The 66,749-nt window shown below is 39.7% G+C and overlaps 2 protein-coding genes across 2 annotated transcripts; both read left to right on the top strand.

Moving 5' to 3' along the window:
• Positions 1-1,147: 1,147 nt before the first annotated feature.
• On the top strand, positions 1,148-22,900 carry LOC139714613 (dual specificity tyrosine-phosphorylation-regulated kinase 1A-like; the record flags this gene model as incomplete). The annotated part of the gene is made up of 8 exons (XM_071626294.1): positions 1,148-1,387; positions 13,234-13,381; positions 14,229-14,515; positions 16,366-16,512; positions 17,454-17,591; positions 18,678-18,808; positions 19,566-19,738; positions 20,358-22,900. Coding segments are annotated over 8 exons (2,058 nt in total), but the record flags the coding sequence as incomplete, so codon positions are not given.
• A 21,973-nt stretch (positions 22,901-44,873) lies between these two features.
• LOC139714614 (EF-hand calcium-binding domain-containing protein 4A-like) lies at positions 44,874-59,554 on the top strand. The gene is made up of 10 exons (XM_071626295.1): positions 44,874-45,133; positions 46,173-46,320; positions 47,088-47,234; positions 48,039-48,129; positions 49,135-49,230; positions 52,242-52,313; positions 53,589-53,704; positions 57,496-57,567; positions 58,133-58,184; positions 59,456-59,554. Exons 1-10 carry the CDS (start codon positions 44,881-44,883, stop codon positions 59,552-59,554), a joined length of 1,146 nt encoding a protein of 381 aa, XP_071482396.1. The 5' UTR covers positions 44,874-44,880.
• Positions 59,555-66,749: the final 7,195 nt, after the last annotated feature.

Genomic DNA, 66,749 nt, shown 5'->3' on the forward strand with positions numbered 1-66,749 from the left:
CCAAATTCTTTAAATTCATCTTTACAGGTGAGAGGGCCTCTTATCCATCTGCAGCTCACTGAGTTAGAGCCAGATTATTCAACCTGTGAACAATATTAGTATTTACTTGTGACTCCACATATTTTCCAAATGACATCTTCAGAAATATGACAGTGATTTGATCATTGACTGTTTTCATGACTTGGCCTATAAATTTCCTACCAGTTTCCTGTCTCTGTCTTTCTTCTTGACTTTGGCAATGTTCCCTCTTTAGGGCTTTTTGGACACTTGCAAATTTTTGTTAGTCCCGTACCAACGGTGGGGCTAAGGGGGGGGGGGGGGGGGGGGGGGCTTAGCGTGTGAATATTTGTAGAGCACGCATGTTTGTGTACACTTGTGTGTGTGATGGCGTGTGTGTTGTGTGCTTGTGTGTGTGTGTGTGTGTGTGTGTGTGTGTTTATGTGACATGACATGCTTGATTGAGTCGACGTTCCAGACATTTTAGATCAAGGCTTGGACGGCATAAATAGAATCTTAATGTTAGCTCTTCTGTAGCCTGACATCCTGATTATGGTGGAACAGAGTTACACATCGTATAGTGACATCAGCTTTAAATATGATGGATGGGGCAGTAATTTTTATCCACAAAGCCACCATAGCTCCTGATAATAGAAAGCTGTTAAAAAATATGCAGTTGGCCCCATTTCATTAAAAAGTTTGCTGTGATAGCAAGTCTCGCTGCATTGGCAAGTGGCATGGTAATGACAAGAATCCTTCTTTCTGATTGGTTGCTGCCATGGGAAGTTGCTACTCTAGTACCAGTTGCTATGGTAACGTCTTTTATGAAATGGGACCCTGATTTCGGGTGGTGGGGGGGGATGAGGGTGGCGGGTATTTTTTTCTGACAAATTTGCTCTCAGCCAGTCAGATGCAAGGATTCAGAGCTTATAACAGTTTGTCAGAAAAAAATATCTGACCAAAAACATGCGATGCCCCATTTATTCATGTCTTTATTCATTTCTTTATTTTATCCATTTTGAATCATTATTTATTTGTTTGTTTGTTTATTTATGTATGTATGTATGTATTGATTGATGTACATGTATGTATGTATATATGTATTTATTCATTTATTTTATTTTTTATTTATTATTATTATTTTTTTAAGGGGAAAATAGAGCAAAGAACTGACCAATTTGATCCTTGTATTCCCAAACAGGTGTACTATGCCAAGAAGAAGCGGCGAGCTCTACCAGCCCAGGGGGATGACACCAGCCACAAGAAGGAGAAGCGGCTCTACAACGACGGCTACGACGACGACAACTACGACTACATCATCAAGAACGGGGAGAAGTGGAACGACCGCTACGAGATCGACTCGCTCATCGGCAAGGGGTCCTTTGGGCAGGTGAGTAGAGTTTGCCGGATTCCCGCCTACCCCCCCCCCCCCCCATCTTTCCGTTTGCTGGAGTAAAATGTAATGCGTGAGGGATACATACAGGCGATAAAAACTGGACCGAAGTGAAGAGCTACGTTACCTCGCCATGGATGTCAGGATGAGAACTTCACCTTTCAGATCCTACCTGCACTTTACGCACTACACCATGGTCTTAATGCAAGAAATACTGACACAAACATTGGACACAGACACAAAACACCAACACACAACACAGACACACATACAGGCACAATCGGTGTTAACCGTGTATGATATACAACGTAGGTGCAGCATAGCCTGCAAGTTGAAAGAACATTTCCTCCACTGATTTAGGAACAGAGCTGGTCTAAATTTTGCAGACACAGACACGTCTTGCAGTTCATGCCGTCCATGGTTGCTAATTTATATCTGGTAAAAACGCAAGCTACATGCACATTCTTTGTTTCTTTGATAGCATAGATGTGTATGGACACTTGTTAGATTAAGAAATTAAGGGGATTGCATTAATGACTGTTTTTGGTGTGTGCATACATTTGGGTATCATGATGTGAGGTTTTTGGTTCATAATTCAAAACATTGATGAATAAAAATGCAAGATTTGTTTTTTTACTGTGTCAAATTGTAGTTTGCCTCACATGCTGTGTTTGTCTTTTTGAGGATTAATGGCTGTGTCTTCATACGTGCTGGAAGTGAGTAGTGACCACAAGGCTTTTCCTTGGGATTAGTTTGTCATCTTCGCACTCTTCCGTCACTTCTGGGCTCAATATTTGGTATCATTTCAAAATAAGATGTCACAACCCAGACTCACAAGGCCGGCAACTCTGGGTTGACTGTCCCCTCAGAGGTCTTGCAAAGTCAGATTGCGGGTCAACGTGCCAATTAGCAGCACTTCGGTCAAGGCGGTGAAAGCCAATATGTGGGACTATGGACAGCAGGCAACACTGTCCTTGGATTGCCTGTGTCAACAGACAGACACTGTGTTTGTTAGGGAGGGGTCTGATGTTTCCTTTATCTTTCTTTTTTCTGTGAAGTTCAGGATTTGTCAGATACTAGAGAGGTTGTACCGTATGAAACATAATTTCCAGGCACTTCTGTCGCATAATAAGGACTCGTTTCAGCGTGAGATCGACACTGTTATATGATGGACTCACTGTAATAAGGAGTGGCAAACCGACATTAAATGACTTACACATTGTCAAAGTCAGTTGTTTCAAGTTTACAGACTTGTTAAAAGTGTAATAGGTTTATGCCTTCATTATCTTCACTTGGTTAGATTTTCCTTCGGTTTGCAATGTTTTGTTTTGTTTTGTTTTGTTTTTTGAGGACATTGTTTGGTGGAACACAGCGTCATCCCACCTATAACACTGCATTTTAAAGAAAAAGAAAGCTTTAGGAAGAATATGAGGCTGGAGAATGCTTCGTTGCCACGTTATCGATGCAAATGAACGAGCTTTCAACCCTATTAACGTCATGCGAGCGTGGTCTCGCCAAATGAAGTGGAAAATTGGGAAATTCCAGGTTTTCAGGCAGATATTAAAGGATGACGCTTGTAAGGAAGTGTGGAGGAGGGGGAGGGGTTTGGAGAGAAGTGATTTTACCATCAATCAAGAGAGGTTAGAAGAAAGAAGGGCACTTCTTCACAGAGTTGAACTATTTAAAGGGGCGATTATGTATGAATACAGAGACGGTGTTTCCAGACTAGCGTCTGGGCTCCATTTCATAGACAGTTGCTATGGTAACAGCTCTTGCTGCAATGGCAAGTGCCATGGTAACGATAAGAATCCTCCTTCCTGATTGGCTGTCGCTACAAGAAGCGTACATTCAAAAGCAGGGATTGCTATCTTTGATTTGAAATGAGACCACAGCGTTACAAATTTGTTTGACTTCTTGCCTAACGTAACCCAGAATCTTGTCGGGTGAGCTCAAATGTGAGGGTACTTTCACTCCATTCTATGTGTGCGTCACTCATCCTTTTTGCTGATTTTTTTTTTTTTGGGGGGGGGGGGGGTGGTGAAGATGTTCGTTGCAGTGTGCTGTGCAATACAGATCTGCCAAGTCACCCTGATTCTGCAGTAGAGTTCTTGATAACTTTTAATTTTTCTTCAATGTGAGGATAAGAGAAGATAAAAATCTCCCTCATCTGTTTCTTGTTCGTGTCTACTGAGATGCATGTTCTTTATTATTCTATTCTTTGTGTAGTTAGATAGATAGGGAGATGAATAGATAAATACGTATGTGGGCAGATACATGAAGAGATGTAGCTAGAGATAGATATTTATAGAATGACATTTCCGTTTCTTTTGTGCAGGAAGCAGAGATTCCATTCACTTTCGCAATCAGCACAAATGACACGTCTTGGGACTCTTTTTTTTTTTTGGGGGGGGGGGGCAATTCACAATGCCCGGAAGTAATGGATGGCTCAGACAACGATAGCCTCATGATTAGTCGCCAGCGAGTGGGACTTATTGCTCTTTAACGTAGAATGCCGCTAGGTGTGAAGTCAGACAGCTAATCAGGCATTCTTTTGTTTTAATTTTGGACGTTTTTTTTTTTTGTGGGTATGTGTGTTTCCATGGAGATGTGATGGTCGACTGAATCTTGTCATCACAGAAAATTGAGGAATGTGAAGTGTAGCGATTCCATCTGATCTTCTCATGAATAGAGTTGTAGGTACTCCCCACTAACATTTTCGATGTGGGCTGGGGGGTAGAATCTTGGGTTTGGCCAGACCTGACCTTGCCTTGTTTCAAGGCTTTGTTTTCTTTTTAATGCCAACTTGGCTTGGGGCTCCTTTTGTGGTGTATGGCGTCCTTCAACGTCCACAGGGTCTTGTGAGCACCGACTATCTCTTGGTTTTTCCTGTTCGAATGAAGTGATAGATGAAAACAGGCTTGAACGCTCTAGAGCTGGTCTACACTTCTTGCCTCAACAGTTAGTCTTGAATGGCAGACAGACAATGATATTTACAGATAACAGCTTTGAGGTTAGTCTACAGTATAGTAAGACGACTTCAATACAATTTGTTCTTCTGCAGATTACTTGATCATACATATTCCAGTATGCCTAATGCAATGGATTAATAAGAACCTGCGATCAGTTTTGTTTTGTTTTGTTTTGTTTTGTTTTGTTTTGTTTTTTGTTGTTGTTGTTGTTGTTTTTTTGGAGGGGGGTTCCTTATTATTTTTGTGTTGTGTGGTTTTAAAGTATGCATGAATATCATTTGTTTTATATCATTAGGAAAAAGAGATAACAGTATTTTATTGATAAAGCGAGTTATAAATCAAGACGGGTTTGACACGAGTGCAGTAGGTCACCTTCGATCAGTTATCATGAAAGGCGTAGAAAAACAAACAAGTTTTTTGTTTGTTTTTTTTTGCTTTAGTGAGATTAATAATGCCTCATGCTTTTATATACCATTTTAGTGGAGGAAAAAAAAGCCATAAAATGGTGGAATTGATATTTTATGCATGCTGGAAAGCAGTTGAAAGATTGGTATTTTCATTTAGATGACTTTTCTTTGTGGTGCATAATTTAAGCATTTAATATCTATTTAGGCAAGACTAGCACCAGTTCAGCTATTTATTATTGAACCAGGTATAAGTTTGCATCAAACCAGGACACAATCACAGGGTTTGAAAACAGAAAGGGTAGAATCTTGCTGTAAGAGCTGCATGTAAAGTGCACTCTTTCTGTTGATTCAAACTCCTTTATTCCACTCATCCACCCCCCCCCCCAACTCTATCTCCCTTTAAAAAAAAAAAATAAAAAAAAATCAACAGCAGCTTTGAAGCTATATTGACAGAATAAGAATAGTGAAAAAGAGAGTGGAAGAAGATGAAAAGCTCTTTTTATTTTCAGTTAAAGCAATTTGTGATGTTGGGGTTACTCCACCCTTACCCCCCCCCCCCCCCCCCCAAAAAAAAAAAAAAAAAAAAAAAAAATCTATTTTTCTTTTCCCCTCAGGGAGTATGAAGTACAATATTATATTCACGACTTGACATCCAAATTTTCCAATTCTCACTTTTTCTGCCAATGGCTTTTATGACTTTTTGAAATGGAAAGGAAATTAATTTGCTGAAGGATGCGTCGCTCTTAACACGCAAAGAAAAGGAAATATTCTAGGGGGAAAAAAGTCTTTTTATTCTGGACACTTGACCCATGACTGACCAATGCTGTGACCATAGTCAAGGGTCAGAGATTAGCTGGTAGTGAATTAAGACTCCCCTTTTCCGCTAAACCGCCATTTTCTTTTCTAAGAGAAGGGGTTAAGTACAGTTGTAGAAAATAGCCATCAATCAGACCTCAATGGGCCTTAGGTCAAGGTTTCTATACTTTAAAAGTTTGATGAAGATGGATGATAAGTTTATTTAATTCTTTTCTTTTTTCTTTTTTTCTCCTACCTTTACATTGCAAGTTTTGAATGCTTTCCTATTATCTTTCCCCTTAACTCTTATTATTTATTTTTTGAGGGTTGGAAAATATGTAAGGTGATGGAATTGCAGAGATCCCAGAATGCCCAACAAACTGATGGGTTAGTTATCGTGATGACCTGTAATAATTTTTGAGGAAAATTATGTTATGCAAGTAAAATTGATTGACGTTGGACTAAAATTTTGGTCTTGTGGTGGTTGTGCTACAGCGGTTTCTGCTGACGATAAAATTCAGTCTGCCTCCACTTTTGTGCAAGCGCATAGCAAAAACTTTCCTGACTTGCAAAAATGGGCGTTTATTTGGCCAAGGGCCCCATACACTTTGCACAGGAGACTTTCCCGACAGTGACTGTGGAAACAGGGCCGTATCACTCCCGTCTTGTCCCTGTGTAACCTCCAAAAGTTGAGCTTGTTTTGCAGCGATTTTGTCGGTGCCGAGAGCTTTGTGAATAGCGAGCGGCACGTCAATCATGCAATCGCAATGGATGAAATGACCGAAATGTATGCACCCTGGTACCAACCAGTACTGTTGTAAATGTTCTGGAGCACTGGATTCGGTAATTGGCTTGTGCTTCTTTAGAAAGTAAGCCAAGCTTATCCAGCCCTCTTGTTAAGGTGCTGAAAGGGATCATTTCATCAAGTGCATTACCCTTCCTTGACCCCCCCAACTCTCTTCCCTACCCCCTTGTCCACGATCACATTATCCATGGCAAGCAGAGCTGATAAATTTTCCAAAGCTTGTAAAGAGAGAGGAGAAGAGGATTTCTCCTTTGTGGTCCCTGAGTTAATCTTGCCTTTGTCCTGTCTTTGTTCAACTTTGAATGTAGAATAGGTTGAAACCTACAACTTGTACAAGTACACTCCACCCTCCCCCCCCCCCCCCCCCCCCCCATTATTTTCCTGTATTCACTACACTGTTAGTCACGGTATTGGAGTTCTGAAATGCAAATCCAACACATGTACCTATACACACACACACACACACACACACCATCATCAAAACTGTTAATTTTCTTCCCCTATATCACTTTGTATTTCATCTTAGACAACCTGAAGTTGTTTGTTTGAAGGTTGAGGTTATCCTATGGAAGACTGTCCCCCTGTTCAGACGCAAGCCAGTTTATACCAAATCTCGATAAAGGAATGACGTATAAAGAGTCATCGTATAGCCAACAGACCGTTTAGACGCTAATTTCGACCATCTGGAAAAATGTCGTATAGACATGCAGTTCGTTATCCAGTTCTAGTTCGAAACGATGCTCTGACTGTCGTTTTGCTATACGTCATTTCGTTATAAGTCGTTTTGTTAGTCTGCGTTCAGACGTATAAATTGGTCGTATAGCTATACCGTTTTGGTATACTGTAAAAGTGGTTTCTTTCGCGTACAGAAACTTTCGCGGTTTCCGTCGGTGCCTACTTTTTCGCGTGTGTTTAAATTCGCGGTCGGTAATAATAGTGTTGTAACAAGCGACTAGTGCAAAACATTTTCGCGTGATGTTAAATGCGCGGTTCAACCTCAAAGCGCAAAAAGCGTGAAAATAAAACCACCGCGAAAGAAACCACTTTTACAGTAGCTATGCCGTTCGAGTATAATTTTTTTGCATCTGAACGCCCTGTCTCAATATCAGAATTATTTTCACTACAACACTTCAATTTATTTTTTCTTCCTATTCAAGGTCCCCTTCACCACATACTGTGTAAGAGGGGTATTTGCATTCAGATTTAAGCCAGCTGCATCTGTAAGCTATTGCTTTTTGTCATCAATTTGTTGAAGTAAAGCTATAGGCTGGGACTACCCTAACCCTTTGCTCTTGAGGTAGATCTGCCCAGCCAGTTGCTGTAATTATTGAGGAAGCAATGTCGAAGCAGAATGAAACCAAGGATTACCACTGTCTTTTATTCCTCTTGTAGACTCAACCTGATGTGAATTGCCCATATGTAAATCCATTGAGTGTGTATGTGTGTGTGTGTCTTTGTGTCTGTAAAGGGGGGGGGGGGGATTCTTCCGACAAAGGGATAAAAGAGGGTAATAAGAAATGGATTAGGGTGCTTAGCTCAAACCAGGTGGCCTCATAGGGACCCACTAATCCACATTGAGTGAAGACACCCTGTGGTGACTGTGTTTCAGGGGTATTTTCCTTTATGAGTCTATAGCAAATGCTTATCCTGTAGTCAGTTGGACTCGTCAGCATTGCTGAAGAAGAAGTAAGTTTTACCAGCCTGGTTGAAACATGCAGTCCCACGCATAAGATTGTGCGTGCGTGTGTGTATTTGGCGGTCTTAGGAGTAATAGGACCAGACTGAAAGTGATCCGGGGGTGTGTGTGTTTGTGTGTGCATGCACCCCTGCACCCCAGCAGTTTGACAGTCTACATTGTTCCCATGGAATTTGCGAATCCAGAGGCAAGTCTGAACATGATTTGTGAACCTCTTGGTTGCACGTGGTTGGGCCTTCCTCCGAAGGAGCACAGGAAAATTTATAAGATCCAACAAGTTTGTGAACAGTCCATTCATTCTGTGCCGGAGACAGATATGAGGGAAAGTTTTCTTTCCTGACTGACTGGTCATAGTTTGGAAGACCAGTTTTGCAGATGCCTCTCAATTCTGCTGTCAAACCACTTGTTCCATCTCCGGAAACGGGGTCTAGGATATCATTTCGCATCCCTGTTTGATGGTGATGAGTCCCCTTTGTGGCATGCGAGGACTTGAACGACGTTGGTGGAATTTGCGAGTCTGGATGTAGCTGAGGATCTAAAGAATCTTTGTGCTTTTAACCAGCGCCGTGGAAAGAGGCCATCTTTGACTGAATTCTGTTACCTCGACTGTGCTCGGAATGGTTGAATGACGAATATCGTACCATGCACATTTACCTTCTTGCCTTTGCTCAATTAGTCTTGACCATTATAGCATGCTATGGTTACTCCGAAAGCTCGCCAATTAACGTCAAGCATCAGTAAGGACAAGTTTGGAATAGAGAGAAGGAAAAATCAAGATGGTCTGTAAAGTCACAAATTAAGCAATTGGCTCCACATCTTTTGATAATGTTGATACTGTTCCATTTGGCCTTTCCAGAGAGAGATCTGCGCAGTTGTAACTGACCATGTTGGAGGGCATATATATATGGACTACTGTAAGATTTGTTGGACTGGACTTGGGATCGGACACTGAAAAACTTAAAACAAAACAAAACAAAATCTGGTCAGATCTCACGAGTCGCCAACAAATGCAAATATTTATTTGTGCGTGTGGGAGTCGAGACTAGCGGCGGAATGTTAAAAGGCATTGCACTCACACGTTGTGAATGAATGACACAGCCAGCATATCTGATGCCAAACATTGTATAGGGTGTTATCCAATTAGTGACAAAAGGATTGTGGTTTTTGAGAAATATTTCATTCCTCTTGGAACTTATTTATAAGCGACGTTCTATCCAGTCTCTCGCTTTAGAAGATCCATTCCAATTTGACTGTTTGTTTACCGATTTTTTATCGCTTGTTTGTCTGCACTCCAATCCTGTTCATCATTGTTTGAAAACAATGGTGAGGTGGCTCTTCGGCATTCCTCGCAGCAAGATTTTCTCACGGTGAAATATTCAGCCAGTTATCTCGTCAACTAACCCTTGGGATCTTTGGTGCGCCCAGTGAGCTCACAGTCCCAAGCCAACCAGCTCAGCTCAGCTTGTTAGGCATGTACATGCAAGTCTTGACATGATGGAATATAAAATGGATAAGCCTGACCTCTGAAGGATAGCAAGCAATTGGCATCAGACACCAACATTTGGAGTACTGGAGCTACAACTTGTAAAAGTAAAGGAGAGCTGGTTTTTTGCATCCCCAGAGTGAGTGTTTGCCCCCAGCCATGTGGGACACTAGTCTCTGCTCAGGGCCCAGGGGCTCGCACCTGTTTGAGGAGGGTGTGCTGTGGCGCTACCAGATCATATCCGTCGTAGGCAAGGGAGTTCATGGCAAGGTAACAAAGTGGCTGGTGTAGAAGACTATCCTGACATGGGGGGTACAGGGGGTCACCCTTTCTTAGACAAGCTGAAAATTCTGCTTTTCTGTCATTGATGATAATGATGAAATAGTTACATTGATAATAACAGTAACTGTTAAGGTGATGATGACAATAATGATATTGATTATGATGATAATCATGACAACGTTAATCATCGTCATAACGATAATAATAACCATAATGTTGATAATGAAATATCTCTCCATGATTCTTCCTTGCTCACCATCACATGTGGTTTACCTATCATGCATCCTTTCCGAGAAGTGTCAGTGTTGAAAAAGACATTGTGCTGTAATATTTTTTGTACCTCTTCCACACAGTGTTGCCAGAGGCAATATTTGTCTTCCCTTTTAATTCTCATCAGATGTAGTGTAGTTATAGGAGTGATCTCTACATATGATGTAGCACATCACTATCAGCCTCATTTGTTTTTTTGCTGTGTATGAAATACAGCTGTACTACCTGGAGTCTGAAGTAAAGGCTAACATGACAGATGGTGGTCAGATAGGATATATTTTGAAGTACATCTGCACTCCATATTCAGGGCAGCTATGTTTAATTAGTAGAGAAATATCAAAAGAACTGTACAGTTAAACTGTATCATCAAAGTTAGACCTGTAAAAATAAGAAAGTTAATGAAATTGTTCACTTTCACCTGCATTTATAAGATTGTGATCAGCTCCTGTGTTGAACCTAGATCACATGTTTGAATAGTAAACCACACCCCCTTTGCACATAAAAGGGTAGGTTGTTATGGAAACCTACCCAGAGAAGGTTTTCAGTGTGTGTCTGTTTAAACGACACCTATTAAAGAATGATGACTTTGGGGTACAAGGTAGTTTCCAGTTGCTATTTCTTTTTTTTTTTACTACAAACATGATTATATGATTTTAGTTCTTATATTGTACACAAACCAATGGGATAATACTGAGTTGATGACATTTCTCACATAGACTCTTTCTTTGAAATTGCAGTTTTGACCAATAGTTTGTGAAAAACCTGTGAAACGTTAACTTTCCATAAACCTATTAATTGCATATTCTGACTCGATGGGGGATTCCTACCTCTCCGCTGGTCTGAATTTGCTCTATTGATGGAAATTGACTTGCACACCGTGGGAAAAGTGCACTGTAATGGGTGTTGTCTAATTTTATGTATCCTGTTCGGTTGAGAGAAGCAAGGTGATATATTTCTGCTCTTGATGGTGATAGTGCATGCATGTTCAATGCACACACACACACACACACACACACACACACACACACACACACACACACACACACTTTTTTTGTTTTTCAACAATGTTTATTCTGTTCCATTCAAAGTAATAGAAAAAAAATAACAATTTTCATTTGCTACAATTGAAATGACGAAAATATACATTTGTGATCATAATAGCAAATTTGCTATTGCTGTACATAATGACATAACAAAAATTACATTTTCATGAACAATTATCAATTTACATACAGTCACTTCCCCTATGCTCTCAAAAAAATTGCTTAAATTTAACAGTGATAATTCAATTCTTCTAGCATTAATCTTAATAATCATCCAAATGAATTATGCAGCAAAGTTATACAGTAATAAATAATGGAACCATATTATCTATCAACCAATACCCGCCCACCTACTAACTCATAACACACACACACACACACACACACACACACACACACACACACACACACTCACACACACACACACACACACACACACACACACACACACTCACACTCACACTCACACAATGCATGCACACAACAGACAAACGCACCAACACTTTTAAGTGCGAAAAACAAAAAGTGAATACACCCATAACTAAAAGTTTCTATGGATATACAGTCCTGCAGACAAGTTTATCTGTCAGTGAGTATAGGACGAGAATCTAACCTACAGTATTTCCCCACCTGGCCGGCGAGTTTCACTTTACCTTATTGAAAGCCCGACTTCGAAACTGAAGTTATGGTAACCGTGAATGGATACAAGAACATTTTGTGTGTATATGTGTGTGTCTGTGTGCATGTGCACATGTGTGTATACAATGTTCTAACCTCCAAAAATAACTGGGTAGACTAATTTTTGCGTTGTGTGTTTCTGTTCTGTCTCGTCTGTGTCTGCTAATTTTGGAACATCTTTTACGGAAGGTCGTTAGGGAATAATGAGGCAGTGAAACCATCTGTCTGATTGCCCAAAAATAGTGGCTGTCAATCCCGTGATAATGAGACTTGCTTTAATATCAGAGAGCTAATGTCATAACTGAAGTATATCCAATATGCATGAACCAAGAGAGAGAAGGGGGGGGGGGGGGGAATCAGCATTTCTTTTTTTTTTTTTTTTGTTGAGGATACCATACATTGTGTATGGTATTAAAGCCTTTCACGGATGATTTATCATGCTAAAATTTACCTTTCGGACAGTAGTGCTGGAATATATAAGTTACAATGTATGCATACTTGCCAACATTTTCATTTGAGAAAGCGGTAGAATCCAGGATGCCTATGCGAGCAGCGCTAGCTTGAATGCTAATGAAATCTTTCAAAAGCGGTAGTCTACGGCCAAATGCGGTAGAGTTGGCAAGTATGTGTATGTATGAACCAGTACAGAAATAGCTCACTAGATATAGCATGGTAACATTTTCTTCATACAGTGTGCGATAATTCAATAGTGACAGTGCCAGGATTCGCTCAAAATTTTGCATTTTCAAGAGTGTTGTTGTTTCCATTTCCTTTTCGCCTGAGCATCATTTCGCAGCTCGGTGAGCAAAGATCCATTTTTCATTGAAGCAATCTACTGCAAGTGGGACAATGTCTTAAAGGGTGAAAGCGATTATCTGGTGCAACAAGGCCAAACAGTTCCAATTATCACTGTGTGCGACAAATTGGCAGAATTTAAAAGCTTTTCTCATCGCGTCCTGTTTCCCATCCCAACGTCAATGTCAGTCCTTGATAGTGGCATGCTTTATGGCAATTATCCTCATCATGTCAAACAGTATGATCGGGTATAAGAGCGTACTGCTAATAATCTATCATAATGTGCTATTAAAGAATATGCCAGTTTCCTGATGTGTTCACATTTTAAGTGGATATCTGTTGATGAGAACCCAGTAAACGTGCCACGTAATGGGTGGGGGTCATGATTGAATACATTACCAGCTGGTGTAATCGAGCTAGCATGCCTTTAAAGTGTTTTGAGATAGAACTTTTGGTTTCTGGAAAACAGAATTTATTGCAAGGGCATGCATCAATGAAGTTTCGATGTATTAGTACTTGTCTTTCAATTTCTCTTGAGCGGTGAGAGCCAAAAATTTGCCAACAATGTTTCAAACAAAGTATTCCTTTTTTTAATCATCGTCATCGTTGTCATCCTGCAGGTGGCTAAGGCTTTCGACCACCAGGAGAACGAGTACGTGGCCATCAAGATCATCAAGAACAAGAAGCCCTTCCTCAACCAAGCCCAGATCGAGGTCCGGCTCTTAGAGCTGATGAACAAGCACGACGCGGACAGCAAGTACTACATCGGTGAGTTGCGGCATTGTTGGTCTGTATTAGTCTGTTGGTCCGTTGGTCCATTGGTCCATTTGTGACTTCATGCTTCCTTCTGTGTTAAAGCTATTTATTGTACAGTAATGTCACAAGATTCAAGCCCTTGCATTACGTTTATAAATCGGTTAAAGACTGTAGTCGACCAAGGGTACATTTATAGCAAACTTTTCTGGGTAGAAATGTGGGATTGAAACCGCGTTTTGCCGTTTCAATTTTTGCCAGAAATGGTAGTCATGATTACAAACATGGTTTGGAAACATTGTGTGATTGAAAACCGTATTTTGCTAGAAATATTGTTTTGAAAGTCGTATAAAATGCAACCGTGATTTGAAATATTTTTTACATGACAGCATAGTTGCCCTCACCCTGTTTGATCAAATTAACTTTCTTTTCAGTTTTTTTTTTTCAGTTGATTAATAAAGTCTTTGTGTTCTAAAGCAAGAAAGAAACGAGTGTAAATCTTTTAGGCTGAGATAACAAAAGATTCTCCTGAGAATATTGATACTGAAATGATGATGATTAGTGCTGTTTTTATTTTTAAAAAGCTATTAAATTTTAGTCTTGATCAGGGATATATCTTTTTGATTCATTATTCTCACTGTAAAATATTTCAGTACATTTGGGCCACGATCAGGAAATAAATTGTTATTTTGAATGCAATGAGAATGGTTACTACAGTCAAGTATAGAGTACCTCAGACTCTAGGGAAATGTTTGAGTGATCTTGTGATCATGTGATCATGTCCTGCACTTTCTATGTGTGTTACCTGTCTTTGCTTCTCTCTTCTAACCCTACCGCTCGTTATGCCTCCCCCATTCTGCAGTGAAACTCAAGAGACACTTCATGTTCCGCAACCACCTCTGCCTGGTCTTCGAGCTCCTCTCCTACAACCTCTACGACCTCCTGCGCAACACCAACTTCCGCGGCGTCTCGCTCAACCTCACGCGCAAGTTCGCCCAGCAGATGTGCACGGCCCTGCTCTTCCTGGCCACACCCGAGCTCAACATCATCCACTGCGACCTGAAGCCGGAGAACATCCTGCTCTGCAACCCCAAGCGCAGCGCCATCAAGATCATCGACTTCGGCAGCTCGTGCCAGCTCGGGCAGAGGGTGAGCCTGGGAAACAATTTTCTTTGGGGGGAGGGGGGAAATGTGGGCAGAATCCTCTCCCTAACTCTCTTATACCCCTTTCAGTAATTCATGCATTTTTGGCCAGCTCCTGGCCCGAGCTAATTGGCCCGCGCCAATCAGTAAAAACTGCGTTCAGTAACTATAGCAGAGCCGCGCTACTTTTACGATGACCCATTCATGAACTCGGCCACATAAGGGATAACTACCATCGTAACTGATCGCTTGCTCCGGTGGAGGGCACAGCTAGGTAATTGTGACCTTTGACTGTGCAAGGAATTTTCTCGCGAGCCTGGTGCTGCTATCGTTCATAAACTCTTTGATCAGCACCAGGCCCGCGCCTGGTGTTAGCTTCAGCAGCGCCAAAATAGCCCACTCCTGGCGCGGGCCACTTTGGCCCGACCCATTCATTAACTCAAAATTTTACGACTTAGCTCGAGCCTGGCCCGAGCCGAGGAGTTACTGAAAGTGGTATTAGCACCTACTTCCTTGGAATGCTGTTGACATTTTGTATAGTGTAGTTTGTTGACAGTGATGAAGGAGTTCATATGACACTTTGCTCCATGTTCAACCTGATCTCCACCAAGATGGCTGCATTTACACACCCCATAGAAATGTCAGTATAAGTACAAAACAACAAGATAAACAAAAAAAAAATCAAAGTTATGGGATTTCATAATTCAATTTCTGCCCTCAATCTCAGCCAGGGAGTGAAAGTTCCTGCCCTTCAGACCTGTTTGGAGCTTTTGAAGTCATGATGACTTCTTAATCCACAGAGTCCAGCATGGTCTGTAGACTGCCATTAGGAAGCCAAACAAAACGAGAGGCATCAAAGACTCCCTTGCATGAAAATGCCATCCTCAATTAGCAAGCAGAGAAGTCTCAAAGTCCTCTCATAGCAATGGACGATGGCGGGGGAAATGCCAAGGGTAGTGGCACACGACAGAAGTGTGGGTGGTAAATTTGTGGCAAGATTGGAAGCCGTTTCGGTGCTTGTTTGTGAGGCTTCATTTCTTGCATGTTATTAATTGAGAGCTGAACTGGTGCATATGTTTGTGCATGGTGACACAAATGAATGCATCAATAGTTCATTCATGCAAGGAAAGTAATGTTCACTGCAATTGCAGTTGCTATATTTACTACTAAAATCTATTTTCATATATGTGGTCTATTCTGATCTCTTACCAATGACCTTTGGGGCCTCTGTATACTGTACTATCGAAATCTATTTTGTATGTCATGTCTTACTGACCTTCTGGTCCAATGTATACTACCAAAATCTGTTTTGATATTTATCTCTTACTGATTTGTGGATCAATGTTTACTACCAAAATCAAGTTTGATATTGATCTTTTACTGATCTTCTGGGCAACCAAACTCTATCTATCTTTTACTGATCTTAGGACAGTGTATACGACCAAAATCTATTTTGATATTTATCTTTTACCAATCTTATGGGCCAGTGTTTACTACCAAAATCTATTTCGATATTTATCTTATGGGCCAGTGTATACTACTGAAACCTATTTTGCTATATCATCTGTTCACATCTCTTGCTGACCTTTTGGACCTATTTACGCTACCAAATTCTGTTCGACATTTTAGCTCTTACTGATCTTTTATAGGCCTGTGTGTACCACCAAAATCTATTTTGATATTTCATCTCATACCATTCGTCTGGACCTGTGTATTTTGCCAAATCTATGTTGATATTTCATTTCTTTCTTTCTCCTACCGACCTTTTTGGCCTGTGTACATGTTACTACTAAAATCTATTTCAATATTTTACCCCTTCTCGTCTCTCACCTATCTTCTTGTTCTCCCGCCGACAGATATACCAGTACATCCAGAGCCGGTTCTACCGCTCGCCGGAGGTGCTGCTGGGCATCTCTTACGACATGGCGATAGACATGTGGAGCCTTGGCTGCATACTGGTGGAGATGCATACGGGAGAACCACTCTTCAGCGGGTCCAACGAGGTAGGGCCGATCAGGGAATGGATTCACGTCCTGTGCAGACTACTGTATACGCCATATACTTAGCGAGTCTAAATTTTCGCGAATCGGGATGTCTCAACCATTTCGCAAGCGGTTAAATTTGTGATTGTTGAGTACAGTGTTAGATAGGCGAAATGTATTCGTGCATGTCACATCGGGGTCAGAGTCAATATTTTCGCCTGTCTTTGAATTTTCGAATGGCGCCTGACTCGCGAAATTCGTGAAAATAAAAACCTTGTGAGATATTCGGTACATACAGTATAGGGAAACCCCCGTTATAACGGGTCGCTGGGATTGCTGATTTTACCTCATTAAATGTGGTAACCTGTTTGAAATGTACTGAAAAAGAGACCGGCCTAATATATTAATTGATTATTGGGACAACCGAATTTTACCTCCCTAAAAGCAATACCTCATTGTGAGCAAGCTTGTTAAAATGGGGTCTCTGTATATGTAATCATAGAACATTCCATGTCGTCTGTATCTTTGACCATTTTCATAAGTTTTGGTCGTTATACATGTTTCAGGTCTATATGTTTCATATGTTCCATGTTTCGTATGTTTTATATTTCTTATATGCACCATGTGACATGTCTCACAAGTTAATCTGTTCCTTATATTAGGCATGTAACATTTTCTTTGCCCCATTGGATTATTGACTTTTATGTATTTTCTTGGGGGACTTGTACATAATATCATGTCGATGCTCCAACATTCACCTTACTTCAAGATTCGAATGGCGGCTTCTAAATGTTGTCTAGTCTCATTATGTATTCGGCGCTACATGCAAGCCACAGGATATGCTCAGCCATAGGCCAAATTCTCTAACCTCCCTTTATTCTTAGGAATACAAATTGAATATATCCCAAATATGTATACAATCATTCAATTTTCAATGTGGATCTTGACTTGTTGCCCTGTAGGTGGACCAAATGAACAAAATCATCGAGGTGTTGGGAATGCCACCAACACACATCATCGAGCAGGCCCCCAAGGCTCACAAGTACTTCATCAAAACGGAGAAGAGCTGGGTGCTTAAGAGGAGTAGAGACGGAAAGAAGGTAGGAGTTTGGTTCGGTAACTTTGATCTCTTGATTGACTCTGATGGTGATGGTGCTTTGCCTCCAAACAGGGTGCTTCTTCTTCTTCCTCTTCTTCTTCTTCTTCTTCTTCTTCTTCTTCTTCTTCTTCCTCTTCTTCCTCTTCTTCTTCTTCTTCTTCTTCCTCTTCTTCTTCCTCTTCTTCTTCTTCGTCGTCTTCGTCTTCTTCTTCTTCTTCTTCTTCTTCTTCTTTTTCTTATTCTCCTTCTTCCCCTTCATTGTTGGCGTCTTCTTCTTCTTCTTCTTCTTCTTCTTCGTCGTCGTCTTCGTCTTCTTCTTCTTCTTCTTCTTCTTCTTCTTCTTCGTCGTCGTCTTCGTCTTCTTCTTCTTCTTCTTCTTCTTCTTCTTCTTCTTTTTCTTATTCTCCTTCTCCTTCATTGTTGGCGTCGTCTTCTTCTTCTTCTTCTTCTTCTTCTTCTTCTTCCTCTTCTCCTCCTATCCAGGGCGACAATGATGTCCACAGTAAAGTTTGCTTCAGTGAATAGTGAGCTGTCTATTGAAATGACAAATATACGTTTTTCTATCATATATACCTGCCTCAAGTTGAGCAATATATCCCACCTTCAGTCTACATTGTCAGGCCATGCCATGTTATCTGCAAAGGTTTTTGCAACATAGTCTCAGGAGTACTCCCCTCTCCCTGACATGATGCATCCACTTCTCGCATTTGTAAGGGCTTGATGATTATGCCCTCTCATTAAATATCTGCCCCCTTACTTTGTAAACCTCCCTGTAAGGCTGTAAGCAGCTCTTAGCTTATTCACCAATGGGAGAAGTACAATTCCCAGCCAGAGAATCGTGAGGGCACTAATGCTTTGCAAAGTTGTGTTTAGTCACCTTCCTCTGGTTTGCGCTGGATGAATTAGAGCAACTCCTGTGTCCATTCCTGGACATATTCACACAAGTTATGAATTTTCTTGTCTTGTGACTCCCATATCTTCAGACTCATCATCTCACCCTCATCTTTGCAAAAGAATGTTCCTGTCTCCCTTTCATTTTCATTCAATCTTCAATACCTTGTGTGTTCACCTTTTTCTCTCTCTCCAGTACAAGAGTCCCGGGACCAGGAAGCTCCACGACATTCTAGGGGTGGAGCTGGGCGGACCGGGAGGAAGGAGAGCGGGAGAACCCGGCCACACCGTCTCCGACTATCTCAAGTTCAAGGACCTCATCCTCAGGTGAGACCGGGGTGAAAAAAAAAAATAATCTAGTGTATTGTCTGGGATTGTTACTGACAAATTTGCTCTCAGCCAGTGAAATGCTAGGATTTCTCTAGCTTATAGCAGTTTTCAGTAATTGATAAGTTTCATATAATGCTGCTCAGAGCCCGAGTTTAGACCGAGAGAGTTCTCGTAACGCTATGCAATGTAAAAATCAAAGTGACATTTGCCATACGACAGTTGAGGCCACTTCCTAAATCTGAATACTCATATGTTGAGCTGCGATGTGGCCTTAGGAGATGAAGACAATGCAAGCAACCTTTCATTTTGCATAAACGCCTGCGAGAGGGGGTGGCAAGTTTAAGGTCAAACTCTGAAATATTACAGTTCTTGCCATTAAAAAAACAACTATATATATATCAAAAGCTTTATTGGAGGTAAGACTGATTACAGTACAGTGTTTGTGGCATCAAAGGTCAAGGGTCAAATTGTGAAATGTAACTGTTTTATGTGCTTTAGCCTCAGAAATAATTTTTGAAGTTTCATTGGAAAGAAAGGTTTTTTAAGGACTTTAGTAGAAAAAGGGAAGGGGTAAAATAAATGAATATACAAATGTCAGAGAATGTGGAATACTGGCAATAATCACAACCATTTTTTATGAGAAAGTTCATTATTATTTTTAAGTCAAATGCTTTCTTAGATATTAACATCTATTCACCATTGGCTTCCACCTGTCGTAAATGTCTTCAAATTCCGCCGCTCTTTCAATTCCCAGAATGCTGGAGTACGACCCAGCCGTCAGGATAAAGCCCTACTACGCCCTCCAGCACTCCTTCTTCAAGCGGACGGTGGACGGCAGCACCAACACGTCCAACAGCACCTCGGCCAGTCCGGCCATGGACCAGGCCGGTACTCCGCCCACGGAACACTCCTCGGGCTCCAGCTCGGGTATGTCTTGCCTTTCATCATCAATCTTTCTCTCTCTCTTGCCTCGCTTTTTCACTTTCCTAATTTCGTTCTCTCTTTTCCTTCATGTGAATTTTGATATATTTTATCATCACGTCTCATGGTAGAGATTTAGATATAGAAGATTTCAGTAGAGATACGGGGCTAGACTTAAACGGTGGCACGGGGCCACTAAAAAGTGATGTTAGGCCACCAATATTCCAATAAGTCCATCCCTGGTGGCCCGATTGAACAGCTAGAATTTGAAATGAATGTTTGTATTTCCTTTTTATATTGGGCCACTACATTTCTTTTTGGTTACCAAAATTTCACAATCAGAGATTTTATTGGCCCAAGCAGGCCACCTTTGAATAGATTTAGTGTCAAATTCTGAGGTAGATAGAGCAGATGTGCACCGATTGATAAAAGTGGAGGACACGCAATTGTTTTCTCCATCATGCATTGTACATAGCATCTCAAAGCCCCCCCCCCCCCCCATTAGCAGTTTGCTAAGAGTTTTAAGCATTTATGTTAATAATTAGGGCTTCCTCATTTGTTGTTTGCTTCGAGTTTAAAGCATATATGTAAGAAATTGTTTGTCCTTGTTTGATTTCTGTGCCAGGGGGCGGAGCAGCAGGAGGAACAAATCACGGTTCAGGGACTGGGGGCCGCGCCCAGTCCGACCCCACCCACCAAAACAGTGGTTCCAGTCACGCCCTGGGCCACCAGCACCCAAACAGCTCAGCAGGCACCATGGACTACGAGTCGATGTCGTCGCACTCGAGCCTGACCTCGGGCATGTCGAGCGGCGACGTGGCGTTCGGCTCGTCGTCAGGCAGTACTCATGGACACTCGTCGCACACCTACCCACACTCGCATTCCCACGGTCGCAAACACCACCACCACCACTCAGCGGGACACGGACACACGCATAGCCACCCCTCGCCGGCATCTAGCAATGTGCATTTAACTCAAACGGTATTACAAGCCCCGGTAGTGACTATGGGGATTCCCCCGCCCAGTATACCGGTGACTATGGGTATGCCTCATGTGCATCAAGCGGGGATCATAACCACGCCCGGATTTGTGTACTCCTCGCACAGTTCGTTAGAGAACACGCAGAGCAGCTCGTTAAGTAGCGGTTCGCTCAACATGCCGCTGGGCAGTTATGCAATAGCGACTCACCACCCCTCGCAAGCGGTACTAAGCAATCCGCACATACACGGGACAACGACGGGGACGGGGGGCATTGCATTAACGAGTAACGTTGGGGGCGCCACCAACGTCCCCTACGCATTCGCATTACCAGTGCAACCTGTCAGTGCAGGACTTGTGAACTCGCAGACGCCGCGACAAAGTGACGATTCGCCCATGGTTGGGGTGTGTGTTCAGCAGAGCCCAGTGGCATCGCATTGACCACTGTGACCCTGCGTTTTTTTCCTTTTTTAACAAAAAATACTACATATTAGCGGAAAGGTTTTCACCTGTAGATAGCATCGATTTTTTCGTTTTTGTTTTATCAGTTGAGTTTTTAAATTTCATTTTATCCCGCCGCTATGACGGGCTTTGGTCAGTGTTTTAGTCCTTGTGGTCATTGCGGTCGAAGGGAAGGTGGTCAAGTTGCAATGGGATACAGGAAGCAGAGAGAATTCTTGTCCGTGCCCGAGAAAAAGGAATCGCAAATCGAGAGGAACACATTTGCATAGTTTCCGTGAGGAATGACGTTTCAAACATGGAGCATTGGATTTTCACGCGATAGCCCAGGCCGGAATCGTCCAGAACTCTCGAAATAGACCAGGAACAGTTCGCGATTTTAGGACCTGGAACTGACACGGAACTGCGGGCATCCCCTTTCTGTCTGTTTAGGCACATCATGAGTCTTTATTAACTCTGTCTGTTTCCCCCTGTGTCACAGAACCAAAATATGGTCTCTATCTATCTCACAAATACTTGTGCAAAAATGTGTGTATGTATGTATGTATGTATGTGTATGTGTGTGTTTGTGTGTTTGTGTGTGTGTGAGTTTGTGTGCATGTGTGTCTGTTGATGGAAGATCATCTGCCAAGCCATGATACAGCTGCATCTTGTTGGAGTGATGGCGAACGGGAGAACGACAAAAAGAAGTTGGGAGTCTTTGCGACACTTTTTCAGCAACCCTCCCCCCTGTCTGTGCAAGCAGTTACACCCAATACTCTGTAGATATTTTGAGTTCAGACTGTCTCTCGTGTACTGTGTTTAGGGTTTACCCCGCATCCCTCACCCCCAACCCCCTCAGGTGGTGCTGCTATACAAATGATGTGATTTTGAGCGCCAGAAGGACCTTAATTCCACCAAGACCAGATGGCTCAGATGCCCCTCTGGTAGTCAAGTGGAGATGAAGATAAGAGGTGTTTAAATCATAGTGCAAGGCCCTTTTGATTGCATATTCTTTTCTTAGGGGGAAGGGGGGGGGGGGGCATGAATTCATAGATTCATCATTGGGACTTTAACGATGGGTCACCCATTTGTTTCAAGACTTGAAACAGCATCTGTAGTAAATGTGCAAACAAGAAAGAAAATATATGATGAATGTTTGGGATTTGGGAATGGTAAAGGATTAATAATCGGATTGGAAGTCAGGTTAGGATGTGTAGTCAGGTTTTTTGTTTTATTTTCAAGTCAGGCTGGTCTCGTCCAATTTGTATATATATTATCTTCTCGTCTCAGGCTGACTGTATGTCATTTTTAGTGTGTATTCAGGATGATCTAACAAACAGAGAGGTTTACTGCGTGCGGAAACGCACGCAACCAAAAACAGAGATCCTCGATATTTCTTCGGTTTGTAAGTTTTTTTTTTCTTTCTTTCTTTAAAAGAGGGAGAGGAAATGCCGGAGAAAAAAGCGCCCTCTATGTCCACGTTGGTGTTTGCAATGTTTGAAGGTAACCTTGGATATGTAGTATGCAGAGATGCGATCTTCGTAAGTTGAAGCATTAACCGAGTGTGCACCGGTGCTGTCCAGAGAGACATTTACATCCTCTGAGCCCTTTTCCATAACTTGTCAACAATTGCCAAAGTAGACACACTGTCCACTATACTCCCCACTTGTACGATACTTTTCTTTTAAATCTCTGTTTTTAAAAACTTGTTTTTAAAGAAGTCAACAAATTTTGCAGCATTTATTCTGTTGTACGGTACTCCTTCCCCCTCCCCCCCCCCCCACACACACACATTTTCACATCAGTGTTTTAGAAAATTGACCAATTTTTAAAACATTTTGCATATACTTTTTGTAAGACAGAGAAAATAACAAATGACCTGAGCAGCTGAAATTTTGGTGTATGTGAATGCTTAAGATTTTACCGTCGATGAAAACCTGAAAGACAAGATGAGAGTGTACTTTGCTAAAGTTACCATGGTTTCTTAATTTCATTTTGCTGCAGCATATTCCTTCACAAAATCGATGCAGTCTTGTTTCTGCCAAAAACATGATCGTTTCTCAACCCCCTGCCTGTAACCAGAGTCAGAGAAGAAAGTGAAAAGTTTGGCCGTTCTGATTGTAAGTCTCTGTGATGCCTCTGCGACATGCATTTGTCATCGACCTGGCTAAGATCAGCAGACTTTCTCCTCCCCCTCCCCCCTTTTCCCGTGTGATTCTTACCAAGTTTCCGTATTGCTATTAAAAGGTCTCTGCTAAAGACAGTATTTTGATGCTTTGCTAACCAAGTGTTGTCGTTTGTACTCAGTTTAGGCCACAGTATCACTGCCTTGGAGAAACCTCAATGATTATCACGCTAACCATCCATCCACTCTCGAAACAAAGATTGATGAAGAAAGTTTTACAAAAATTAAAGAGTAACAAGAGAAAGCCGTCCTTTTTAATAACAATTGTTATTGCACACATTGTCATTGGTATTTCATTCTCTTGTAAAGACAGGAGTAGAGCCGTGTGGACAGTTTGGTGGGCTTAACTCCTGCAAGGGAGATTCTTATGGGTTTGGTGACCACTCCTTTGCCTGCCCGAGGCCCCCCCCCCCCCCCTCCCCCCACCCCCCCACGTCTCTCTCCAGATTGAGACCTCAATGTGCTTCGTTGTCACAATCATTCCCAGCTACACAGACATCTTATCTCGTGTGTTGCGCTACTGTAAAACGAAGAATGCTCGCATGCATTTGAATTTCGCGAATTTCGCAAGAGCCAAGATTCGGGAAATTAAAATACTCCTCAAAAGTCTTGTCTACACTATATATGCATTGAATGTTAGAGGCAACTTGCGAAAATTTCATGAAGCGAAAATATTGCGTTTTACAGTATTTATCATTATCTGTTTGTCCAGCTCTTTCCATTGATCTTCCTCCCACCAAATTCTCAAATTGATACTCTCTCGAGTCAAGAGAAAATAGCTCATGAATGAATTCTTTTGATCAACAACAAAAACAACACCAACACCAACACCAACACCAATGCTGAATTGAGAGAGAGAGAGAGAATATCATTTCATCCGTGCATTGAATATTTATTCAGTGATAATCTTTTTCCTCTTGCCATTAATAGTGGCAAATAGACTTGTTGCTGTTGTACAATGTAGGTCTAAAAAGAAAGTATTGAATTAATTTCTCTGAACGGTAATTTTTTCCCCCATGGCCCATAGACCAGGGGTTGAGATATCCCTGTAAGAAAGTTGTTGTTTTTTTATTTGTGTCAGCCCTTTTCATGAAGAAATCTTCGCTCATAGATCTGTCAGTGTTGTATGCATAACAAAGGGCAATCTCATCTTGTGGGAGAAGATGGGGGAAACCTTGAGAAGAGTGCAAACACAACAGGGTCGTTGTTACAGGGTTACTCCTTTTCTGATTAAGGTCATGAGGTCATTAGGTCATTGATACTGGGCGTTCCACCTTGCTTTCTGATCGCAACAAAGTGGCAGTTATCAGGCAGTTCTGAAACGACTGCCTTGCAAGGATCTCGTTGGCGTACTACAAATTTTGTGTGGCAAAGAGAAAACTCCCATTTTGCCCTCAGGATGTGACGGCTGGCATGAAACATGATAAAAGAGCTTCGTTGTCATTTGAGCGAGAAGCAGAGACCAGTAGATTGATAATGAAAGGTGATACTGGTGATGTTGAGTATTGTGCACTTCTCTGCTTACATGCCAATATCTAGCAATATTGACAAGCATTTACAATTCTGTTTTGTGTCTGTATTCTTCGCTCCTGTAGACGTCGTGTGTAATTTCTGTTCGTCTGTTCACTCTCTCTCTCTCGTTCTCCACCCCACTCCCCATCCCCCCCCCCCCCTTTCCCAGTTGTCCGGGAACAGGGCATGTGTGTGTATCGGCTGCTGGTAGCTCTTCATTTCATTTTGATTTGCATTCTATGAATTTCTTTGCATGTGTAGATAAGAAATACTTGGCCTGGTTTTCCAATGTTTCCAATCTCTCCTCTCGGCTCTCTGCTGCGGAGACTGAAAAAGCCTCACATATTGTTCTCCCACTTCTTCTGCGCCGTCCTCTGTCCCGTCTCGTCCTGTCGTGTCCCGTCCCTGTCCACTCTTGTCTTATCTCCTTGTCCCTCTTCCCTATGTCTCTATTTCACTTTGCTGATGTCTTTGTTTGTTTTGTTTTTGTTTTTTTCTTAGTACGTGTTCTTCTTTTTTTTTCTTCACTTTGCCGTTGTCTTGTTCTCGGAATGAAAACTTTGCATTGAACTCATTTTGTACAGTCATGAGAGATGTCTAGAAAGAGAAAGAGAATACAAAAATGAATACTAATTGTACAGAATACCAACGGATGTACTTATTTTTGAATCATGTATATAGTAAATTATGAAGTTGGGCAGGCATTAAGAAAAAAAAAGGTTAAAAAGTTCGTATTATGGATTATCGAAAAAAAAAAGGCAGAATGTTTCGAGCGATTGTCGTATTTATTTATGAATTTGTTTTGTCCATGCAGAATGCACTTTTATTTTTCATGTGAATTACGCACTGTGCTGCAGAACGGATGTTGGGATCGCGGCGTGAACCGCCCCGCGTGAGGTTGTCCTAGAGACTGTATGATGTTGTACAGCCCCCTCGTTTTGTGCCGATGTGACGAATTATATGTGGCGTTCATTGTTGTACGACAGGTTGCAATTCACACTTAAAAGTTGTATCACAGGAGTTCACGTATGGGTACACTACACTAGCAAGAACCGCACTATGATTGTAAAGAGTTATAAACAGCGGCAGATTAAAAGTCATGTGAGAGGTACTCAAATGGGTAGGTGAATGTCTCTGAAATACGAACAAGTTTTTACAGGACCAGGTATTCAGACAAGTTTTGCAAAGTTGCTATCCTTTTAATCAACATTTTTATTGTCTTTTTAATCAACAAAAATGACTAGAAAAAGCAGCAGAAAGATGTTGTGTATTCTAAATAACAAAGGAAGGAAAATACTGAGAGAACGTTTACAAATTTCGGAAATGTATTCTGTGTGAAAATTACTGGCAGTGTAAACAGTGTTCTGAACCTTCGTTCTCAAAGGAAGATTTTATGTGCTCCGTTGTGTGAGGAGACATTGTTTGTCCAGATATATGGGACTGATGATTTCTGCTTTTTATGCTTTTTTATTATTTGTTTGCTTGTAATTTTTTTTTTTTTAAGGGTAAATCAATGTTTTACTCTCGTGGAATCAAAGGATATATACCCCCTCTATAGGCTGAAACTGTTTAGTCTTAAAGCCAAGTTTGAGTGTGCAACCAGGTCAGAGCAAAAGCATGGCAAGATGGTGATGTTTTGCAATGTACAATTGCCATGTTCATTTACCAATACTACAAAGATGAATGCGACAAACCCATAGTGATGTGCAATTCTGTACGAATGAGGCAATGTGTAATAATGCAGTGCTGTGCCTATTAAATGTTTCAACATCCACGAGAGAGGATGCATTTTTCGTCTTTAATGAAAGCCAAGTACCGTCTCATTTTTAGCCGATATCTTCCGAAGTGATCCAAGAACTTACCCACGGTCAAGATTTCAGATGTTTTACATACTGCAATCTGTCAGATTTTGAGTGATATTTGAAATGGCGAGTGGTCTCGTATCTTTTATGCATAGCGTAAGGTTGTATGACATTGGTGACCACACTTTATCATCGATTGCCAAGCTTTTTGGTTGGATCCCCCCCCCCCCCCCCCCACCCAAGCTGTTACAGTTGCCCCAAGATCTGTTCTGTATACGCATAATATGGCCTCTATGGTGGCTGCAAAGTGTCGGGACAGGAAGGAAAAACTTACCTCATATTTAATCCAATTTGTCCCTTCAGGCACAAATGTTATCATTAACTTTGTCAATGCAGTATAGAAAGGGGTTGTATTTCAGGATGTAAGTCTGTGAAAAAGGTGCCGTGTTGAGACACACTGTCTTCTAATTGATTTCCTCTGTAGGTTTGATCACAAAATCTCTCTTTTCTTTTCATTTTCCGTTGTTTTCCCCTAAATACTAGTAGTTTATGGTTCATGTTGCTATTAAGTGGGCAGGTGACCTGTTCTCTCCCAAACCTTTCTTGAAACACGGCGCTTACAGTGTGCGTGGTTTGTGCTCTGACACCGACATGCACCACTCTCAGTGTAAAGTCGAGTATAACAACACTGAGATGTGTTCATTTGCCTTGTACCTCTCTCTTGTTCCACCACCCTCTCTCTATCTCACTAATTTTCTTTGCCTTTTATTTCTCTCTGCTCCTGCTTCCTTCCTCTACCTATCTATCCATCCATCTATCTATCAATCAATCTATCCATCTATCCATCCATCTATCCATCTATCTATCCATCCGTCTATCTATCTATCTGTCTATCTATCTATCTATCCATCTGTCTATATATCTATCCATCCATCTATCCATCTATCTATCCATCCGTCTATCTATCTATCTGTCTATCTATCTATCTATCCATCTGTCTATATATCTATCTATCTATCTATCCATCTATCTATCTATCCATCCGTCTATGTATCTATCTTGTCGTTTGATTATCTCTTTCTCTTGCCATTCTCTCCTCTTGTTCTCTCTCCATCTTTCATCATTCTCTCTATCTTTAATCTCTTTCTGAACCATCGCCATGCTTGTCAATGAGTAAATATTTTGAGGGCACAGAATTTTTGACCTTGTAGATACGTTCTCTTTCAAAGCAGAATAGCCACTGTGTATTTTTTTTTTTAATGTCATCGATGTCATCTCCTGTGAAATTACAGGAGGAAAATAATTGTACTCCCGTCAGTTTTAACCAGCAGTTCTTCACTCTTTATCTCTCAATCTCAATTTTTTGTATGAATGCACACCGTGGCAAGTGTTTGTCCTGTAAATAGCAGTCGATATCACCATGCTCCATGAATTAAAAAAAAACAAACAATTCTGCCAATATTGCGTTTTGTCCAAGTTTTGTTATGTTCTTAGTGCTTTTCGCCCTGTGTGGACATCGAGGTGTGTGGTTCGTTGGTCCTCCGGCTGTGTGAGTTCTGTGTTCTTGTTGGTCATGGACTGAACGTGTTGTGTATGTGTGCCTATGTGAGATGGTGTGCATGTATGTGTGTGTGTGTGTCTTTGTGTGTCTTAATTGCTTCTTTGCTGATGTGCTGAGTTGGCACGTGTTGGGCTTTGGCACACAATTGTTGTGCTATGGAACTATATAAAAAAAATAATAATGATAAAAAAAATCTGTGTTTGCAAAACAGGAGCGATGGTAGCAAGGCCAATGTAAATGAAGGTGATGGAGGCAGAAAAGCCATACAGGGTGAACATCATTATAACGAGGACGTAAAAAAACAAACACACATTACAATTACCTTATAATTCTCACTGTATCAGGTTACAAAGATAAGACATATACAGAGCAAAATCACCTTTTTAACTATAAGGCGTTTTTTTTTTTCTCGCCTCTTTCCACTAGCTCCATGACATTAGCTCCTGCAGCAATTGCTCCCATGAAATATCTTGCATGCTTAGCCAAACATAAATTCTACCCACTAACTGAGACATAACCCTAACCTATAATCCTCACATCAGACTGAATTAAAGGACAAGTTCACCTTCATAAACATAAGGATTGAGAGAATGCAACAATATTAGTAGAACACATCAGTGAAAGTTTGAGGAAAATTGGACAATCGATGCAAAAGTTATGAATTTTTAAAATTTTTGTGTTGGAACCGCTGGATGAGGAGACTACTACAGCTTGTGAGTCATATGCGTACAACAGTATAAAGAAAATGTAAAAGAAAATTCAACATATTTTCACTTTTTTCGCATAATAAAAGAACCCTTGACTTGCCTCTTTCTAAAGGCAGGGGGAATAATATTACCCATAACATTTGTCGGTAACGAGTCAGGGGAATGTGTACTTTTTTCAAAAGATGGAATTTTGTGAAATTCTCTTTATATTTTCCTTATATTGTTGTACGCATGTGACATCTAAGTTATTCATACACTGCAGTAGTCTTCTCATCCAGCGGTTACTGCACAAAAACTTCAAAAATTCATAACTTTTGAATGGATTGTCTGATTTTCCTCAAACTTTCACTGATGTGTTCTACTAATATTGCTACATTCTCTCAATCCTTATGTTTATGAAGGTGAACTTGTCCTTTAAAACCCTATCACAACCCTAACCCCAGCCCTAATTCCTTGAAGAAAATAAGACTGGAGCAATTGTCGCAGGAGCAAATGTGATGGCACCCTTTCCACAATATCCAGTTCAGTGCCAGCTCACAAGAACATCGATGGCAAATTTATGACCTCTTCGCTGTTCCGCAGACATCCAAAATCATGGCAGTGGTGATTGAGGGGAGTTGTCTATAATTACCCGTCAACAAGAAGTAAACTGTCTTTAATACCCATATCATAAGAGTTGCTAATCTTGGCAAAGACTAACAGTGTTTAATTAAAAAAAAAGGGGGGTGTGGATGGAGGTGGGGAAGGAGACAAGCTCAGAAATCATGTTAATGATTCTAATGAACCAGTCAATATTTGTGACATTTCGAAAATCTCCAATTTCATGAAGGCTCAGGTATCGACTGCAAGAATTTCACAGAGAGAGTCCTGACTCAATGTGTTTCAAAGTGTCACCCACCTTTGATATGGAGTTGTAGTAGGATTATCTGTACATCCAGCAAAGACGCCGCACTGTAAGACCACCACACAAGATGAGACTATTGAGTGCTTTGTGTGAACCTTCGTTCATTTAAATTTGTGATCAACCCGGCAAAAAAAAAGCAAAATAATTACAAAAACAAACAAACCAATCAAACAAAGAAACAAACAAAGAAACAAGTAAACAAACAAAAAAGCAATTAACAAAAATGTATGAGTGATATCAGAGATGCTGTTCTTTTTTGCACTTTTTTTTTTTGAGAGGGGGGGCGAACATAATGCAGGTTTCATGGAAAATGCTGTTTTCCCAAGTTCTATTACTACACATGTCTATTACACGAAAGGTAAAAATGCTGTTTTCCACCCAAAAAATACAGCTTTTCATCCCTCACAATACTACAATGCTGTTTACAAGGCTGGCATTCCTGAAAGTGTCCTCATAAGCATGGTTTAGGGAGTAAACTTTGGGAGTGTTGCTCATTTTTCAATACACATTGACATATGGGGAACAATCATGAAAATTGATACCAATTAGATTGGATGAGATGATAACGTCCTTGTCTCACAAGTCCTTGATTAGTGATCTGAATCTTTTTCTTTTCTAGAAAAAAATATGTTATGATGATGTCATCACCTCACAACTTTCCCACTGCTTTTTGCAAGAAAACAAAAATATTGGTTTCTGCTTCAGCAGCAACATCCTGCCCCTCCCCCCCCCCCCAAAAAAAAACCAAACAAAAACAAACAACAATTAAGCCCCATGGCATATCTTATATACAGTGTAGGCCCCTATGTCTGCTTTGATGAATCTTCTACTATTTGGTTTAGTCTACTATATTAATTATTAGAACGAGTATTAAGAACTTATGGAGTTTTCTTGTAATCCACAATTTTGCCGTACTGTTTGAATGACTGTAAATTTTCAAATGGTTTATATTTTATAAAGAATTTTGAAAATAATTTCTCAAAATTGACAAACTATTCTGTTCTTCATGTTCATATTTTTTAATGCTGACTTTTCATTCACTTATCCATGTCAAGCATATACTTATCAATCACTACTACTTTTTTTTTTTTTTTTTTTTGTAAGGAATTCTTTCTGTGGTGGTGTATAGGCCATGGTCTTGGTCAGATCTCTATGATCTTCAGTGTGCCAAACTTGTGCAGTTGCGGCTGGGATGTAATCATCGATGAAATGATATGATAGGATGTAATGATGAAATGATATGAGGTGATTTTTAAACACACAACGCTGTGGGAGTGGGACATTTCATAATTTTATGAAAGTCTTATGAGAGACTTTTTGCTCATAAGACACACTTATGAGAGATTTCAGGAAATGGATTTGGAAGTCTCTCATAGCTACATATGAGCGACTTTGGCCATTCTGAAATTTCTGTCAAGACTTTAATGTGATAACTTCATGAAACGGACATGACCCTGGATGCAGAATGAACACCATTCCCACCCGCTCGACTGCCCGGTAGCTCACGGCCGCCTCTAGCTCAAGTAGTAGGAACAGACGAGCTTCTCCTTTCGTATCGGCGGCAGAACAGACGGGCAGCGCCGCCGCGGTTGCGTATGTAGCGCAGCAATGCAGCCATGCGCCAGAGATAGGAACGGCAAGAAAGCATCCATACGTCGTATCGTAAGGGCAGCCGAAGGTGAGCATTTTTAGCGGCGTTTGTGCTTGCAATTGAACTTCAGCTGTCGTTTCAGCTTTCTTGCGACGGGAAATCAAATGTTGTATCTGTTATCTATGTAGCACTTCAAAATATTGAAGACCTGGGTACGAAATTGAAATGTACGAAAGTAAAAAGTTTTCGGTCGAGTGCATGACTGTCTTTCACTTCAGTCCGATCTACTCGAATTCATGTGCTCACTTTCACAACCAGCTGTTCGAAATCATAGAAACCCCGTCCCCTGACGCGTTTGTAATGACTGATCATACGAGCATGCAATGAAAACAGTGCATTTCAACTGATAAGCAGATGCTTTGAATTGATTGTGGACTCACAAATATCTTGTTTAAGTTAACTTTAGTTAAATTAATTTTTACACATAGATCTAGTCTAACCCATCTCGGTCAAAAGTTTGAAGAGGCCAGAGGCAGAGCTGAGCCTACTGCAGCTGAGGGATGTAACCATTTTGCGGCATTTATTATTTCATAGCCGATAGGGGAAAAAACCCCACAAAAACTCAGTAATATAATATACTCTAGACTAGATCTACTATCTAGTAACCAATGGTAACTGACTCAGCTCATGTAAGCCTTAAGTTTGGGATAGAGACCTGTATGTAAATGAGAAACTCACAGTTTATACTACAGTGTCAGTGTTTCTATGTGTGTAAATCTTGGCCTTTTTACTCTGTCTCTGGGGTTTTTTAATGCCTATGCTACGACTACATTATGGTGGATCAGTTGTGATTGGATAGGATGAGATCGCTCAATATTGAAAGGTGAAGGTTTGAGAAGGGATAAGGTGAGGAGTTGAATTTGAGATGCAACGACGACAAAAGTGGAGTGCCAGGTAATTTACTGGTTGGTTGACAAAGTGAAGTACAAACTCCTAACATATCCCGGGTGTTGATAGCCATTCTTCCTGTCTGTCATCCTATATTATTTATTAACTGTGCCCTATCAGTTTCCATGGCCAGTTCCTGTGAGGCCTAATGTGCCAGCGTCAAATGTTCTAAAAAATAAGCCTGGTATAACACTGGTATTCAGTAGTTTTCAATTATCAAAACATATTACACACTAGCACTTGGTACCATCTAATTTTGATACATTTGAAGCACAAATTTTGACTGTGAATACATTTTTTTTTCTTTCTCTGCAACGAAACAATCCCCAAGAATTTAAGTCCATCCAAGTGCTGGTCAATCCAGTGCCATGCCAGAATACCGTGGTTATAAAGCTTTTAAACTGTGAAGGGCCACTCCCCACAAAAACTCATTAAAAAAAGTACCACGGTTCAACCTCCCATGCCATATTTCGTCCACACTTAAGCATAGGTGTCTACATGTAGCCGGCGGTCAAAGTTTGGACAGCATTATGGTTGAATTATGGGCGGCTTGATTTATAGGAGTTCTAGACCCACTTGTAATGAGTTACGAATGTCATGAAGACGAACAGCCAGATTTCGTTGTCAAGGGCATCATTGAGCATTTAGTGAAATGACCATCCAGCATGGCTGAATCTTGTGGTTAGAAAAAACAGTAAAGCAAAAACGTACCACAGTATTTGTCAGTAGGGTGGTAAATTTCAGCTCAAAAATAAATAGATAAATAAATGAAATAAAATAAAACCACAGCAATGCATGACACTCAAGTGTAGCAAATAAAAAGTAAAAGTCATGTGACTTTTGATACGTTAAGATTACAGTTTGTAAGAAGAAATTTGCAACACGATGTATATCACAAGTCACAGGTTCCAGTGATTTTTGTCATTATTATTGCAGAATCTGTCTACTGATGTAATGTGGTTCAGTGTATAAAGCCATCTACAAGTACATTACACATTACAACAGATACTTTTATATAGCGATATCAGAGTACAATCTTGTGATTTGTCTTGTGGCTGTCTCCATAGATTCCTGAAACATCCTGATACATTTGTTTTTGAAAGTAACTTCATTGTTGCTGCTCACACTACCACACTTTACAGGACCCTAGTAGTTGTTTTCAGTGCATTGATCACCTGTACGTCTATGATCTCCATTTTGACCAGTGTTAGCATTGTCAATTGATAAAGGTGTACATAGTCTGTATACGATTGATTCATTGATTGCAGAACCTGCTGTAGCTCAGTGAATATTAAGACCAGAGAATTATCTATCACAATGTCCGTGGTTCAAGTTCAAGTTCCCTGGCTGCAAACAGGGTATCGTTTCGTAAAAGTTGTCAGCCCTCGCTGACAATCACCGTAGTAACAGTCAGTGACCAGAGCTTCTCGGCCAATCAAAACCAAGGATTTTATTGAAATTGTCAGAGACTGACTACTGTCATGACACGGTGCCCCTAATTTATTGAATGCACTAACCTCATTGCGTGGTCCTTTAATGGGGACTTCGGTTTGTCATGTACTGTAAAAGTGGTTATTTTCGCGCGAGTAATTTTTCGCACTTGGCTGGGCAAGATGAGTTTTGCATGTTTTTAATGCCGTCTAATCAAGACGTGTTAGTGGAACATATGACTTATAAAAATATTCACGTGTTTTTATTTTCTCACTGACTTCTGATCGTACGAAATGTGCGAAAATTTCAACACCGCAAAGATTTCCACTTTTACAGTTAGTTACCTGCCCAAACATTGAATGCTTCCTCAGCAGTCACATTAATTTTTAAAAAAAATCAATCTTTAAATGGGAAATTTTCCATGCGGAACAAATCAAGAGAAACTTTTATGACTAGGTATCTGCATGTTACTGAACAATCTTGGCAGTTATCCAGAAAGAGAGAAAGACGGAGAGAGAGAGAGAGAGAGAGAGAGAGAGAGAGAGAGTTAGATACTACATTATACTGTATGCATGCTAGAAAATGGAAATTTTCACATTTATGAGGCCTTTTTTCTTTTTTTATGGGGGGGGGGGTTGTGGTCATTTGAGTATTTTAAATCAATTTCTGTAATTTTTTATTACGTGGAATTTGAGATCAAATGTTTTAACATACAAGCAAAAATATGTGATACTAAATAGGAAAAAAACAAACAAACAATCCATATATTCCATAATACATTCTGTACATCACAAACTTTTTTATTATAATAGGGATAAATGTGTGCAATTTGCTTGACAAATGAGTTTGGGTAAATCTGGTTTAAGATTTGAGTGATACTTATGAAAAGGTTGAAACCCCACTTGAGTCTTTTTCCAATTTGGAAGTTTTGGGGTAAAAAAGATGACTTCCTTTCAGCAAGGCAATCTTAATCTGTAAATTTCAGTGTCAGTGTCAGTGCATCATATTGCAATGAATAAAACCATGAATGTACTATTTGGAAAAAAACAAAAACAAAAGACATCTCATCTGGGGGATCTTGGCCATAATAGTGAAAAAATCATAAATCACAGAGAATATCTAATTGAATTGGAACTGATTTTGAGACAAAAAGGAAATGTAAGTGATTCCCTGTGTTTGAAGTTCCTTAGCTTTGTTTTGTTTGTTTTTCTTGGGGGGGGGGGGGGAGGAGAGCATTTCAAATCGTCCCTACCTTGACAGTAGAAAATCCATTTCCATCCTGACATGGGAATATATGTCAGAATTTGATGACTACCACTAAAGGGCATAAATTGCTCTAGCCTATTTGGCATAGCAGGATAAGTTTATTTAAATGTCATTAAAGATGAGTAAATGTGAAAAAAAAACAAAAACATAATACAGAAGAACAAAGAATATATTGTGACACCCTGGTTATTAGGTCATGGATGCTCCCTCTTGGAATAGATACATCGTGCAAACAAGTTATTAGACTCTGTAGTAGTTAAGTCCCTCTGCAAGTAAATGATAACAAATTAAATCAGACTGATAATGAGACTAGACTTCTTGTGTTCTGCAAACATTTGTTCAGGGCTCCACTTCATCGCTGCTGCCTCACACACCCTGGTAATTAAACACCATTTTGTGTTTTTCCTTCTGGCATGACAGATGGCCCGCGTGTTGTGAATTGAAGAGGAAGAGAGAGAGAAAAGAAGAAAATAATTCAGGACTTGGAATAGCAGACCCAACATGTGTAACGCAATCTCAGCGTCGGGTCTGTTCAACGTGTCACGGCGGCGGACAGTGGACGATCATGCCATAAGGCCGTTTGGTACCCTCTGATGTTGCAGCTTCACCACATCTTTGTCGGGTGAGGTCTTCCTAGCATCATATTGTGATTCTGTACATCAATTGGAGCTTCTTCTTTCAAGAGGTAAGCACCAGTGTGTGAAATCCTGTAATGTAATGTGTCTTTTTTTAATACAAAGTTTGTGATTTTTTTACACTCACTAAGTTCCAGACAAAAGATTTGTGTGGTTTGGTGTGGTATCCCTTTTCTGTAATTTTACCATGTTTCAGGAGGTACAGCAAATTCTTTTCTAAATATTAGCCTTTTGTCGTTAAAGTCAAAACATGGTTCTCAGAAGGGCTCAAAATTTATTTTCCACCATTTTGGGTCTTGCTTACAATAACATCAGAATGGTCTACCAAGAAACTTACCAGGCTGACACGATTTCCCAGGATGGTGAGTTGTTTTGGAGTAGTTTGAGATCAAAAAAGTAGAATAATTTTAATCTTAATAGTACCAGTACATGACTTTTATTCCAGAAGGGCCCTCCCCGTCCAGCATTGTGGGGTGGCAGAATGACATTATGTGATGATCCATTGTGATATTTTGATGTGTCTTTGCTTTCTGCAATGTAAGTGTAGTTGTGCTCATTGAATGAGTATCAATTTCACTTCCATTGCAGTAACACGAATAATGGTGTTTACTATTTCTTCGTAGTTGGTACATGGTTTCTCGGTGGTACTACAGAGAACTGGTCTGACTCTTAGATCATGGCGGTGTTTAAAGGGATGGTGTAGGTTTGGTTGAAATTGGGGGATTCAGATTTTAACATTTTGGAGATAATTATAAACCACTTAAGAAATATTAAAAAGCATACAATTCTAAGAGGAGTTCAAAGTTTGTTTGATGAAAATTGCTTTGAAATGACTGAGATATCCAAAATCAAAGCAAAACAAATGGTCCTAATGACAGGTTGGTCCCACCTTTCTTAGAACTTCTTTGTATTTGGATTTCTACATGTATCTCAGCCATTTCAAAACCGATTTTCATCAAATAAACTTTGAATTCCTCTTAGAATTGTATGCTCTCTCATACTGTACAAGAGGTTTCATAAGAGGTTTCTCATTATCTCACAAAAAAGCTGGAAACCTGAGGCCCACTCTCAACCAAAACTACACCATCCCTTTATCCCATTGAGGACGGTTTGATTTTGCTACAACATGCAGAATTTCCCATAGACGCCTGCCCAAGTATACTCGGGACTCGTCCTCAACGGGTTAAGAATCAAGTGATGAGGGTCAGGGAAGAAAAAGGGTTGAGTGTCACAGAGTTGGCTTATATTTTAGAGTTCAAAATGTGGAATGCAAATCTAACATGATGTCATCCAAGTTTGTATATCAACTCTCATTGTGCTCGATCTATTGGCCAATTGACACCTCTGCAGAATGACTTCCTCTACCAGTTGGCGCTGATGCCTGGAAACTAATTGCTTATGAATAGAAACTATTTCATCTGATTAATTGCTATTTTGTCGCCACATCCTTCCTGTATGACCGAGGCATAATGATGTGTCTGGTAGTAAAAACATATCAGGGCAATTACCCCCCAAAGGCAATTACCCCCCCCCCCCCCCCCCCCCCCCCCCTCCCCCGGCTAAATACTGGTTAGTGATAAGGTTAGAGTAAAGATTAGAGTTAGGTTTAGGGTTGTAGTTTGAGTTAGGGTAAGGATAAGGTTTGGGATTAGGATTAGGGTTAGGGTCAGGGGAAGGGTCTGGGGTAGTTGTCCAAGGAGTAATAGGCATCTTATAGAACCAGTGAAATATTATGGCCAGTCACAGCTAAGTGATGGGACATGTAAAGGGTTACTGTCTGTAAAAGTGGAAATATTTTGCGTTTGGCCTGGTGGGATGAATTTTGCACGCTTTTAACCTGTTGAGGACGGTTTGATTTTGCTACAACACGCATTTCCCATAGACACGGTCTGCGCGAGTATACTCAGGACTCGTCCTCAACGGGTTAATATCATGGATGACAGGACTGCACACTAACCAATTTTTTTCTACTGGTCCAACCTGTCCCTGTCAGCAGACCAGCTGGTGAAAACCCAGTGTTTCCATTTTTTACTGACAGTCCAAACCTGAGATTTACTAATCCTATTCTTTTTCATTTTGCTGACCCCAACAATGTAATTTCTGTGGGTTGTTTTTCTGTGTGTGTGTGTGTTTTATTTACCGGTATTATTATTATTATTTTTTTTTTTTGGGGGGGGGGGGGTTGTTTGTTTGTTGTTGTTTTTTGCTGGGCATGTCGAACCAGTAAATTTTGCAATTCCTGAAAAGTGCCAAATGTTAAGTGTTGATGGACGGTCACAGTGATTGAGCGAGCACTTCAAAATGTTATTCAGCTCACTGCTGCCATGGCTGTTGAGGGTTTTGACAGCTAATAATGGTTAACAGTTAACATGTCTGCATTAAAGACAGCAAATTCACTCAAGCTACAGAACCAGCAAATATGAAAGAAACTACAAAAATAGCAGTCTTACTACTATGATATATCACAGATACTTGTATCTTCCTGGAAGTCAGATAGGATCTACTGATATTGCGTATGACAAGCGAAAAAGTTTGCATCCATTTGTTTTTTCCACCCGTCTGATCTTGCTCAAATATGCGAGAATTTTCACTCTGCAAAAATCTCCATTTTCTCAGTAATCTATCCAAGGTGATCAATCAGCTAGTCTAGTGGTATCATGCATGCTGAGTGACAGTGACGGATCTATATACCTTTAGAAATATCATGGTTAATATTCAAACATTGATGATTTAGGCATAACCACCAAATACTTGTTCTATTCACACACAGTCGAAAACTTAACTGTCGATGATTAACTCCACAAGTTGTGAATTCACAACGCGGGTTCACATGCGTACCTAAACTTTATGATAAAACTTCGAGCGAATCCCTCTCAATGATTATACCGAAAGTGCAGAGTCTTCGCTACGACCTTATGCCCAAACAAAATAGCATGAAAGAGAAGGGAGGTCCATGCTAACTCACAAGCTCGTTGATTATTGTGTCCACACGGAGTATACGAGTGGGGACCCCCCCCCCCCCCCCCCCCCCCCCCCGGCTCGTGGATAGAGCATAGTCACTATTATAGATGTCTTGTGGTTCTAATCATCAACTAAACTTTAAGATTGCTATTCTTTCGAGTGCGTCCACATGGCACTAAATTACAAGCTAATCCTCGAGAGTTAAGTTTTCGACCTAAACTTAAAAGTTTAGGAACAGCATGTGAACATAGCTACTGTAACAGGCAAGCAAGGTTCGAACAACTTTCAAACAACTGTCAAAATGTAGTTAGCATTGCATCCTCTTGTATAAAGCTATTAGAATTGACCTCATCGTTTCCTTCATTAAAGAGAGAAAAATCCACACGGCTGTATTCTAGGAATGTATTGTGTGTGTGTAGAAACTCGGTCACCTGTAGTTAATTCTACCCTGTATGAAGTTGAATGCCATTTTAACACACACAAGTACACAAGCACACGTATTTATGCAAACATGGACTCGTGTTGAAACGCCAACACGCATTCATTGCCAGCCGTGCGTGTCAAATCTAGTTCTTCTGTGTTCACAGTTCGCTAGGATCCACCGGAATGCTCATTGTACTGTTTCCTCCGCTCTTTTCCATATAACGGGCAGAAATATGAAGAGGATTGCTCTGCTAATACAGGAAATATACTGTATATGTCTGCTGAAAAACACAATGTGTCACAGTACACTTGTATTTGAATGTTTTATAACTGTGTATGTAATATGTAGACATGTGCAATTTACGCCTTTGAATGTGGCACTTTAACAACAACAAAAAATGATTTAATGCTGATAACATTCATCAATGATTTAGATTAGGGGTGATGATAATGATAAATGAGAACTTCATTGATTGTTACTGAGTAAGTTGAAACCATTTGACAACAGGAATGCCAGTCTTCAGGCAAAGACCTAGATTCAGGCCCTGATAGTGTCAAAGTTCAGGATTTTTCATATACAGAGTATCCTCATGTAGTATGTATTGCAGACCCTCTCCTTTTATTCTAACTGGTATCCCTGTTGATAGTGATCCTGCAAATTAAAGACAGTGAGAATGATTGAAAAATATGGTGGTAGTAAATATAAATCATAATGATTATGTTGTATTGAAGTAGTCAGGAGAAGAGAATGCAGAGGAAATTTATGATGACATTTGATGACATCAACTTCGAGCAACTGATATTGTGATTCATAAATCGCTAGATTTCTGGGCCTTCAAAATGATAGTCAATGCTTTAAACAGGGCTTGACACTAATGGTGGCCCGGTGGCCCAGGGCCACCAAAAACGCACGTTGGGCCACCAAAATTTCAGAAATGAAGAATTTGGTGGCCTGATCGGGCCACCAAAAAAGGTCGGATGTTTGCCTGTGGGCAACCAAAAATAAAAGTTAGTATGGAGCCCTGCTTTAAACATTTACAGTACTCGTATGTATACAATCGAATTAGCATCATATGTAGTTTATTTGTTGTATTTTTATATCAGTACATAAAGTGCAATACAAGCAAAATACACTATGGTTTAATGCCCTACCCTACCCATCTGCAGACACTGGTGTTATATATATTGTTTCTTTTCACAGGTGTATTTTTTGTAGGTCATTTGATCTTGTCAAATGGACATCACAAAGACTTTACTTATCTCTGAATAGGGTTTTTGAGTAAGACCTGAAGTTGGAAGGATCTCCAGCTCTTGTGACCTTGTCATGGTATCAGGGCAGCATCCTGCCTTCTGTAATGAGGTCAAACATTTTGTTATATTGCATGCCAGTCACTAGATGGCAATGTTTGTTTGGAGGGATTAATTACTGGCAGGCTGTTGCTGGGATGCAACCTCTGCATGTGATATTTACATTTAATGTCCCACTGCTGTTGACTTCAGTACAGTTTATTGCACCTCAGCATGCAAATAGATTTTTATATCTCTCCACCGTGGTAATTCACTGGGAATACCATAAAATAGAGATTTACATTTCCTCATCACCTATAAAGAGTCACTACGTTGTATGTGACTGTTAGTGGTGTCAATCTTTTCTTTACTTCTAATTTTGTTTGCAGATGAATCCAGCGAGGACGTAGCAGAGGCAAGAACACAACAGGTGCCAGTGATATCCACCTCATGTGTGTGCTTGGCTGTCTCTTCTTCACAGATTCCATAAATCGTATGCCTCTGGATTGTAGAGGAAATTTTTGTTTACTACAGTACATCCACATACTTCGGCAGCTTTTTTAGTGAATTGGAGGAAGAACAATTACCAGAGGTCAGAGCTGGTATCCGTAATGCTCACCAAGCCCAAAACTAGTTCTTTCTGAAGGTTTTTCCAGCTAGTCAGTGCAGCACTTTACAGGAAGTTTAATGTGTGGGAAACAGCATTTCATGAAGACTTCATTTTTGAAGAACCCGTCAGTATTGAAATGAAAGAGATCCTTGTCGGAAGCATTTTTAACACGTTAAAGGATTTAGAGGAGATCTAACATTTCAATACCCAGCTCTGGCCGCTCATTCCTGCGGAGCACAGCTATTGCGAGTGAATGTTTTGTAGCTGACTTTTGAGCTCGAGCTAGATCATAATTATTGGGACAGATCACCATCAGACAACACTGGATCCAACCACCCTTTCCTCAAAAGGTGCAGCTGTTGTGGAAAAAAAGAAAAGAAACAACTACCATGTAAACAACCCTTGAGCATTGTGTCATACAGACACAAATTACAAGCAAACAGAATTTAGCCTCGTTTCCATATTTTTGAGGTTGTTATTGCTGTTGTTGTTGTTTTGCTCTGAAGGTGATGTTACCTCGCTTGTCTCTCTATTTTTCACTGCCATGCTGTACACTTCATGCAGAGGCAGCCTCGCGATAATAAAAGCACAGTTTGATGCGCGACTGGAGTCGCAAAGGGTTGTCATTGAATGGGACGAGCGGAAGGAACGGACAGTACTTTACACCTGCCTCAACACAGCGCATCAATCATCCCCCAAATAATCAATACCCTCGGATTCAGGAATTTTAGTTGGTGTTTTTCTCCCCACTTTTCTTTTTTCTTGTTTTTAAAATACTTTTTTGTTGTGTTAAATGACCGTGGAGCCGGCATTGGAAAAACAGAAGACCAGTGCGACCTTGGATGGGAATTAGAGTGAATGCAGATTTTTCAGTTCACTTCGTTTGCAAAGTCTGTGAGCTGGCTGCAGCAAAGACCCACACAAAACTAGGAAAACATACAAGGGTACTCCAGTAAACAGTATCTGCAGCTAACTTGTGCGGCGTGTATGATTTCATCATCAGTATTTTGATTTTTGGAAAGATTACAGCAGTGTCGACGTGAGGTTCTGGATGCCGTTTAGCTTTGAAATTTTAGCGAGACTTTGAATACTGCCGAATCTTGGGATGTATACCACTGATGACTTGTACTTCTGCCCATCTGTGTCTGTGCCAGTGTTGTGGTTAAGGTTTTCATCTTGAAAAAGAGATAGTAGCTTTTCCGCCAGCGTAAGACTCTTGGACAGTGTCTGAAGAAGGAAAATAACCAAGCACAGGTAATGTGAATTCTTAAGAAAAAAAACACAAACAAACAAGCAAGCAAACAAATCTATAAAAAAAAAAAAGAAGAGAAAACCCCAAAGTGTCAACTGACATCCATTCTACATATCACTGTGACTGAATACAAGACTAGGCTGTGACTGGGGAGCTTCAAGCAAGGCCAGAACTAGATGGCACAAATTTATTCTCTGAACATTTTGTGAGTTTTTGTCAAATTTTTTGGCGTAAGATATCCAGACTTTTTTTGCCAATGCCTTCTGAATACCATTAGAAAATTTGTGTGGCTTTTGATAGAAGCTTGGCATTGTATGAGGATTTTCTATATGTATCATTGAACTTCTGCATTTTAAAATGCACTATTGAGTTTATACCAAAAAGAGTGCTCCAAACTTGAACTTGATAAACTAGTGCCTTACTATAAACTGAGCTTTATGTGTGAGACATAAGGTCAGTTAATGTGCTTCCATTCCATGACAGTTTACAGTACTACAGTGTGTTTTAGCATATCTGTAAAACGTTCCAGCAAAGCCAAAGTCTTCATAAATGTGTTAAATCAATCATGTACAGTAAAGTAATGGCAAGGAGAGAGTGTGTAAGACAAAAGTGTTTTTGATGTTTAAATGAGTGAATATTGAGTGTGCACCGCGACTTCAAAGAGTTGACAGTAATACAAGTATATTGGACTCTGCTGCCAAGGTTTCTTCCTTCAGCTGACAGTAGTAAGCTCTGTGTCCAGAAGTGGTTGGTACGTTTCTGTCGTAGACTTGATTCTTGCCCGACTTTCACCACTAACAAACAGGGTCACAGAACATATATGTTTAATATTTTCATGAAAGTTTGTTTTCTTGAATAAGTGATGAAGGGAAAAGTGAATATTAAGTGAGCTATCAATGCTAGCTATAAAATGTTGTATATAAACCAGATGATATGACATGATACTTGCACTCGATGCTCAGTTGTTAAAAGCTAAGATTTGGAGATATTCAGTGGTTCAAGGTACAAGTTTATTTAAGAACTGAAAAAAAAAAAGCTGCACCCAATGAACCCCGTCTGTGCTTCATTGTAGCTAGTAAACATTGGCTTCAACTGGAAAGAATTTATGGATTGCATTGACGTCATCAACACGTCAGTATCAATTGAGTGATTTGTAAAAGAGAGTCTTTAGTCATTTTGGATTTACACCGCAGGCCCCTTTTGACACAATCTTAAGTGATATATTGATGGATAGTATTTCTGTATAAAGCTTTGATCTCATGAAGCAGTGCAAAGGTAGACGGGTAATAACAACCTTGTAACGTTACATTGATATTTGATACTTGGAGTCATATTTTAATTGTTGCAAGGAAATATAGAATGTATGAATCATAGCTTGCAGCTATAAGGAAATTCATTTGTTTCCCTCTTAATCAAATATTGCTCTTGCCAGATTAGCGTCTAGTCTTTGTTAAATCACAGTTTACAAGGATCCACATGTACGAACATAGATAAGTGTTCGAATGTTGCTAATCATGTGGTTGTTTAATCTTCGTGAACTTTGAAACCTTTAATGATTTCATTCAGGCAGTGATTACCAGCGTCAGCTGCTTCAGGAATCTTTTTTTTTTTTTTTTTTGAGTGTTTTATAAATCTCATTTCAAGATTTCCAGTTCATTGTGGAGAGGAGATTGTGAAGATTAACAAGTGCTTGGTTCGGCTCTTTAGTTCAGGGAAAGATATGCATGGAACCGCTCTTGCTGATGATAGGAACTCAAGAACAGATGTTGTTGTTTTGTTAAAGGGGATAATTCATTATTCATGCTATGTATCTGTAAAGCCATGAGGGTGACACTAGGAACGATGGACACCAACCTCTCTTCATTGTCTGTTACATGTTGAGACTTTGTTCAGTTAGAGAGGATTACATCAAGATTGTTTGCTACGTTGTAATACTGAAGAGAAGCTGGTGGTGTTTCACTGTATATGTAGGTCAGAGAAAGAGAGGAGAGAGAAACCATATGTCTGTATTTGCTCATGAAACCTACAAGGCAAACATAGATCTGCATGTTGCCATTATTACAAGTAGACTTACAAAAAAATTACTGGCTTGCTCCAAAGTACCCTGCGTGTACATTTGTGCTGCTTTGCATGGATTTGTAACTCATCTTGGATGGACAGATATTTCTGATGTGACATTCTTTTGAATTGTACGAAGCATTTGGACAATCTGAAAACTTGTCAGCAAGGTGACCGCATCTTCGCAAGGAAAGTAAAAAGTGGGGAAACACCAGGCAAGTGGGATCTCAGAGTTGTGGCCTTTGCATGGGATCTATGGAGCATTAAACCTTGTGCATCACTGCAGCAATTTGCAAACACCTGGTGTTTGTAGCATTTGCGGCAGGGGCATTTTATGGCTGCTGAGCTCGCACAGCTGTTGTACTCCCGCGAGTATCAATCGAAAATTACATGCAGTGGATCGACGAATGGGAGGAATTGATATTGAATTAGTGTGAGCACTGTATTGCATGCTACAATGCGAGACTTTAGCAGTGCTTTAGTGTATACCATTGTGTTCAGCAAGACAAACTTTGATACAGTGCAAGAGTTTTGCTCTCATTTTTGTTGAGAAAAAGAAGAGATAGAGAGTGTGAGAGAGAAACGCTTCCATCGAGATGGATCACACCTACGAGGGCGCAGAAGGCCCGTTCACCTCGCCGGATGACATCAAGTCCATCGTGGCGCAGAAGGCCCGCGAGCTCTTCCTTGTCTGCGACGTCGAGCAGAAGGGCTTCGTCAGCAAGCGGGACATGCAGCGGCTGGTCAGCGAACTGCCCCTGCAGCCAGACCAGCTGGAGGAGGTCTTCGACTCGCTGGACGACGACAAGAACGGATACTTGACCCTCGAGGAGTTTACCGAAGGCTTTGGTGAGTCGACTAGATGGTCAGTGTGACAACAAATGTAGCAGCTTTGCATATTCACATCAGTGGCATATATCATTTTATCCCTTTACCTTATATCAGCAAGAGAGAGGGAATTGAAATCATACTGTATACATCATATATGTAGCAACTTTGTACACATTTTTACAACTTCCTACAAATCGAGACTTCCGTACAATTTTGTGAGTAGTTAAATTTGTGATCTTGGAGTACAGTAATGAATGGACAAACATATGTGTGCCTGTCACATTTATTACAGGATCAGATCTATTAAATGTTGTTGCTTGTATTTAAATTTGCAAAAGCACCAGACTCGCCAAATTTGCAACAATTAAAAAAAAAACCCTTGCAAAATAAATGACATATAATACAGGTGAAAGAAAACATCTTTTCTATTCCTGCCATTGATTTCATATAGGGGTACACTGCCATCAGAAATGAATATCAGCGACATTAATTGGTGCTGAAGAAATGAAATTTGTCATATTTCTAATAAGCCAAGAGGTGGTTTCTCGGTTTGACCTTGGAGATCATGTCAATTATAAAGAAAAAAAAACAACAACACTGTCTGAAAATTTAGTTTTCAACTGATTTTTTCCCCACTACAATTCCCCTTACTGAAGACTAGAACCCTCATGTACAAACCCTCCTCCAACACCCCCTGCACTACCCCACCCCCAACTGCCTAGATATTGTTTGACAATGCCATCTGGTATTGGATTAACACGTATACTTAATGTAGCTCAAACAGGATGCATTTAGTAGATGAGAGGGCATGGTAATAAATTGTAATGTATTGTGCTAAAAAAAGAAAGCAAACAAAGATACACCAGGAATTTCTTTTATTGGGGTATTGGACAAAAATACAATAAAAGACTTATTACAGCAAGTGTGTCATTGTACATATACCAGATTTACAGCATATCCTGTGTATTGACAAATGAGAGTATTTACTATATATTAATCTATATTCATACAAAACTTGATTAATAGATGTATCTATTTTCCATTTCTTCCCACTCAGGTGGATTCCTTGGCCTCAACCATGGCCCCATCGGTCATGACGAAGCCGATGACGCCGGAGAGTTTGGCGACGACCACGACCAAGACTACCTGGATAGGGAGTACGAACTGGCCATGAACAGTATCGGAGCCACTGGGGCCATCGCTGAGTAAGTCAAAAGATGGATGGAAGCTCAGAGATGGACTCCGGTGCACCTAGGCCCGAATTCACAAAGGTGGTTTAAACCTGGTTTAAACCAAGACCATGGTACAAATTTAGACCATGGTCTAAAATAAGCGTGATATAGGCATACCTTTGACATGCATGTATTAATGCACGTTTGTTACTGGATGTCTGTTGGCGTATGCAGTCTGTCAATCATATTTACGCAGAAGAAATTTGCATAAACCATGGGTGGAATTTGTACCATCTTCGTGAATTCGGACCTCAGTGTTCATCAAATCTTGTATGATTAACACAGATTGTTTGCAATCCAGCTACTTCACCCTTAGCAGCAAAGGCTGTAATGAAAGATTGGCCACGGAAGTTGGTCCAAACATGCAAAATTATCAATTTTTTACATTTTCATCTTCTCCTTGGAGACAGATGATGACTGAACTCTTTCCAAACTTGCCCTAAATTATCAATGTTGGGAGGGGATTACAGTTTGTACAAATAGTGGTGTCCCCATGGGGGTCCTGAGGGTGGAGCCCAAATACCCAAATACCCATCGTAGGAGGTTGTTGTCCATGGGGCCTGCAGCAATCCCGAATCTCAAGATTGTTGAAATTGTTTGCCTTAGGTGAAGTGCCATGAAGACACAGTGTGCTGCTCAGTTGAATGTTAGACTTGCGAGTCTCTTATTTTGGTCAGAAAGTGGGAAAAATGCTTGCAGCTTCCAAATTTCTTATATTCCTTGTCTGCCTCCCTCTATAGGCACGATGCGGTCAAGGAACTGTGGAAGAAGCTCCACCAGGATGAACCAGGGATGGTTGGCCAGCTGGAAGACTTCATCCAACATGTCTGCACGGACATCCGCACTGCCCAGCTGAATACCGGCGAACTGGAGGCTGCCATGAAGAAGTGAGTTGTAGTGGTCAGTCGGTCACTCGGGTCGGTCATTCAGGATGGTCATTCAGGATGAAGTCGTAAGCGTTTACAGATTAATTTTCATGAAAGGAATCAAGATGGCTTCTATTTTTTTCCCCCTAAAATCTGTCACGTGGATGTATTTCATATTTCAGACTGTGTGCTGTGGTAATTTATACATTTGCAGGAAAAATTATGACTTTTTGTGCAAGTATTTCAGGGAACATATTCATTTTATGAGGGCATACTCTCATTTATGAAGGACAAGTATTGTTAGCTTGTTACTCTGTATCATAATAATGATAATGATGATAATAGTAATAGTTGTAGAAGTAGTACTTTGGCTAACTCCACTCATTGAATTACATATAATCTATGTACAAACATTTAACAACTGTGTACTTCATTCTTTGAAATGTATACATTAGAAATCTGTCTCATTGCATAATATACTATGTCTGCCTATATCTATCTCTCTCTCTCTCTCTGTCCATCTGTTTGTATGTCTGTCTGTTTGTCAATATGTCAATCTGTCTGTCCATCTGTCTGTGTGTCTGTATGTATGTCTCTCTTTGTCTGTCTATCTGTCTGTATGTCTATCTCACTATCTATCTGTTCATCTGTCTCTGTATTCCTATTTTTGTCTGTCTATGTCCACCTGTCTATGTATATGTCTTCCTCTGTCCATCTGTCCGTCCATATGTCTATATGTCTATCTTGGTCTATCTGTGTGTGTGTTTAACTCTGTCTGTCTGTATGTATGTCTAAATCTCTGTCTGTTTGTCTGTCCGTCTGTAGCCGTGACTCCAGTCACCAGGAGGACATTAAAAACCTGTATGAGGAGATGGAGAGACAGATCAGGATGGAGCGGGAGAGAATCCTGGCGGAGGTGAGGACCAGGGTTGCCATGGCAACTGGATGGGAGATGGGCGTGTCTCCATGCTGGAGACTTTCATCTCCTTCGGTGGCAAGACATTTGCTCCCGTGACAATTGCTCCGGTCTTATTTTCTTGAAGGACTTAGTGTTAGGGTTAGAGTTGTTATAGGATTTTAGGTTTAGTTTGATGTGAGGATTATGATTAGGGTTAGGGTTATGTTTGTAGTTGGAAACTGTGTTTGGCTTAGCATGCAGATATTTCATGGGAGCAATAATTTGTCGCAGGAGCAAATGTCATGGAACCTGTCCCTCAGCAGCTATGTTACACTTGACACAACTCATTTCTTAGATGTCATTCCCATCTCTTATTTCCCATTACGGTGTATATCGAAGGACTGCTTTTTGTAGTTCATAGCTCACAGGGTCTGTTGTTGCAAAAATTGTGTGGTGGTTTTTTTTAGCATTAAACTCGTTGAAGACTAGTCCCAAGTACACTCGGACAGGTGTCTATGGGAATTGCTTGTGATGGCACAATTAGCCTGTCCTCAACTGATTAGGGTTTGTTAAGGCTGATGGTAAAAGACTATGATAGATTCAGAGAAACTCACAAGTTTTTACTTTTTAAAAGCACATTGTTGTCATTTATCAACCACAATCTTTACAATTTTTTTTTAAAGATCACAATATCAAAGACATGAGTAGTAAGGTAGTATGTAGGACCATGCATCTACAATTTTTTGAACTGGAAATGCTGTTGACATTGCTTTTTAAGGTCACTGTAGGAGTACAATGTGTGTCCTGTATGAACTTCATTGAAAGCAACCATGGCAATAACATATTGTGTTGAATTAGGAATAAATGGTTATGTGTTACCTGATAGTGATTATTTCATGGTACATTGTAGATATACATAAAATTACTCTTGAAGATACAGTGCCCTAGATTTCTTCCAAGTGATCCGTTTCGCATATTTCATTGATATTTGTTTCCTTTGCTGAATGGTCAAATTCTTTCCAGGAAAGAGAGAGGGAGAGAAGGGTCAAGGAGCAGCTGGAGACTGACCTTCGCACCAAAGATGACCAGCTACATTCACTACTCAAGAAACAGTCCGAGGTAAGAAGGCCAACTGGACACGCTCCGGTTAAGTTTGTGCTTATTCATGGTGTGGAGATGTTGCCCCCTCTCCTGGACTCAAACTCAAAGGCGTTAGATCATTAATCTGTGTTTCCATGACAACTTGTCCGTACCTGAACTTCAGCCAAATAAGTTAGGCTTGAAGCCCATCCCACCTGCAAGGAAACTTGAAGCCTGTTCGCACGCACCTAAAATTAATGGTTTCTGAAAATTGATGTGTGTATTGCAGTGCAAAAATCAGTCCAGCTTGAATTTATTTGAAAATGTCAGGATAATTTGCCTTGCATGACATGTGTAAACAGCATGCAAAGTCTATCAATTTTGTAAATCCCATAAGCAGCAGAGTGAATTTGTTTTTGTTGTTATTCCCATGTGTGAATGGTTTTCACATTGGGATGCACACGGATACTGTAAAAGTGGAAATTTTCGTGGTGTTCAAATTTTTGTGCATTTCGCGCAACCAGAAACTAGCGCAAAAATAAAAGCACGCGAATATTTTTGCTTGCCATATGTTCCTGTGCGTGATGTCTTGATTCCGCGGAATTAAAAACACGTGAAACTCTTCTTGCCCGGCCAAACGCGAAAAATTAGTCGCACAAAAATATCCACGTTTACAGTACTTCCTGTGTGTTAATGCAGCTCTAGACAAACAGCTTTTCTTCTGAAGAATATAATAAATGAAATAATTTCTCCACTCACTTATATTTTCAATCAATCTTTATCAAGTGGCAAAGTCCCAGATAATATGAAAATCGCTCGAGTTGTTCCCATATACAAAAAGGGTCCAAAAGAATTTGTGAGCAATTATCGCCCGATATCTCTCTTAACCTCAGTCTCAAAAATTCTTGAAAGGCTTGTTTATAAACGAACTCTTAGATTTCTTGTTAATTGCAATATTCTTTCTAATTTCCAATTTGGATTCAGAAAACAGCATAGCACAACTCACGCATTATTAGCCTTCATTGATAAAGTAGCTCATGCTTTAGATGATGCTTCCCACACCATCGGTGTTTTTCTCGATTTTTCGAAGGCTTTTGATACCATTGACCATCAAATTTTGCATTATAAGTTAAGCCATTACGGTATCCGTGGGAGGGCTTTAGAGTGGTTTAAAGACTATCTCACAAACAGAAAACAATTTGTTTATATAAATGGCTATGAGTCAGGTATGACGTCAACTTCTTGCGGTGTCCCCCAGGGTTCTCTTCTTGGCCCACTTTTATTCATCCTGTACATCAACGATCTCCAAAATTCGTCACAGATTCTTTCTTTTATTTGTTTCGCTGATGATACAAATTTATTTCTATCTCACCGCAATCCCAATACCCTCGTAAGTATAATGAATAATGAATTGAAATTTGTTCAGTCCTGGATTTACGCTAACAAGTTATCATTAAATGTTGATAAAACACATTATATGTTATTTAGCAATTCCTTGCAAGTTATTCCTGATGTTAAGATTAATGATATTAACCTAACCCGAGTAGATAGTACAAAGTTTTTAGGACTTTACATCGATAGTGACCTTTCCTGGAAAACTCACTTTAATTTTTTATGCAAAATTTTGTCACGAAATACAGGAATCCTAAACAAACTGAAACATTTTTTGCCCAACCATATCTTGCAGATTGTATATTCAACCATGATTTCCCCATATCTTAATTATGGAATTCTTGCGTGGGGTAACGCATCTAAATACTTACTGGATTCACTTTTTCTTCTTCAAAAGCGAGCGATCAGAATTATTAACCATGCTGGGTATTTATCTCACACTAACGCCTTATTTCAGAAAAATAAGATTTTAAAACTGATAGATTTGTTTGGTTATAATTTAGGTATTTTTATGTATAAACTTTCCTCAAAAGATCTTCCTGGTGTCTTTTTACAGATGTTCATAAGAAACAATTCTGTCCACCACTATCCAACTCGCCAGAGTGACGCTTATCACCTTCCACGAACTCGAACAGTTTTCGCTAAAAACACAATTATGTATACAGGTCCTAAATATTGGAATGATCTCCCAACAGAGGTTAAAAGCTGCTTGTCCTTATCATCCTTTAAGCGTAAACTCAGACAGCATGTATTGAATAGCTACAACACACAAGTGCACTAAAATTCCTTTTTATTATGCTGATAGCTGCTCTGTTATACTACTCGGTTGTTGCCATGTGAACAGACTCATGCATATACATTTTAGTTGCATGCTCTCTCAAATTCCTTCCCATCGGTGTTTTTCCTTCCACTTCTAGTAAGACCTTGGTCGTGTCGCATAGTTTCCCCTCCTTTCTTTTTTTCCTTTCTTTTATGCATCATTGCAGCTGGCTGGTATATCACATATAGGAATTGCAACTGATTCATGTTCTCCATTTTTTTAATCTTTCCCCGTGTCTATGGAAGCTGGAATGTTTAAACCCTAATAGTACTTAAGTATTCACGTCATTGTCACTCCCATGTCTAAATTGCTATGAGAGCAACTGCTACAGTGTGCAGCATGTGGTTACTTGTTCTCATTTTATCACACACATAAATGCATGTGAGAAGAATCTTCTGAGCCCCGAGTAATAGTCATTCTCTTTTGTTTATCATTACTTTTGGTCTTAATTGTACCCGTGCTCCTCATCCTGTTCCCCTTACTAGGCTTTTGTTGGGACCTACACTCAACAAGCTTTGCTTTTTAGTAGGTTCCATCGTATTTCTCTTCGCATCCTTTACTTTGATTGAAAATGACACATCGACCGTTATGTATTACTTTTGTATTCCTATTTCTTCATGTATATATCCAAGATGGACATTCTGTATTTTATTTTGTTATATACCATGTATTTTCCATCGAGAAATACGAAAATAAATTGAAATTGAAATTGAAATTGAAATTGAAACAAGCAAGTGGTGAATTGGTTTGGGAATCCTAGTTACACAAGAAGAGTTTTCACAATGTCATATCAATGTTAATGATCAACTAAAGCAGTGCTGTTTTCCTCTTTGTGCAGCTGGAGAGGAAGGTGTATGAGCTGAGTTTGATGGAGTCTGAGGTTAAGGAAGAAAATGAATCACTCCAGGAGGTGGGTTAAGGAAGATGTCCTTCTTTCAATATGAGTTGAATTGAATTGAGTTGAATTGAATTGAATTGAAATGAATTGACTTTAATTGAATTGAATTGAAATGAATTGAATTTTAAATTGAATTGAATTGAAATAAATTGAATTGACTTGACTTTAATTGAATTAAATTGAATTAAATTGAATTGAAATGAATTGAATTGACTTGACTTTAATCGAATTAAATTGAATTGAATTGAAATGAATTAAATTGACTTGAATTGAATTGAAATGAATTAAATTGAATTGAATTAAATCAAATTAATTGAATTAAATAGAATAGAATAGAATAGAATTGAATATTAGAAATACAGCCAAGTGTCATGAATTTGGTGGGTCTGGAGGTGGTTTGTACAGGAGGATGAAACCCAAATGTATATGAGTATTTAGTGAATGCAGGTACACATAATATGTAACAGACTTGATTAGCATTCATGCTGTTTTTCTTGTACTTTTTATCCTGTATTCATGCATGTGTCTGTTATGTATTATGCCATGTAAACATGAATATATATCCACTTCAACATTAGCAGAATATGTCAGTGCAGTTTGAGGAAAATTAGACAATCTGTTTTAAAGTTTTTGACATTTTTCAAAGTTTTGATACAGCCATCACACTGGATGAGAAGACCACACTTTGTAATATCATGTATGGAAAACAATATAACAATTAAGAAAACTCCAAATATTTTCATGTTTTTGTTTATGATTGTTAATCATTGACAAACCCTACTCTCAGTACTATTTGTGTGTTGTTGGTGTTGTTGTTTTTTTTACACCTCTGCCACGGAACTGGGTTATGAATCGATGTTGATTTGTTTATTTGTGTATATATGCAAAATAATTTTAAAAGATGTGGACGGATTTGGATGAAACTTGCAAGGAAAGTTGATAATGATGCACGGAACAGATGATTAAATTTTGGTAGTGGTCTGGGGATTTTTATGGATTTTTGAAGGATTTTTAAATTTTTTTTTGCCGATAGGGTGACTGAACTTAGGAGTTCAAGCTACGCATGTGCTCTAAGCACATGCTCTGCTTGGGCGAGGCGCCGCCAGCACTTAGCTGGAAGCTGATGACGTAAACAAAAGGCTTCTATATTTGGAAATTGGACGATTTTCAGCATGCATGTATGTGTGGAAGTGAACTGCTTGGCGGAGGTCTGTGCTCTTCAAGTGCTTTTCTAGTATTATTTTGTTTTGTTTTGTTTTGTTTTGTTTTGGTTTTTTTTTCGCACAGAGAAATGATGATTTGGCAGAGAGACTGGACCAAACGGAGAGGAACCTGAAGGATTCCAAGAACTACCTCAAGGAGATCCAGGAGAGGATTCGCAAAGAGAAGAGGGAGAGGGCACAGTGAGTGGCAGAAGGGAGCTAGTAACCAACAGTAACTTAGGGGAAGAGGGAGAGGGCACAGTGAGTGGCAGAAGGGAGCTAGTAACCAACAGTAACTTAGGGGAAGAGAGAGAGGGCGCAGTGAGTGGCAGACAGTAACAGTTTCAGATGATGGGGTTGTTCTAGGGCACTTACCCCTGGACAATAACCCCAGACCCTTCCCCTGACCATAACCCTATAATCCTAATCCTGAATCTAATCCTAACTGTAACCCAAACTCTAACCCTAACCCTAACCCTAACCCTAACCCTAACCCTAACCCTAAACTTTACTTTAATCGTATCACTAACCAGTTTAGCCTGAGGGTAATTGTCCTTGGGGCTTAATTACCGTGATACGGATGGGTTTATTTATTTAGGGGAAGAGAGAGAGGGTACAGTGAGTGACAGAAGGGAGCAAGTAACCAACACTAACAGTTTGAGATGATGGGGTTTTAAAAGAGGGAAAGGACACAGTGAGTGGTAGAAGGAAGCAAGTGACTGACAGCAACAGCTTGAGTTGACGGGGTTTTTAGCTCACCTGAGCCAAAGGCTCAAGTGAGCTATTGCGATCGCCCTTCGTCCGGCGTCCGTCGTGCGTCGTCCGTCGTCCGTCGTCCGTCGTCCGTCGTCCGTCGTGCGTAAACTCTTTACATTTTCATCTTCTTCTTGAAAACCCCATGACCGATTTTCATCAAACTTGGCAGGTAGCATCCCTAGGGGGTTAGGAACTCAATTTGTTAAAATGGGCACCATGCCCCACCCAGGGGGCCCCCAGGGGGGCCCAAACCCCCCAAAATTAAGGAATCTGTAAAAATCTTCTTCTCTAGAACCAGAAGTGATAGAGCTAAGTTAATACTATGAGTTAGTACATTGATGACTGTAGTTTCAAGTTTGTTCATGGCAGAATCAGGGGTGCCCCCCTTGGGACCCAGGGGAGGGGGGTGGGGAAGGGTTCTAATGGGGCCTAAATTGTACATTTTCATCTTCTTCTTGAGAACTCCATGACCCATTTTCACCAAACTTGGCAGGTAGCATCCCTAGGGGGTTAGGAACTCCATTTGTTAAAATGGGCACCATGACCCACCCAGGGGGCCCCCAGGGGGCCCAAACCCCCCAAAATTAAGGAATCCGCAAAAATCTTCTTCTCTAGAACCAGAAGTGATAGAGCTAGGTTAATACTATGAGTTAGCACATTGATGACTGTAGTTTCAAGTTTGTTCATGGCAGAATCAGGGGTGCCCCCCTTGGGACCCGGGGGGGGGGGGGGGGGGGGGGTGGGTGAGGAGGGGTCCTAATGGGGCCTAAATTGTACATTTTTATCTTCTTCTTGAGAACCCCATGACCCATTTTCACCAAACTTGGCAGGTAGCATCCCTAGGGGGTTAGGATCTCAATTTGTTAAAATGGGCACCATGCCCCGCCCAGGGGGCCCCCAGGGGGCCCAAACCCCCCAAATGAAGGAATCTTTAAAAATCTTTTCTAGAATCAGAAGTTATAGAGCTGAGATAATACTACTGTATGAGTGAGTACATTAATGACTGTAGTTTCAAGTTTGTTCATAGGAGATCCAGGGGTGCCCCTCTTGGGGGTAGGGGGGGGGGGGGGTGGTTGGAAGGGTCCAAATGGGGGCCTGAATTGTACATTTTCATCTTCTTCCTGAAAACCTCATGATGGATTTTTGTCAAACTTGGCAGGTAGCATCCCTAGGTGGTCAGGATCTCAATTTATCAAACTGGGCACCATGCCCCACCCAGAGGGCCCCAGGGGGCCCCAATTCCCCCAAATTAAGGAATCTTGAAAAAATTGGGCCCTTATTGTACATTTTCATCTTCCACTTGAGAATGCCTCATCAAATTTTGGTAGAGCTGTGAATAATTTAGATTAGTGACTGCGTGAAAGGTGAACTTGCGATACTCAGGTGAGCGCTAGACCCACGGGTCTCTTGTTTAGTTTAGAAGAGGGAGAGGGCACAGTGGCAATTTGAATTATTTGGCATACTTTCCACTGTATGTCTACGTGTTTATATACATGTATACATAATCATATGTATGATTTTTATACATATATACATGTACACACATGTTCATACACATACACATATACACATACCAGGTATTCATAATCAGTTACACATATACATAATAATGAAGAGTTTTTTTTTTTTTTTTTCAAAATAAGCTAAGCGCCATTTTTTAACATTTCAAAGTAAGTCCATCAGGTAGAGCAAAATTAAACCTTTCCAGTAATACCTCACTTGTGACATAAACAAGAAATATTCTCTAAGCTATGATGAAAATATCCTGTATTTTCTTATTACTTTCTTTGTTTTTAGCAGCTTCAATCACAAATATCTCAACTTAACAATTTGGAGTTAGCTCATTTTGCAGTGAAACTCTTCATATATATCATATACTTATGTATACATTTACATATACATACAAACATACATATACATATTCATAGGTTTTGTGGTTTCACTGATAACATACGAGGCATGCATAACATTACGTATCCAGGATGGACAACTAGTAAAAGTGAATAGTAACTTCATCCCTGGCATTCAAACTGCACATACAGCTGTAAGCAATGCAATTTTAAATTAAATGAATGGTTTTGCAGAAGAAAACACCTGTTGCAAAATGTGTTGGCAGTGCCAACATTTGACAGAAGGCAAAGTTTACTCTGGCCAGCCTCTTAAATGTCGCCATGGCAACAGACAATGAGGAAATCGATCGACGCATTCTTTTGGGATGTGTCATCCATTGGTTACTGACATCACATGTGTATGCCAGATGCTTGTGTAGACATAGTTTCCTGGTGAGATCAGCTTGTAGTTTGCTGCTGCCCAAGAACTATTTTAGTGTACTGTACCTACATGTATGTTTTATTGTTATGCAGTAACAAAGATGCCAACTGTTAAATTTCTGCAGTGTTTTGTACTGTTTTTTTCCCCAAATATGTATTGCAGGTTTCATTGAAAATACTGTCTTCCCACATTGTGTTAATACTGCACATGTCTTTTGTAGGAAAGCTAAAAATACTTGTTTTTACACCAAAAATACACGTTTTCAGGTCCCAGAATACTGCAATGCTGTATTACATGGTTGGCATCCCTGCAGTGAATGAATAATATGTTACAACAGGATCATGTTTTCTTTTCTTTTCTTTTCTTTTCTTTTTTTTTTTGGGGGGGGGGGGGGGAGGTAGGTTGGAGATACTTAAAATGCAAGTCAATGGCATGTCCAAGTGAACTTTATAACCCTCTCTGTGCCAGCGACTTTGGACTGTGTATACAATGCTTTAGGGTTTGCCATGCCAGTCAACACTCAAAACTCACGAAGAGTTATTAGTTGCATTTAAATCAGACAGACAGAATGGTCAAAGTTTTATCATGATTGGATGTAAAGTAACAGAGTTATGGAATTTTGAAATTATGTCTGTTTTCGTTCAATAATAATATTGGTCACACCCACATAGACAAATTAACTAAGGTGGTGATGTGATCAACTCACAGCTGTTCCTTATTGTGCTGAAAATGTGATGAAAAATAAGATTTTTTGGTCAGTGATTTAGCTCCTACACCCCTTTCCTCCCAAAGTCATAATTTGCTGGGGGGTTTGAATGATACATCAATGTGAAGGATACAAGTTTTTCTCTTTCATTTTGATGAAAAAAAAAAAGAATTGTGGCAAAGATTTGTATGCAGGTCAATGGAAGATTGGAAGTCATGACATCACCATTCATTTTCTCCTTTGTTTTGTTTGTATCCAGGAATAATGTTAGAGTGGCACAAGGAATTATGCAAGAGAGAGAAAGTCTCTTTAACCAGCTTGATCACCTCAAGTAAGTCATCCTTTACTTTCTTACATATAATTCATTCAAAGAAGAGATATCATGAATGTTATTGACTTCTGAAGAATATTTTTAGTGAGTCAATATATATGAATGAAGATCAAGAAATAACGATAAAAGATAATGAAGGAAAGTTTAGTCATTTATCTTACTTTCACTTTATTTCATTTTGTTTTCCTTTTTGGAAAGTGTAAAGAGGAGACATTCATTCAAATGAAAATCCATACAAACAAAGAAAAGCCGAGACATTGAAAGCGACTCAAAATAAGATAATGATTAGGTAAAACAAGATTACGAAGATGAGACGTTACATCTTCATACTATGGCAAACAGACTGGCTGAACCAGTCTCCCATAATACATAACTCTATGTGCTTTCTTTGAAAAACTTGATCATGGTGTTATGGTCACTTTGGATCATTTCCACAAAAATCGAATGAGCGATTACTGCACTTGTACAATCTGTGACCGATAATGAAATGTGGATCATTCTCAAATTTCTTTTTCTCCCTCTTCCCCCCCCCCCCCCCCCCCCCCCATTCCCTCCCTTTAACCAGGAGCATGAACCAACAGCTTCAGGATGACCATGACATGAGGTTACAGAGAGCGGTGAGCGGTGACGTCCATTTCACTCTTTATATGCCCAGGCACTTAAAGGACAAGTTCACCTTCATATATGTGTTGATTGAGATATTAAAGCAGCAATGAAAATAGAACACATCAGTGAAAGTTTGAATAAAATCAGACAATGTCTATTCAAAAGTAATGAATTTCTAAAATGTCTGTGCAGTCACTGCTGGATGAGAAGTGTACTGCAGTTGATGATGTCACATGCGTAGAACGATACAAAGAAAATATTTAAAGAGAATTCCACAAAATTTCCTTTTTTTTAAAGAAAGTACATATTCCCTCAACTTGAAACTGACATATGTTAAGGGTAATATACTCCCCCTGCCTTCTGAAAGAGGCAAGTCATGTGCTTTTTTATTATGCCAGAAAAGTGAAAATATATTAATTTTCTTTATATACTCTTTATATTGTTCTGTACATACGTGATATCACAAGCTGTAGTAGTCTTCACATCCAGAAATCATGGAACTGAAACTTCAAAAATTCATAACTTTTGAATGGATTGTCTGATTGTACTCAAACTTTCACTAATGTGTTCTCCTAATATTACTGCATTCTCTCAATCCACATGTTTATGAAGGTGAAATTGTCCTTTAATTTAACTTCTAAGCTTTTTTTTTTGTCAGTATCGAAACTTGACCTGCAATGAACTTGTACATAGTTGTGAAGTTTAGCCAGCCAGCTCAAGTATACAAGTGTAGCAATGCTCCTCAGTCCTTTAGGAAGGCCATGGTGATACAAACCCCACAAGACCACCACAAAATATATGGCGTACTGTATACGCTGTAATTTTCATGTACAGATATTTTCGCTAATGAGGAGGGTCACAGACATTTTCGCAAGGTGTTGTTTTCGTGAATTGACACAAAGGCCTTCGTAAGCGCACTATTACCTTAGCGCATGGTGACATTTTCGCATGTTGTTAAATTCACAGTCCAACTGTGATTCGCGAAATTCAGAAAAATTAAACCCTTGCAAAAATAACAACTTTATACAGTATACATTAGCTCTTCATTTAACTTACCTGCCTTTTTTTGTGTGCGTGTGTGTGTGTGTGCATTTTTAACATCATATCATCTGGTTTTGATACACTCAAATGTCAGATTGCTTGGTAATCTTGTAACATTTCTTCTGTGTAAAAGAAAAAGAGAAAAGAAATTATAATAAAAAAAAATGCAGCAATTATTCAATCTTCCAACCGTTTCCTCACTGCACCTCACATCTCAATCATCTTTTCTTTTTCGTCCAAGATGTCTGACCCCAGCGGGGAGGCGAGCAAACAGCAGGGCGCCCTCGTGAAGCAAGGCTCCATCATGTCCAACTACTTCGAGGAAGGGGTCATCGGGTAAGAGGTCATTGCGCACGGTGACCCAATTTTTGACAAAGTGCAAGAATTTGTCACATGAGTGCCACATGATTAGAATTGGCTTTCATGTTACATGTAGTTTGAAAGTGTAGGTTAAAATTTCATACAGCTACATATAGTTAGTACAGGCTGTCCTTTTGTTTTTGTTTTTGGGGTACGGAGTAGCATTAGAATCGCTAGTGAGTTACTAGTAATAGCAAGTTCGATAGTCAACTTGCAGGTGTAGCAAACAGGTATATGTAAGAAGTGTCATCATATCTGTTTATGTAGAGTATAGATACTAACAAATGATGAGAGAATTAGATGCAGATTCTTCCTTAAAGATAAACTCATACAGGCAAAGAAAAGGTTTCATGTGCATCAACATCACATCTTGTCTTAGCTAGTCAAAAATATTGAAGGTACTCTCGATACCCTCTTGTGAAATTTGTGAATTTTTCCACAATCTAGCTGTACTGCAGCAGGCTAAATAAGAAAGTGATGATAATCAAAGTGATATAAACAAAGAAAGATGACTCAAGTTGGTCCTGTTGGTTGTATGAAAAATGAAAATTTGCTAGCGAAGCTTGCCCCTGTAGATTTCAAAATCGAGATTATTGCCCCCAAAGACGGACATTTACATTTAGAAGCTTTCTCTTACTAATCCCTTCTTGAATTCTCGAACTAGAGTAGTATTCTGTATTCATGACCTAGATGCCTGGTAATGTCTCACTAGCATAATGTGTTTGCCTGTTTTGTTTGTTTCTATGTCTGTTTGTTTATACATCTGTTTTGTTTGTTTATATGTGCTTGTGTGTGTGGGGGTTTTTTTTTTGTGCTTTGTTTGTTGTGAGTCCATTTGTAGCTATATATCCCACAATACCTTGCAAGTTTGAGGTTCTTCCCCCATAGTGACCCCATGTGTGCTGTTCTCAACCTATGTGCTTGGTGTTGGGGCATTTGTCTATACAAATGTGTGTTTGCATTTCTGTTTGGGATTTATTGTAGATGGCCACTGCTGTAGTACTGAAATGCCTTTAAGCCAGCTACTGAGTTACCAAAGGCTTTAAAGTTTCCTCTGAAGAACTAGGCAATAAGGGTGAAGTGCCTTGCACGAGAGGCACAACCATTACAGACAGCATCACAAACCTTTAGATATCCTTGAAAGCGATCAACACAGAAGGGAGGGGGCCTCATTTTAAAGAGCTGTCAGTTACTTTACGTTATGTTGTGCTTTGCTTGTTTGCATTAATATTCGGCTTACACAGTGTTTTTAACCTTAAGTGTGTATTAACAGGTGGTTATGGTTCTATAATGTGTGAGACTCCCCTCCGCTTAAAAAAAAAACCAAACCCCCCCCCCAAAAAAAAACAACAACAACAACAAATGAAATAAGATAAGAAAGAAACAAGGAGCTTGGTCATATGTTCGTCATATACATTTGGCTAATCAGAAATATGACAGAGGAATAAAAGCCCTCAGAAATTAGAAACAGGAAAATAAGCCGCTCAATTGCATGAGATGCAGTTCTTTTTCTGTTTGGAATTGGGAAAGAAAGAAAAAATGTGTATGTTTCACACGTGCAGGGAGATTTTATAGTATAAGTATATTAGACAATCACAACGTTCTATCTTGCTTGTTAACGAAAGGATGATTCTAATAACCGTGCATTTTGACAATTGGAAAAAACGATTCTGACATTTTTAGATATGCTTGGAGACTTAAAATAAAGATTATGGACTAGAACAAGTGTATTAGACTGTTGCACAAAATTGCTGTTCCATCTTACTTGTAAACAAAAGGGTGATCCTAATAACCATGCATTTTAACAATTGAAAAAGAATGCTAAACATTAGATATATATGCACATGTGCAATTTGCTCTATGACGAGTAGGCAGATCCTGTGTGTGTGGGGCGTATCACTATAAAGAAAAAAAGGAAAGATAAGAAAATATTGTCAGTGATAATGAAGTGGTCCTACCATGATTATTCTTCTCTTTCAGTAACCCCTCTCCACCTTACCCTTTGTCCACATATTTACCCTATGTTTCCATTATAATGTTCCTTTTATGCTGACACATTAAAGGACAAGTTCACCTTCATATACATGTGGATTGATTGAAGGCAACAATGTTAGTAGAACACATCAGTGAAAGTTTGGGGAAAATACGACAATCCGTTCAAAGTTATGAATTTTTAAAATATCTGTACAATCACTGCTGGAGGAGAAGACTACTACAGTGCATGATGTCACTTGCGTACAACGATATAAGGAAAATAAAAAGAGAATTTCACAAAACTTGACCTTTTTTAATAAAGTGCACATTTCCTCGACTTGTTACTGACTTATGTTAGGGATAATATTATCCCCCTGACTTCTGAAAGAGAGAAGTCGAGGGTTCTTTTATTATGTGAGAAAAGTGAGAATATCTTGAATTTTCTTTATACTGTCTTTATATAGTTGTACTCATATGACATCACAAGCTATAGTAGTCTTCTCATCTAGCCACGACTGAGCAGAAACTTCAAAAATTCATAACTTTTGAACGGATTGTCCGATTTTCCTCAAACTCTCATTGATGTGTTCTACTAATATTGCTGCATTCACTCAACCCACATGTCTATGAAGGTGAACTTGTCCTTTAATGGTATGGAAAGGAAACGATTGTCTTGTGTGTTCCTCCCCCCCCCCTTTTTTTTTCCTTGTAGTATCTCATCTGGTGTGTAGTGGGACATCTCTCTTTATCCTAACTTTCATCTCTCCATCTTCTAGGGACCCGCCCGGCGACCATTCTCACCCCTCTCATCCCGCATCGACCAATCAAACCCCGCAGGTGAATATTGTAAACCATGGCAACAGAAACTCCAACTCATATCTGCCAAAATTGTATCTAAATCAAATCTTCTTCATTCCGTCTATGCAGAGAAAATGTGGAGTGAGGAAAATATGAATAAAACAGAGAACAGGTCTATGAAATACTTATGCATACACTTTATGCATCTACAAACAAAAAGAAAGAGAAGATGACATAAAACTTTGTGCAATTCAACAACTATTTGTAGTAAAGCTCCTTCCAAAGGTATGATCACATTGTCTTTTCATGTCCATGGAATATGCTACATGTAATTGCTTTCTGAGCCATGGAGTAAAAACGAGCCAATTGGGTCTACATATTCAAAATCTGTCAGTTATTTTACTCCAGGTACACACTGTACTACATTAACACATCTGGAGTCACATGCTTGCTGCTTTTCTAACACATTTCCTTGATTCCAGATCTTTTCTGTATCGTCTCAAACCAAGATAAACCTTGTATGCTAATTTCATTGATTACTTCAACTGTTCTGGATGAGGGAGACTTTTCACACGTTGATATGATCAGCAAGCATGTGTCAAAATATCACTATGAAATGGCATAAACCTTCTTCTCTTGATAACGAGTCACAAATTTAAACTGAAATGACTTAAAACAAAGATTTGAGATGGAGTTTCTGTCCCATCGATGCATTTACAATTGTGTGTATTAGTTCACACCTGTAGTATACATATCGTATATACATTGTATCATAATACACATATATTGTATACTGTAGTGGACCATACCATATAAGCTACCATTACACACTTGTATAAAATGCTATTAGTAATCTTTTGAAATATTATAAATTATATATTTCATCTTTGCAAGAATCTTGATATCTGATTGATTGACAGTGGATCTCTGTTTTCCATTTTGCATGTTATCCCATATCGAGCAAAATGTGTTACATTCCCCATTTGCCTTTCTATAGATTTTGGCTGTTCTGCAAACAGATACCATACTCACTTGCATGGTTGATTCCCAAATGGTCACTCACCTACATAATTACGCATTGGGGAGGATTTGCTTGCCTGTACATATGATCAACCTGCCTTATCCCTGTTCTACAGAAAAAAACAACAACAAACAAACATACAGTCAACCTGCCTTAGCGGCCACCTGTCTATAGCAGCCACCTGTCTATAGCGGCCACTGCAAAATCCCCCCGAGAGAAAAGCCCTGTTAAAGACCCTGTGTGTAGCGGCCACCTCTCTAGCGCGGCCAGCGGCCACAAATTTTGTTTCCCGCGGGAGATATTAACCTGTCTATAGCGGCCAAAAACCCAATGGAGCCGTAGCCAAGCCGATAATTCAGCGTATTTTTCCGTTTGGTAGCCTGCGAGCAACGTTCAGTGATCGCCACCGCTGCATTCATCCCTCATTCAGTCATAATAATGCATGATTCTTCACGAAAATATAAACATGCTACTGTGCAACAATTTCATATACAACGGCATGGTTAGATGCATGAAACACACGGTGTATGCATACATACACACATACATGTACATGTAATGATACAACGATGATACATGTACATGTAAGCAATGCACACAAAGTTGGATTACCTGTCTATAGCGGCCACCTGTCTATAACGGCCACTTTTTCCGTCTCCCTTGGGTGGCCGCTATAGACAGGTTTGACTGTATATACAAATAAATAAATGGAAAAAAAAAAAGATAAGGTGTCCAGATTTCAAGTGCAGATTTCACAATTTATACCAATGCTATTTAATTTCATAAGAAGGGTTGACCACATTGATATTGGAATCATTATTAACATGCATGTACACTCACTGGGATCTCATAGTAATATTTTTCTTACCAGTCAATATTTTCTGACTATTGCATGATTGCATGTTGGCATGTTTTTGTGGCTTCAGCAGTTGTATCAATACCTGTTTCTTGCTTGCATCTCTGCATGATACTCATATGTAATTCTATTTTATTCACTCTATATTCCAAAGTGATAGCTATGGTGTTCTGCTGCCACCCAATCTTATGGTGGCCCAAGATTAAAGGACAAGTTCACCTTCATAAACATAAGGATTGAGAGAATGTAGCAATATTAGTAGAACACATCATTGAAAGTTTGAGGAAAATCAGACAATCCGTTCAAAAGTTATGAATTTTTGAAGTTTTTGTGCAGTACCCGCTGGATGAGAAGACTACTGCAATGTATGAATAACTTAGATGTCACATGCGTACAACAATATAAGGAAAATATAAAGAGAATTTCACAAAATTCCATCTTTTGAAAAAAGTACACATTCCCCTGACTCGTTACCGACAAATGTTATGGGTAATATTATTCCCCCTGCCTTTAGAAAGAGGGAAGTCAAGTGCTCTTTTATCATGCGAAAAAAAGTGAAAATATGTTGAATTTCTTTTACAATTTCTTTATATTGTTGTACGCATATGACTCACAAGCTGTAGTAGTCTCCTCACCCAGCGGTTCCAACACAAAAATTAAAAAATTCATAACTTTTGCATCGATTGTCCAATTTTCTTCAAACTTTCACTGATGTGTTCTACTAATATTGTTGCATTTTCTCAATCCTTATGTTTATGAAGGTGAACTTGTCCTTTAAATGTAGTGGCCATATGCATTGTACCTGAGCAATTTCTGTATGTGAATGTCCACACCAGTAGATAAATCTCAAACTTACCAGACTCATTATGTATTGCACATTAATATTTTGAGAGATGAAACACATGACACATACCTCTTATATCTTATTATTGGGGATCATTTTCTTCTTTTATGCCTTGTAATTTCGTACTGAAGTTATGCTTGATATATCTAATCCTTGCCACATGTACAACTGTGATTTATGGTTTATGCTATATCATGGTAATATCCTTGTAAAAACTCTCAGTTTTAGCATGTATACAAAGTGATGTGGGAACACAGGGCTAGATTGGAAATGTGCAATATACCACATCTAAATGGAGAGGGTTACAATGTGCTGCAAGAAGGTGCCTTGTTGAAAACTTGGCGAGGTACCTTGATGAAAAGACAAAAAGGTGAGAAGCTGACCTGTCATGACACGCCCATCAGGCGTTAAAGGGACGCAGTCCTCACGAAATTTTAAAAAATATGTTGTTGTTGGTACCTCCAATGAACTACTTTCATCAAAAACAAACTTTCAAATCACCAAATAAGCTCGTACATTTCGGTTAAAAAAGTGTGACTCTGCAAATGAGCAAGTCTTGGCGGAGAGTCATACGTCATTGATGCACAACTCTTTCCAGCGATGTTCTGCTCGTCATGCGTACGCTCCCTAGTTATCTATAAATACATGTTTACTATTTATTTTTATATTAATTGTATACATGAATAAGCTTGAAATATTTTGTTTGAAATAATAAAACCACATATTGTCACATCTTATGAAAAAATCAGATATGATCATTTTGAACACTTAAATTGGTTTTCTGAGGCACGGCTGTCAACTTGAGAGTAGGGCATCAATGACGTTGCACCTTTTGGCAAGCTCTTACACGATCACTTGCAGGAATTATTTTTTAAAAATCGCGTACGAAGACAATTTTTGATGTCCACGCATATAAATTGATGAAAGGTTACATTTTTTACTCTTCTTAATTATCAGTACAGTGAAAATCTCAGGACTGCTTCCCTTTAAGGTGGCTTGTTCAAACTCACACTGAGGCACCTTGTCTGGGACAAGAATGCTGGGACGTGCCTTTTGAAACTCATCTGGATGTCTTGTTTAGGGCAAGAAGATGTGAAAGCAATTTGTCATTTCACCCCTTATTATGGACAAGAAATCGCCTTAGTGACTTCTCAAAAGATGCCATGTGCCTTGTTTGAAACAAGAAGATACCTGAGCAAGTCTTGATAAGTAACTCCCTCATCCTAAGGAAGACTCAGGGGTGGGTTACATCAAGTTGTCTTTTTGATTCACATTTAAGCTTTTGTAGCATTTCTTTATAAATATTACATAATGACCAAGGGCAATTTCAATTCAATTCAGTTCAATTTATTGAAATCCAGACATACATGTACATTGTAGTCACAGTAATGAATGAACATGGAACAGGGCATATATACATTATATTCTGCATAGGTGCACTGTATATGCTTTGTAGTTAATATCACGGCTGGCTATTGAACCGCGTACACAAGCCAATATGTTAAAATTCCGGGAAGTGTCATTTGTGTGATAATTTGTCACACATATATCAATTCCTCAACTGAATGTGCCTGTGTACGATGTATTGAAGATATGATTGCCAGTTAAAAGTCATTACCATAGATTATTACAGTTTCATTTATCAAAACTTACATCATGCTAAGATATTCCTTATACCTGCA

This window comes from Diadema antillarum, unplaced genomic scaffold (genome assembly GCF_040938485.1).
Source record: "Diadema antillarum isolate AM-2024a unplaced genomic scaffold, OU_Dant_1.0 seq00002341_RagTag, whole genome shotgun sequence".
In the NCBI taxonomy this organism is placed as follows: Eukaryota; Metazoa; Echinodermata; class Echinoidea; order Diadematoida; family Diadematidae; genus Diadema; species Diadema antillarum.

What these genes read in the sequence shown, in the direction of transcription:
- LOC139714614 (XM_071626295.1), top strand. Translation starts at nt 44,881, where the DNA reads ATGGATCACACCTACGAGGGCGCAGAAGGCCCGTTCACCTCGCCGGAT. An exon ending in GCCACTGGGGCCATCGCTGA is followed by an intron (nt 46,321 to 47,087) that starts GTAAGTCAAAAG and finishes CTCCCTCTATAG; the next exon opens with GCACGATGCGGTCAAGGAAC. An exon ending in GAGAAGAGGGAGAGGGCACA is followed by an intron (nt 53,705 to 57,495) that starts GTGAGTGGCAGA and finishes GTTTGTATCCAG; the next exon opens with GAATAATGTTAGAGTGGCAC.